Source organism: Homalodisca vitripennis, chromosome 6 (assembly GCF_021130785.1).
Source record: "Homalodisca vitripennis isolate AUS2020 chromosome 6, UT_GWSS_2.1, whole genome shotgun sequence".
NCBI classification, from domain to species: domain Eukaryota; kingdom Metazoa; phylum Arthropoda; class Insecta; order Hemiptera; family Cicadellidae; genus Homalodisca; species Homalodisca vitripennis.
The window spans coordinates 11,664,359-11,736,447 of record NC_060212.1 but is presented as its reverse complement, the minus strand read 5'-3'; the positions used below and the strand labels follow the sequence as shown (position 1 = coordinate 11,736,447).

The 72,089-nt window shown below is 33.6% G+C and overlaps 1 protein-coding gene across 4 annotated transcripts; it reads right to left on the bottom strand.

Annotated features, from left to right (window-relative positions):
* Positions 1-36,627: 36,627 nt before the first annotated feature.
* On the bottom strand, positions 36,628-68,426 carry LOC124364106 (mRNA cap guanine-N7 methyltransferase-like). 4 transcript variants are annotated; one of them, XM_046819298.1, is made up of 8 exons: positions 68,194-68,426; positions 63,082-63,233; positions 57,517-57,649; positions 55,208-55,464; positions 45,698-46,047; positions 45,167-45,278; positions 43,040-43,169; positions 36,628-41,689 (listed from the first exon to the last, which is right to left on the bottom strand). In XM_046819298.1, exons 2-8 carry the CDS (start codon positions 63,169-63,171, stop codon positions 41,496-41,498), a joined length of 1,266 nt encoding a protein of 421 aa, XP_046675254.1. In that variant the 5' UTR covers positions 63,172-63,233; positions 68,194-68,426; the 3' UTR covers positions 36,628-41,495. The 4 variants fall into 4 exon arrangements, with proteins under 4 accessions (XP_046675254.1, XP_046675257.1, XP_046675256.1 ...); XM_046819301.1 differs by having other exon boundaries at positions 68,220-68,426; XM_046819300.1 differs by having other exon boundaries at positions 68,272-68,426.
* Between the last annotated feature and the right edge of the window lie 3,663 nt (positions 68,427-72,089).

Here is a 72,089-nt window from a genome sequence, read left to right as displayed (position 1 = left end):
TACAGTATGTTTATCTATATAATGATACCATAAGCCATGTGAAAGTTTCATTTCATTGTTAGGCCCTTGCAGAGAGCCTTCACAAATTTATATGCACTTGCCAATCAATGCTGTACAGTTTTTATCACAAAACTTTTGAAGGCGGTAAACCAAACGATTTAACCATTTCTCATAGGAATTTATATGTAATAAGTAATATGTTTTAATGTTTTGTCAAAACAATCCAAATTACACAAAAATTATCGCATAGTGAAGAAAATTTATCACATTTAATCGTACACTAATTATTTTGTGTGCAGTACGGGAGTGTATACAGGTGGAGGGGCTTGTAAGAAAATAAATAAATCTTAATCTTTAGGTTTGATAATAATAATTTATTATCAAATTCTGTTAGGTTCCAAAGCTTTGTGATGGAAAAAATCTCTGATGGACTTTATGTATACACAAGCTTAAAAACATTCGTTCGTCTACTGGACGACCACAAATTTGACTTCACGAAGTAAGGATGATTGCAATTATTGTTGATCACAAAATGACGATGTCACGATTTCTGACCACGAACCGCTAAAGCAACCCCACATTCAAGCCGAGACATTAATTACTAAAATAAAAACTGCTTCATCGGAATGGTTAAGCACTTGTAAATGGCTTCAAGCACCAAGAGAAAAAAAAGTTAAAACTAGATAACTTTTAAATATTATTAAATATTAATAAAAACACTACTTTTCCAAATTGTTTATTATTTCGGGCGAGGCCTTTCAAAACCAAAGGTTTCATCTTCAGGCAACTCCACAAATAAATATTTACATATTGTTTGTTAAAATTAATATTAAATTAACATATGGTGTAAAATGTAAATACAAAAAATTTTGGAAATATTTCAGCCAGTATGAAAAAATTATATTTGACTAGAGTTTAATTTTTGAATAAATTCAGAAGAAAGAAGATTGGAATTTTCAATAGGGCCCCTCTTCATTGTTCATGAGTTTTTCTTTACTTCTGTTTATGTATAGTGTTTCCCAAGCATTCAAGTTCATTGGTTTTGTTATTTCTTTTATTAATTTTAGATTTGTAATTGATGTTCTGTGTCCTGATTCAATGCAGTGCTTGGCTACAGCAGATTTGTCAACTAAAAATTAATATTAATAAATCTAAAATTAATAAAAGAAATAACAAAACCAATGAACTTGAATGCTTGGGAAACACTATACATAAACAGAAGTAAAGAAAAACTCATGAACAATGAAGAGGGCCCTATTGAAAATTCCAATCTTCTTTCTTCTGAATTTATTCAAAAATTAAACTCTAGTCAAATATAATTTTTTCATACTGGCTGAAATATTTCCAAAATTTTTGTATTTACATTTTACACCATATGTTAATTTAATATTAATTTTAACAAACAATATGTAAATATTTATTTGTGGAGTTGCCTGAAGATGAAACCTTTGGTTTTGAAAGGCCTCGCCCGAAATAATAAACAATTTGGAAAAGTAGTGTTTTTATTAATATTTAATAATATTTAAAGAATTTCCAATTGCTCCAAGAGTCTACAATAGATAACTTTTGCCATTTACTGTAAAATTTTGTTAATATTATATTTAAAAAAAGATTTTTTATTTTAAAATTATGTCTTATGTAAAAAATTAATACTTACGGATTGAGCTGAAGGGATTTCGGTTCTGTGGTTAAGACAGGTCGATTTGTCTACCGGATATCACCACACTTATACCGGCAGTGGGTGTTTAACTCAGCCACGGAAAAAAGAAGCGTTCTTGGCAGAAGTTTTATCATACTATCAAATTATAACTATTACATATGTTATCAGACTTAACAAAAGTATTTCATAATATACCTCTTTTATTATTAAAATCTATAAGAACAACCAGTTTGTAAGATTATAATGTTTAACTTTTACTCAATTTAAGCCGAGGATGGATTTATTACAATAAGTTAAAAAGGAGTCTCTAACAGTTCTTAAAAAAACGTTATATTTAGTATAGACCTACTACGTTTAATTTTTTATTTTCTGTATCGCATAGTGTACGTAATAGGAACTATAACAGAGAGTGTAGCATGTTTCTAAAAAAAAAAAAACCACAGTTAAAAAACTCCTTTTAATTCTTTAAAAGGTTATCCAGCAATCCACGACCAAAATTTACAGCCCAGAGACACAGCGACATTGTCACGCGATAATTCACCCCGCTGTTACTGGTGCTGGGTGACGGAACGTGGCATTGCGTTTTAATAAACCCTTTAATTGAAAACCAGAGATGTAATGAATTGCAATCTCAGTTCCTATTTTACAGTGGCCACGGGGGCAGGATTTTGTGCATACAAATGTTTACTACGAACAAAAATAGTATCTGGAAACAATTTCTACTGTATACATTAATTTTAAATGACAAAAGCTTATGCAACATATCATATTCCGTTTGTGGATTTTATCTAGAGCTCAAGATACGATCACTATGCAAAAAATAAGTGAAATCTGGCTTCATTTGCTTCATACATGATATATGTAATAATGTTAAGTAAATTAAATTAAAAATTTATGTTAATGTAGTATAATTTATTCTGACTTTCAATCTACATCTTTTTTCCAATAGGTTATATTGATTGCACGTTCTCAATTTCCACGCCGCAAACCATCATTGATACACAGCCAAGGGCTATTTTTAAAGGATTACTTGCTGTATGGAACATGTTAATGATAAACCACTTCCATGATAATGATGACGAGCATATTTTTTATTCGTACATATTACTGATGATAAGAAAACAGTAATATTTTTTCCAGCCGCTAAACTTTAGGCTTCGCTAACGACCAGTATTGTATGTACGTTGATAAACAAACTGAGTAAACAATATTTCATTTATTAATAAATAATTCTTATTGATAAAAAAACTTTAACATAAAACAATCGGAACTATCCACAATTATTATTATTAAAAACGATATTTAATGGAAACATTTATATCTTCTAAACACAAATATTTTCTGTTTAGCAATAATAATACAATGATGAAAATGAGTTTAGACGCAGTCTTTGAGACTAAAGACGAAGTTAAACCCCCACAACAAGCCACAGACCCTTATAATCACTGTCTCCACTCGGATTGACCATTACCATAAACACTCCTACACCCCGGAAAAAGATCAATTTCCCTGTTTTGTTCTTGATTCTGGAATTTATTTGAATTTTATTCTTTTCATGCGTTGAGGCTTTGGCAATTTTTCTAAAGAAAGAAAAAACCTCAGACTAGGTTGAATAGTTTATTACGTTATACCTGTAAACGTTCTTAAACGTGTGGATATGCTACCTTTTAAAAATACCAAAGCACTGACTTTTACCTTTGCATTCTGCATTACATACATTTTTTATACATTTTCATAATCAACTATCATCATATTATATACATAAAATCCTCTAAATATTATAAATGCGAACATTTTTGAAAAAAATGTTTACATGTTTGGATATTTGGATTTTTGCTACTGAAATACAAAAATTTGGTAGTCAACTTTTGATAAAATTATGCATAGAATTTGCTTAGTTACCTCACATTATAAAGATTTATTTTTATTCCAAAAATAACACTTATGAAATACCTATTCCAGAATAGTATTTGGATGAAAAAATACGATCTGTCGTAGTGTGCTAGAAATAGTTGTGACGATTGTATTATTTTATTTTTACTATAGATGGTATTAGTGACTGGCTACAACCATTTAGTTTATTTTGGACATTCGAAATTGGTTGTCCTTTAACATTATGTGGCAGAATATTTACAGTAGCTAAAATAACTACGGAGTGACCGAGAAATAATGTCTCAACGAGACTATAAGAGCCCATCTTACCTTTCTGTCCTTAGGTGATTATATCGCTTATCATTATCATATTGTATATCACGAGAAACATCTAACTTAAGACAATACTTGTATGCAAATAGGCCAATTAGTTGTGATATCAATAAATTTATTATTTATTATAATTAATTATGATCAAACATCATCAGTGTTCAATTATATGATCCAAACGTCAAATAAAAGTGTAATATAATCTTTAAAATCCACAAACTAGCTTGTAAGCCATTTATAAGAAGCAAAATGAAATACATTTTCTTATTAAAAACCTAAAGGACGATGTCTGGCATCTGTAATGAATCATTAATTCTGGAAAGGGATTTCAAACGTGTTAAGGCGGGGATTAAAAAGTCAGTTATCGTTTGAAGTGGTGGATTAATTATTTATAACGTAACATCTGGCGGATAACGAGCGCCTTCGTTACCGAGAAACAGAGAGGGGGAGTAATATCACTCTCTCTCCTTCCCTTCTATCTCCAATCTGCCAAGTCCGATTAAATTCAATGTGTTTTAGGACCAACTCAGGTTGATAAAAGAAGATGAAGACGTAGTTCTTATTAACGAGTATTTTGTAGTTTTTGCATAAAAAAATAAATCTAGATAGTGTACTTTGCTCGGTGGGGTAATTAAGGCTGCCACGACTCTTAAGGTAAAACATATTTTTCGAAATCAATAGTTTTAATAATTTTAGCAATCTTTACGATGCATTTCAAATTGAATATGTCTGAGCAAAACACTCTTTTAAGAATAATTTGTCACTAATTATTTTGTAATCTATGTGTTTTAGATTGAATTTAGATTTTTTTTAGTTTAAATCTTCATTATAAAGCAAACGTTTTTATGAAATAAATCAAAACTTATTTATTAGTACTCCAAAATTTCCATTTCGCCAGTACGTTTTATTGTTTATATTTTTAATTGCATAATTTATAGTTATCCATTATTACAATTAAGTAAAACTCCTATAACTTTTAAAAGCTAATAATTAAAATTTCTTTAAATCAATGTGTTATTAAAACTGTGTTACATTTTTTTTAATACGCTAAACTTTTTTAAAAAATTTTTAGCATAAAACCTTGCAATTTAATTGATTTATTGCAATGCTTATTAAAATTATTAAATTCGTAACAGCAGAAATATTTCCACATCTGACTTTAATCTATCTATCGCCCATCGTAAATAATACGAAAAGTCTTACCTTAGGCTTGCTGTATCTTTAATTATACAAAATTTTGAGTACCCAAAATCACGTATCGCTTAGCAAGATTTGAAAAAACTTCAAAAGTAAAATCTTCACATAGATTTTTAGCACACTTATTTTTTTAGATACCCTGCGGTAAATAGATAGACATACATCATACAGAAAACAAATGTTACATCCTCCAAGTAGAAAAAACATAAATTTTGTCAGCTTTACAGAGTGCTTCAATCCATGGTTCACCTTTTAATATCAGAGAACTCAATATTTTAAATGACTAAAAACACAATTTTTAACAAACTTTTAGTCAGCAGATGATATTTATCGAGATTTCTTGCCATATTGTACTAACAAATTTCGTTCCTTGACTTTAGTTTTATAGTACTGTTTAAATAATAAAAGCTACAATGCAAGCATGCGCTAAAACCAGATCTCATCAACACCTTTTAACATTGAATTCCTCTTTTTACTTTTTTTCTTTTTACTCTCTGAATAACCTACATGTGTTAATACGTTATACTATTCTACTCAGCTTGTTTAACAATTCAAATATCTGCTGTATTCTCGTTGCCATAATGGTTCTCATAAGGCCAATGAAAAAATATCTGCTAAAAAATTCCATATAGCTTTATGCACTAACATCAGATTAACATCAGATTTTTTGGTTTGCTAAGAAACAAATCTGCACGCAGAGTTTCAAGTATGTTTGTCACTTCGTTTTCGAGATATCGTGTGAACAGCCAGATAGAAATGAAGTTTTCACAGCCCCACGAGTCATAGGTTTCGCTAACGGTCAGCCAACACCTAAGACCCCTATAACTCCTATCCATTATCAACACAGCGTATAATAAGCACTTTTCAAAGGTGAGTAAGTACTTCTTATTTTTAAGGAATCTAGCCTCTTAAATATAAAATTTGAAATCGAAAGCATCAAATCTTCCAAATCTCTGGTCGTAGAGTCGTTGGATTACAGCAGCACCTCCAGCGTGCCGACCTTCATGCCTAAGACTTGAGATTATAATGTTTTGTCATTCCCGTCACACGAGGTTCAGCAGAGTATACATTCTATGTATACTGTCTATAAAATATACCATGTACCATTCATCATCATGAACTTATGGGTGTCTTGGCAGTTTGTAAATAGCATCCTATATCATTTATGCTCTCATTTCAGCAAAATTACTCTAAATATTATTAAGAATACTTATATATATATTCGATAAAGAAAAGCAAAATATGTCACGATTTGAGTAAAACAATATGTATCTTTAACTTATACTTAAAGACGTTAAACAAACTTTTAGCGTAACCAATAGATATTAATTTTATTACATAACAACATATTTTGCCTTAGTTTCACTATTTATAAAAAATAGACCAATTATTTTTTTTTTACTAGACATCTTTAACTTTCAGCTTTTGCCCATTTCCATTTTAAGATCAGTCATTTCCCCTCATTCATTACAACAGTTTTTAAATGGTGGTTCAAAACTGCAATATCTAATTAAATAATGAAGTCAAAATTGGACAAAAAATATATGCTATGTTTGATAAAAAGAAATAAAAAAATAATTATATTTATTTTCTTAATCCAGATCTAAAATGTGCAGAATTCCTTTTTGGTGAAAGCCAAATATATTTATATCTTAAAATTATATAGTATTGCATGGCTACTTTTTAAGCATTCCTGAAAATGTGTTGTGAATTGAAATAAGTTGTGTTGTAAACAGCAGGATACAAACATTCCTAAACTTTGAGAACAGAGCTTGAATCTGTTATTTTCACAAATGAAAAAGTAACAGAAGCTGTTTAATTCCGAATTTTATAACTCAATATATAAAAGGACGAAAGAAACAGAGCGTGAATTGTGGTCTATAGACTATGCATGCATATAAATTAGCAACGGTTATGACAGTTTGAGGTATACAGGTTTTTGTACAGATCGATTTAATATAGAACTAACCTGTAGGCTCGCATTCTCCAGGATAGCTCCTTTATTGTATATCACACAACAACCTTCTTTTCCCGAGAAATGTCAGATAATTACCTGGACCATTTCAACAAACGGGATTTTCCTCCCTCCTTCTTTTCTCAATGCCTCCTTCCTGCACAAGAGGATTTAACTTAGAAGTTCACTGTTCTGGAAACAAAAGCGCCAGGGAGAGAGAGAGAGTTTTATGTTGAACGAGTTTCCATCTTACTTTCATTGCACTGAACCTAAGATAATGGATGTGTTTGCACTACAAACTACATCCGTTGAAGTTAAATAAAATCAATTTTTTAGAAACCGTACTTAATTCGCTCAGTTAAAAGCAAATTCTGAGAGCGCATTCATTTGCTTATACAAGCATGTCAGTAAACGCAAAGGAGATATTTCTGAGGTAGCTCGATTCAATGCAGTCTTTAACGTGCAATACATCTGGAACGTTTCAGTAGGTTGATGCTGAGTCAAGAGCGAATAGTAATTTTTTAATAATTTTCTTGTATTCAACTAAGCCATAAATCTCGTATGTTGCTTTAAAACAATTCGTATTAGCTAACACCTAATTAATTAATAAAAGTTTTTGACGCACGAAATCCGGTGTCTGTGTTTCTGTTCGCACGATTATTGTCAAACGAATTGTATTAGAGTGTTGAAATATTGTATGAAACTCCACCTTTAATACCTCTATATCTCTGATGGAAATTGAAAGCATCGGTTGATTAGGTGTCTTGAATTTCGGTCTGCCAATAAGTAACTCTGGCTATATTCCTCTAATGAATACCTATGATGCAAACTAGACAAATATAGAATAAACCATTAATAAAACATAGAATATTGTGAATACCAATCATTTGACATCATCTGTCACACATATGATCAAGTTACTTGGTAGAATTGGTTATTTTCACACAAAGTTTAAATACTTTAGCTTAATCCTCAATATAATTTTCAAAACGAGCTAAAAGGTAAAATGTATGATAAGCATAAGTATTTAGTAACTCACTCTCGTGTATTTCACACACAAATAATTTTTATATTTTAAACTAGCTTAGCGAAGATCGATGGTCATTAGATATATGAAATTACTAAGGTCAGAATAACAACTGTGCGACAATATGATATTTAATGATTTCCGTTATATTATTTTTAAAAGTGATATTGAATTAATTGCGTGAGTGAATGGATCGAAATTATTATGAATGTATAAGTAGAAAGCAGATTGTAAGAAATTAATAAAAGTGTAATACACCTTTCTGAATACCAAATTTATCTATACAAGGTACAGAATTTCTAAAAGGTAGTAGATAAAAGCCTACTATATTTTCAATTACTAGTTATAATTTTCATTATCAAATAACTCATGGTTACGCTCAAATCTGGTTTAATTTATCACATTACTTAGTTTAGGAACTAAACGAAATGGCTGTATTGGTTCTTAGTTTTTATTGTCCTGATTAAAAAACCAATCTATATAACATCCTGGTATATTTTTAAAAGACTTTATTTTTTAAATTGCTTTAGAGAAATTGTGATAACACAGTCTACCTCATAGTATTGCCAAGTAGCAAGGAACACGAGGTTTTTATAACATTTCTTTAAAACCTACTGGTATCAAAAGTCAACTTTAAATACAGTTAAATTTATTATTTAAAAAAATCTATTGATGACTTTTACATTTCTTCAGCACATCTTTTTATTAAATTCTGTTTTTACGTAATTTATTTTTTAAGTAAATATTTTAGGTGAAGCCCAATGTAATGGAGTAAATGCTATATTTATAATCAACCGAGACTAGTTTCCTCCCAGGATTAAATTACACTATAGCTTTGTTAACTAGAACAGATATAATCAAATTAATTTCATTCCTTTTTTTAAATCTAGTTCGGACGAGTCTAGTAGTGAACTGGAATAGAAAATGAATATTAACTATGCTGACATTCAATTTAGAATCCGATCAGCTTTATATAGTGCTACTAAATGATGCAGTAAGTTAATCAATTTTACGTTGGATTAATTAATAAATATAGTAGTAGATTGATTCTAACAAGTTTTTTACCATAAATTTTAGTCTGTTTTTGATGCTATTCAAAGCCCGTCATTAGAAGTAGTTATTTCTGTCTGTCAGCCCCACGACTGCCTTTCCATTTCCCCCTCCCCCCCCCTTCAAAACATACATCCATAGCTCGAACAAAAGATGTTACTGCAGCAAGAGCGACAGTGACCCCTCACTAGCATGTCTGGATAGCCACTGAACTAAACTGAGAAACGTCCAAACATAAAAATGAAAAAGATAGTCCCGCCCCTAGCGGCTACAGAGCGAAAAAAAAGCGTGACTTTGACATTCCGTAACGCGAAATAAAATTGATTTCCCCGTGCAAAAACATACATCCATAGCCCGACAAAAAAGTATTCACTTCAAAAAACGTTAAATATATTAAACTTTTTGACTACTTAGAGGCCTCCATGTATGAAAATTCTCTTCAGCCACACGTCAACCCTTTAAGACGGAACAACAGTGATACTGGCATTGACCACAGTTTGTCATTAGGTAAACTGGTTACTGTGTCTGAGCTCAAGCTATTCACTCAGTCAAAGAATATTATAATTATGATATACAGGGATTTTACTAGAAAAAACATTTTACAAATTCAAACTAAAATTTGACACCATAAACATATTACACTAGAAGTGAGTTTAAATGCCCGTAATTAGCCACTTTTTGACCGAAAGGCTGCTCAGTCCTAAGTAGGTAAATATATTTCTTTCATCAGGGCAACGAGGCAAAACTCGTTGTAGTATATGTTACTGTGTTACTGGTAATATACTTGTATTAAACCGGAATAGATCACAGGATCAGGAATTAAGTGTTTTTTTTTTTAACATAAGTAGGTTGTGGTGACCTATGTATAAATTCTTTTGTAACCGAGACAGCAAGGAAAATCGCCAAAGGCAACGGAAATATAATTCATTTGAGCCAGAAATAAATTTTTCCTATATGCGCGAAACGTGATATATGAGTTAGTCCTCAACCTCTGGCCGTCCCAATATCAAAGGGAATGTGATTATATTACATCATAAGTGCTTTGACTAAGGAGACAACAGACATATAGTTAGAAAATAAAAGGACGCATAATGTTCAGCACACTTAATAGATGTGAAATATTGAAATATATCCGTGTTTGTTGCTATTTCCATGTAAATGGAACACTTGAAAATGTTGAAGGGAAGACTTTTTGAGATGAGTTTGTACTTTCTTAAGAGCCTAATAAATACAGAGCGAGCGCCAAGTTTTAATGCGCTGGATCGACGACAAAAGTGAAGGCCATTAATTATTAATGAAGCCTTTGTCGTCTGTGAAGAAATCCAACGCGAGATTCCATTTTCACAACAGGAAAACCTGTTTGTTTTCATGAACCTTTGCTGAATTCCTCATATTACATAAACTCATTTAAAAATATATTTTTTATAAGAGTTTGTAAATCTTATTGTGCATAAATGTTATATATTATTGTTAAATCAAAGTCTAAAACATCTTAACTATGTCATGTACACTTCATTCACAATTAAAGCACTCACATCCAAACTCGTTGTTCTAAACTAGCTTATGCATAATTAGAACACTGTTTTTAGGATCATTAGGAAGACCTAAATTCGATTTTAATAGACTTTGACGTAATACAGATTATGTAGTGAGTTGTGTTGTTGCCAATAATCCAGGAGCTTAGAGAACATTGTGTATGAGCACACTACTTGCTTTTTCTAAAAAGTAATAAATACATTTACCTAAAAATTGCTCAATTATTAGCCATTCTTTGGTGGGGAGGGATCGGAATTGAAGGTTACTGAAAAAGTTAAAATTATTAAGTGATAATTTTCTTTCTCAAATCGTAATTTTTCGCTTCAACTAACAATATAGAAACTCATAGCATGCCATTGCTTATATGCCAGGTTTGATCAATCTTACATCCTAATTATACCACAGTAAGAGTTGTCTTAATGTATGAATTATGTCATCGTAAACCAAAACAGTTTATGAAGATAGGGATTGGTCAAATACTAAAATTTGTGTATTTCAACTGTATGCTGTGTCAACACCAGGTCGCAGATGGAAACGCTGGCCAGTCAACCAGACAGGTAGAGGATCATGTGATATTGTTTTCATGTCACTGGAAAATATATATTTTAATATCTGTGTTACAAAAGAGTTGGATCACCGGGATACTATGTGTTTCCTGCGTTATATCCTTGGTGGAAACCATAGGTATTTAGTGATCAACAAAAGACATGTTGATTACTTCCACAATATCATTTAATAGCAAAAGTGCTTTCACCGCTTAAGACATCATTATTAATGTAGACAGAAAATATGTATTAAATACATAAAAATACATACGATAAAGTTATTAAAATTATATTTAAATCTAAGTGTAAAGACCAAAAACTAATTATTTATAAAAGAAATATGTGGAAAATAAGGTTTACAATACGTAATTCTTTTAGTGATTTCTTTTTATACCAAAGGTAGTAAAATTTCACTGAAATTTACACAAGGTTGAGAAATACATTCATCTTTCAAAGCCGTCATACATGCACTTTCAATTTAGTATTTTTAACCGGAAAGTTTAGAAAAATACACTTTGATTCAAAAAGTATATGGTTTTTCCTTTATGTGTTCTGTTTACATTAAATGATGCCTTAATGAATGATTTGATCACCATTATGAATGTGACTAAAATGTAATAAAGCTTCGAAATTAGTATATTATCTATGATTAGCTATAAAATCTTGTGTTCGACATCACTACTTCGCCGAAATGAGTATAAACGTGGGAGCACTGTGTAGCTTACTTGATTGTCGGCTGTATTGTTTATTACAGTGTATCCTTAAACATCCTTAGTACGCTTAGTATTTAGTAAAGTAATTCTCCTTACCAGAGTACGTTTTAGGAAACATACTTCAAAATATATGAAAATTAATTTGCTGTTCATAAAATGCCTCTCTTTGAAATAAAACTTGGACCTCTTATAATGTCTTTATATATCAACTAAAAGATAACGATGATCCTTAATTTCGGAATTGCAAGCAGAGATCTCCTTGTGAACGGAGACCTCCTATCTAATACGGAAGAATTCAAGAGATAGTTGGACAAAGAATGGACACAGTTGCCTTTCGTAAATTCAGCAAATATTTGGATATCTATTAATCGATGTAAAAACGTAGGTTATAAATGCAAGAAATATTGTATACAGGGTGTACATAAAGTCCTGCACAGGTATAATATTTTCTGAACTGTAACAGATAAATCAACAAGATTTGGTACATCAACATTTCACCTAAAAATGTACTTTTTGAAGGAAATATCAGTTTTTTTTTGTGATATCATGGGGACGTCCCGCAAGGAGTAAGAAGAAAATCTTAAATAGAAGCATAGGTCAATATGCACATCATTTTAAAGGGCTTACGTAGCAGAGTTAAATGCCGCAAACCGCACTCAAAAACATTGATTCAGTACAAAATGGCGGCCGTTCAAAGGTTTTATTTAAAAAAGATGTTTACTTACCAAATTTTTTCAGAGTAAATGTTCGAATTGTTCACCTCCGGTTATTTGACAGTTGGAAAGACGCTCATAAAAACATAATTCAGCAGGGAAACTTGAGGAATCCTCTGACATTCTTGAAGTATTCTTTGTCTCATTTAAATTTTGAGGCTTTGTTTTGTAGACGTTGTCCTTAAGGTAACCCCAAACAAAATGGTCTAATGGAGACAGATCTGGTGAACGCACCGGCCATTCTACAGATCCCGCCTTCTGATCCACCGTTGCCAAAAAACAGTGTTTAAATAGGCTCTTACGATGCCGCAGTGTGGGAGTGCTCCGTCCTGTTGAAACCAGATATTCTGGAAATGTTCTCCAAACCATGTTTCGAAATACCTGGTGTAATTTCATTGTCCAGCAAACGTTGTTATGATATTGCATTTAAATTTCCTTCAATAAAGAAAGGACCTACCAACTGGATACCTATCAAACCAAGCCAGACATTCACCTTTAGTGGGTACTGCGAATGTGCCTCCCGCATCCAGTGAGGATTTTAATTACTCCAGTAACGGAAATTGTGCCTGTTTACGCTTCCATTCAGCATAAATGAACACTCGTCTGAAAGCACAATCAATTTCGTTGTGATCTATTTTGGCTATCATATTTTTACAAAAAATTCTATACGTCGATCGAAATCATCTTCGTTGAGTTTCGTGCACCAAATGAACTTTATAAGGCTTCAAATTAGACCCTTTCAGAATTTTTTTAACAGACGTAACAGAGATGTCATAAGTTTGTGCTGCTGAGCGTAGGGACTCTTGCGGTTCTCAATAAATGACTGCAATACATCTAAAGAGTTGTCTTCGGTTGTCGCAGTAGCGGGACTTCCTGACCTATGACGATCGGAAACACTACCTGTTTCCATAAAGCGTTGAACAGTTCTCCCTACAGTTGTTCTAGAAATTGGCTGCGTCTCTTGAAAGTAGTCATTAAAATAAATGGCATGCTTCCTCGTGTGATCGTTTGTTGTTTCCCCAACCAACCATCTAAGAAGTGTTATACGTTCACGTTCGTCAAGCGACATAGTGTAGTTGAAGAACTACAAGCAGTACGACAAACTCTTTTGTACTAAAGCGCACTGATAGAAAGGTTGGACAGCACTACTAAAACAAGAAAACTAGAATAGCCTACTATGAATAGACTGGCTAATAGGAAAGTCCAAACTGCCACCCAAAGATAAAAAGCTTTCTAATTGTTACTGTTATCAGGTTTTCCCCGTTATCAATATATTAGGACCAAATTTGTAACCCTTGAGGATAACTAACGTCATAATTCACTTCTGTACAACTGACAAGCATAATGTAGTATTTAGCTGCAGTATTCGTTTGGTTGCAGTTTTGCTTTACTGGGGTTATGGCTACTAATAAAATGAAACCAAGTAAAACCTTTGAACAGCCGCCATTTTGTTCTAGATCAATCTTTTTGAGCTTGGTTTGCGGCATTAAACTCTGCTAGATAAGCCCTTTAAAATGATGTGCATATTGACCTATGCTTCTATTTAAAGATTTTCTTCTGACTCTTTGCGGGACGTCCCCATGATATCACAGAAACTGATATTTCCTTCAAAAAGTAGATTTTTAGGTAAAATGTTGATGTACCAAATCTTGTTGATTTATCTGTTATAGTTCAGGAAATATTATACCTGTGCAGGACTTTATGTACACCCTGTATAGTTTTAATATAAATATTTATTTATTGGCTATAACGCTGATACCAGTTGCCTGCTGTTAGTATAAGAACAAAGATAAAGTCGACGATTATTTCAGAAATATTCCAGCTCTCTTATAAGATCAGTTTGTTTCCGAGTAATCCTGTAAGCTTCTCAAAGTCACTAGTAGTTGAGTAAAGAGACTTAGTGTAATGTCGAAACTACGGATAAGATTTCCCCAATGATGAATAATTCATCGACTGCTGTTGGTGTTCAAATTATACTTCCAGATCAACCTCCAAAAGTTTCCACATACTATTAGAATATACAGGGTGTCTATAAGTTACTCGATCAAACACCACCATTTTATTTGTGAGGGAAAAAGTAAGGAATGTCATGTGTAGTGTAGTCATACTTTTCTTATTTTCCTGATAGTGTTTTGTATAAAAAACTAGATTCTTAAACTGAAAAAGGTTCAAACTAATTATTTGTTGGATGTTAATTAGCATTGATAACTCACTTAGTGTATTTTATGCCTATTTGTTTTCAAGTTATTATTATTTGAAAACATTATATGGCCGTTATATTGAATAAGATTTATCAAGTCTTTCTTTCAAAATAAGTCAAAACTACTTCAACAGCTTTGAACTTTTTATAATTTATTTAAATTAAAAATATAGTTTTTTAGAATACAAACAGAACGGAAACTAATCAAGATAAAACAAAATTTAAGAGATGTATTGGTCATTTTAAGTCTTAAATAAATTAGTGAAGTTGTACGAGTAATATACGGACACCCTGTATATAAATTAAGTATATAATTTATGGATTATGTATATACATATACAGTATATTTATATCTTATCTCCCGTTGTTTAGTTATGTCTATAACATAAAAATTATAAGTCTTCAAAGTGTTTAAAACTAGTTTACAATTACGAAAAAAGCACATAATAGATTAAAAAGAGAATTTCGCACCTCACATTAATTACGGTAGTAAAATAATCCCCCACTGCATTACAAATCTGAAAACATGATGTCAGACGACAAATGCCTTTTTTAGGCCCTTCCTGAGCGCCTTCACAGTTTTAAATGTGCGTACCAAATACTACTGTATACCTTTTTATCAGTAACTTTCTGAAGGCTCTAAACCCAATTGATTAAAACTTTTCTCATAGCAAGTGTAATTATTATGAGAAAAATGTTTAGGCTACTTTGTAAGATCCTCTAAATTACACATATATTGTTGTGAGTTTAGCAGACTTTTAAATACATATATATCGTCGCTCTCCATGAATGAATAAGTTTTTACCGTAGATCATTAATTTAGTTTACAATACGAGACTTAAAATAGATGCATAACACATGCAGGGTGTTCACCACCCCGCCATGGTTTTTTAGCTAAACTAGTTTTAGAGATAAATGTTTCAATAAAAAAATATGATATTGTGGCTAACACCTAGACGAGACATTTTCTTCTATTTAAACCTATATATTAAATTTAATTTCTTTAGCTCAACTAGTTTTAGGGATAATATTTGTTTTATACATAGCTGGCGGTTAGCAGCTAAACTAGATATTTATCGTCCTATGTCAATATAACATTTTATCTTGTAAATTATGAATACTCAACAAAAGAAGTTGACTCCCCTTTGTGAACACAATGTATATCTTATTCATAAAATATATTAAAAAACACCTAGTTTGTTAGATTTTAAATGAGATAAAATAATAGAATTAAAATCACATATACTTCAAAAAGAATTTTGGAAAATGATATACGTGACATCATGTTTATTTATTTCATTGATTAAAATAGGGTGAATAAAACAAGATTACGTCACAGCTTGTATGGGATGGCTTTGATAACCTCTTGAGGAGCGTCATCTCTTTAGTCACCAAGAAGTCTCTAGACAATACTTCACTATAGGATAAACAATTTAATACCAATAACAACGTACCTTCGATAAACAGTTCAAAATGTAGCCATTCACTAATATATTTTAGACTTCTACTAAGTCATCTTCTGGTGTTACTGTTGGTGTGAATAAATATCGAAAGCAAGAACCATCCGGAGTTGCCATAGTTTAAAATTAAAGAACACAGCACAAAACACAACGAATAAATCAATAGCAATTTGAAACACATTTTTATAGGCCTATCACTCACGAATATTAAACATGATACAACATCACGGCCTGCGCAGGAATACAGGACAACTGACACTAGGTGATTCCAGTTCCCGGTGCATCGACGTTATCAGCTGAGCCGTCGGTTGGCGAGACGCTCTTACAACGGACTAATGTGTTGAACACAAAATGGAAGCTGAATTGCAGCTTCTCATTAAACATGAGTTCCCCTAATGAATTTCTTTTAGAATCTTTATAAGGTTCATATTCTTTAAGCGTGTTTACTTACCTGACTTTGCGACATCGATGTCAAACTTCCAATTTTTCATTAATTCCGTTTATTGCGTAGTTCTTCTCATCAATCGAATTTTGAGCAGATGATAAAGTCTACTTTTTTAATTTATGTTTCGCTCAATTATCTTTAAATCTTTGGCTACACGACCTTTGGATCTGTCCGATGTAAAAACTAAGGCAATCTGAACAAGTTAGTTTATAACACTTCCAAGTTCTGAGACATACGTCTCAAAATGTTCCTAGCTTGGTTGCCTTGAAGACTAGGTCTAAACTATGGGATTTAAGATATTTTTCAGTGCAATGCTGTATTGTCGAGCTATACTCTACACGTATATACTTCTTGTCCTGCTTTTCAAGATCTACCCTGTTTGCTGTTCTGCTTTATCAAACTGACTACAGTTTGAACTGTTTGACGGTTATGTCGTTATTGCTATTAGTAAATCCGCAGTTCAAGGCTATAGAATATGAAAAATAACAAACTATATTTTTAAATGTATTAAAGGTACTTCAACCTTAAAACAGTACGTACTATAAGTACGTATTTGCATGTATTTGTTATTATTAAAGCTCAGGAACAAGAAGAATCTAGGAAGCTAAATATACTGAGCTCTGATCCAGTCTACTCCACGTGGATTATGACTACTGCATGCTCACAGTTTACTCCTTCTCGTGGAGTATGACTACTGCAAGACCACAGTTTACTCCTTCTCGTGGAGTATGAATACTGCTTGATCACAGTTTACTCCTTTTCGTGGACTATGACTACTGCATGATTACAGTCTACTACAAAACCTGAATCTAGCCCCATCTCAAGTTGGATCATTCCATGACAACAAAAAATATAGCGTGATATGTACTATTCACATCATGGTCTAACGAGTATTATAAAACTTTATCGAACTTATTATAAATTTTCAAATTGTGTGGAGTTAGATAATTTTATTCTTCTACATGAAGCAAATTCCAGTAATATTCCCATTGAATAAAATTAATATGAACTTATCTGTTTGATCTAGTTTAATAAACATATGTCTTAATACTAAAACTAAAAGAAATGTTTGAAGGAAGACAGACTTCACAGGGTTGCTTCCCAAACAAACAAAAGTGGCAGAGAGACAGTATAAAATGCGTACTACCAAAAGTACAGAGAAGGATAACTTCAACGTGGTGTAAGTATGTATATGTAGCATATTTTCTGACGTCGCTTGACACTTCAGAAAGAATCCAACCATACAAAAAAAGTAATAACTATATAATACTGTTCCATATATGTTATAGGTTACAGTGCTGGAAATTCATTCATGTTTTTTATTAATATAACAAGGTTTCAGAAATTCTAAAAATGTTGGACGTTACTATGGTATATTCTGAGGTAATATTTCACTTAGACAAATACTGAATTTCCATAATATATACTACAGCAGACAGAGTAATGTATGTGTGGCCAGTTTCGGACCAACGTGGGAGCCTTCCGACTAATTCAAATTAGAGGAAAACAGTGTTTTATTTCTTAATAACAAAACACGCCTCGTTAGAGATTCTCAATTTGTTGCTAATTGGTTATCCAGAATTGTGTCTGCATGAAGGGTTAGTTCTACTTTATCAAACCCTACTGACATGAATGTTCAGGGCACCCATTTTCGCCTGCTCAATCTACCTGCCCGTAGAGGCTTTGTTAGCATGCTGCAGGAGTATGTTGTTGTAGGCGGACATTTGGCCTCTAAACTAGCTTTGTCGGTTTGAAATATATCAAAGAGTCTGTCCTTCGAAAAAAAAATAAAATTGCTTATGATATTGAACACTTAGGTTCATATAAAAGTGTTCATATTAGTTTCATATAAAGTGCAATACTATTGTTTGAATATTAAAGATATTATTTAAGTTCCCATTTCAATTTTCAGTTTGAACAACACTGCTTGCTGATTATAAACATTCAATTATCTATATGTAATAAAATATATGGAAAATCCTTGTAGTTAAAACAAATAAAAATATTGCACTTTTAAGGACATCACATAAGACTTCACTTATTATATTTCCCGTCACTTTTAAAATAATTTATTCCTCAGTAATAATCAATCAATGACTTATGTCATAGTATCTTTCATTGCTTTTTCGTTAACGTTTACATTTCGTCACATTCATAACAGATATAATGCAATTAAGTTAACATATAGAGCTTATATCACGTATATTCGAATGTGAATGTGGAGTTTAGCTCCAGTTATCTTCCTTTGAGTGCAAACGTCTGGAATGTAAGAGAGTGTGAACTAGAGCTAAACTGAACGTTCATATTTTAATCATCTCTTCCCGCCATAGCTAACTTATATCAATTGTGCACCTGATGGAGGAAAAGAATATGTCTTTTTTACCAGGAATTACACTATAAATTTTTAATCGAGCTCTCTGACATAGAAACGTTGTAATGAGTTAATTTTGAACTCCCGTCACCAAATATTTTAATTTCTTCAGGCGAACATGACGACAGAATTCCAAGTGTCGTATAAATATTTAATTATGTTTTCAAAATGAGACACCTACCAAAATTCTACGATTTAAACCAAGAAACCCAAGGAATTCTTCATTTGTTAATGGGGAATTTAAAATCATGATGGCCGGCAGCATATCCAGCTCTTCATAGGTTCCGGCTCACACAGGCGCTTGGTATATGATTACAAACAGAAAAGTGATAGAAAGTTAGTCATGTTTTTGTTAGTATATTTTTGGATTGGTTTGAGCGTTTTTCAAAATCTATTACTCAAGGTAATTGGAAACATTTCATTTCCGACTGTACTCACGACATTCCGAGAAACGAGTAAACCTATATAGGACATTGAGATTGGGTATGACTCTCCATTCTACATGAGGTAACATCGAGTTGGATGATAGCAAATTTCACTGCAAGAGTTGCTCTGAATTTGGTAAATAATTTTACATTTATCTTATAGATTGTGAATTGGCAACGATAGACTCCTACTACATTTTAAATTGTGACTTGTAGCCAACGATATGAGCTACAGGACTTGAAATTTTGCATGCAACCTCAGCGAATCCTGTTACGCAAATCATAGTGTTGGGTACTCCTGTCTTGTTTTTCGGTAAACAATTCGATTTTTTCGAGACAGATTAAACAACAACAACTGCAGGAGTGAAGGCAGTATAACATGTGTTTTGACATCTGGAACAAAGTTGTAGAATACAAACAAAATCACTTACAAAGCGAAAACAATACACATTTCGTATATGTACGTTACTTCCTCGTTTAAAATGTCCGTTGAAACAAGCTCTCTGGTATTTACTTTAAAATTACACACGAGCAACGATGTTTTAAGCTTCTGCAAAACATACGTTTGTTTGTTTGTAAAACGCAGTTCATTTAATCCCTTTTACCGTCGATCCACACTTCGCTTTGAAGCTTTGAACAGCAAGGGGTTTTACAAAATCAACATTTAATACACACGTTTGTGTGTAGCATTTGCCAAAAATAGATAGCAAATCCATATAATTTCCACAGGCCATTAAGAAAGACCAGTTTATTAAATAAATATGTCGTCTTGTTTATCTTTTAGGTAAATTCGAAACAAAATAGTCAATCGGACTTATCCTTCCGTAAATCAATACCTATAAATAGACAAAAAACCGAACCACCTAATGTGAAAGTTGAAACACTCAAAGCTACGTTAGGTGCAATTTTTTATATTATTTAAATTCTTCGTATTTGCTCCATTATACTTAAATAAATGGGGTGTGGGGGGGGGGGGGGGTGGGGGGGGGGGGGGGTGGGGGGGGGGGGGGGTGGGGGGGGGGGGGGGTGGGGGGGGGGGGGGGTGGGGGGGGGGGGGGGTGGCCATAAGGTTAAATTTTCGTTCAGTTTTCTTAGAGTACAACAGAAAAAATGATATGCTTTCATCGAGCCTGTTAAACTTTCCATTTTGAATATGTAGCTTTTGAACTTCTCCTTATAGCAAACCGGACCCCAGCTTGACTGACAGTAAGTATTCCCTGGTAGTGGTGCCCCCCATAAGGTTTATCCTAGATACTCATATGCACAAGTTCCTTTTAGTCCAAGGTAGAACTCTGTTGATTTTAGAGTCAAAAGGTAAAACAATGGTTTCATCCTTTCATTATTATTGGGTGCTAACCATATTACATATAGTGTTACATTGGTATTACATAGATGTTACATTGGTATTACATAGTGTTTACATCGGTATTACATAGTGTTTATTCTCAAAATTTCTGTTTAATTTTATTTATGTTTTTTCCAGTTTCATAAGGTTCTTGTAACCTCTTTTTGGTTTTATTTTCACTTACATATAATATACACCCAGATACAACTTAATCAGAGCTCTGAGAATAAAGCAACCAATTTTTAATGATCTTTCCAATTTTTTCACCATCAAAGGTGAGAAGGTCTCACTAGTTACAAGGAAATGATTTTAAAATTAAAAAATATGTTAATCAGCATGGCATGATACTTGCAAGGCATTAAATGAATACTGGAATGAAAAATTACAAGCTCATAACTATTTTGAGTTATGAAGGAGAAAATGGCCAACACCAAGTTGAAACTTGAAAAGATTACAAACTTCTTTTGATCTGTTAATGGGTGTATAGTTCTACTTTTCAGATTGACATATACAAGTACAAAGAAAAAAGCTGCATGTCAATAGTAGCACTAGTGAATTAGATTGTTATAAAAGTCCGTGACCAGAAGGTAAAAACAAACCAAAAGTAAATAAGAGCAAAAAATCATTGCTCTTATCAATGTTTCCCTTTAAAAATAGTTAAAGTTACTACATTTGACATAAAACTTGCAGATCAACTAATGATTGTCTAAATTTTGACATGGAAACCATTTGTATTTCTTCAGCATACTACCTGGATCACATGGCTTTCCTCCAGTCACTCTATAATAGTTTTTATGTGCACAATAAAGGTTAATATTGTTGAGCTTAGTTTGACTGTGAATAACATGAATTTGCTCAAACATGTCAGATAGAGATTGGAATGTATTATTTGTTTTTCTGACATATACACAATAAACATGTATTTGTACAGATGGAAGCTACTGATCCCTTAACCACCGCCCCTTTAATAGATTTTTGGTATATGGAAACTTTTGTTTTTTGGCTATAAATATACACCTTTTTACATATTTTCTTGTTTGTGGCAACAAGGCAAACTCAACATTGGCGTCGGAGAATATAATTAACTTGGACCATCAGTGGTCATACATGTGCAACGCCTATTAAATTGCGTGCAAAGCAGCGGAGTAAGTGCTAGTAGCTGCAGATATAAGAGACAATGTAGTATATACATTTTATGTTTTAAATTTAAAGACTTTTTATGAAACCGAAATTTGCTGTCCTTTGACAAACCAAAAGAACCAAACACAAACCATTTTTTTCGTTTTGTTGTTTCTTTTGTTTCTGAAAGTATGCTTATCAAATCTGTGTATATATGTGTGTAGTGTGTGTAAAATCTACACAGTAGAGTTTATCGACCAATATCAGTTGTACCCACATTATCAAAAATCATAGAAATATTAGTTCATGATCATTATTAGCATATTTAGAAAACAATTATTACCTTGATGTATCGCAATTTGGTTTTAGAAAGGGTAAATGCACCATAGATGCAATAGATTGCACTAATTAGAGAAGTTGTGAGTGCCTTTGAGGACAAGGCCTTTGCTCAGGCCACCTTGTGTGACCTGAGCAGGGCTTTTGACTGTGTGGACCACAACAAACTAGTCCTTAAACTAAATTATTATGGTGTGACAGGAAACTCCCTCTAAGTTTTTTCAGTCATACCTATCAAACCGAAGGCAAAAAGTATGTGTTGATGGAAACTGGTCAGATGAGGCAAAAGTGTCTACTGGAGTGCCCCAAGGATCGGTTTTGGGCCCTCTGTTGTTCTTATTACAAATAAATTATTTACCAAAAAATATCAAGGCCAAATCTTTATTATATGCAGATGACACAAATTTTATTAACATAAACTCTAATTTCGATGAATTACAAGATCTTGTTCGAGAGACTGTACAAGAGGCCTATGTGGTTTAGATCCAATGGATTAGTGCTCAATGAAGCTAAGACTCAGAATATTATATTCAGCTTAAAACAAACACCATCAGATGATGCAATGAATGCTTTTTTTACTATTGTAAAATTTTTAGGTATCTATATCGATAGTACTTTGACTTGGAATTCCCTTATTGAGTACATATCCATATGGTTTGTCTAGGGTAATTTTTTCTACTCAGGCGATTATTGTTGTGTGTGCCTGAAAACTATGTAAAATAAGCTTATTATGCATTTTTTCAATCAGTTTTAAGATATGGTTTAATAATCTGGGGAAACAACAGTAAGATTGAAGACATTCTAATTCTGCAAAAGAAAGCTGTGCGAGTGATAGCGAGGGCCCATTCTCTGGACCACTGCAAGCCTCTGTTCATTGAACTTAAATTACAAACTGTGATAAATCTCTATATCTTTGATTTAGCTACCTATTTACTCAAAAATGTTCAAACTCTCACTCTAAGAAGTGATATACACAACTACTAGTTAGATCATGTTAGATTAGCCAAATCTCAAAATAGTCACATTATAATTTCTCAAAAAATCTTCAATAAAGTAAAAAAAATGGCAGATAAGTATCCCACAAAAATATTTCAAAAGAAACTGTACCATTGGCTTTTGAAAAATGCTTTCTATATCCTATCCAAGTTTTTTAATTACAAGGATATTAAATTTTAGTTTAATAATGTATACGGGATCCATTGCACAGCTCGCTAAATCTGTTATACTACAATATTGAAAACATGTATTTGTAAACAACAATGAGATTTCAGTAAATTGTTCAATTTTAATCTAGAAACTGTCTTATTTTTATTCAGTACTGTAAATTTCATCTGTAGAATCTTTATATTGTAACCTGTTATCCTAAGATTTCAGTTTGTTGTGCTAGTATTGTAGTAATTCACGCGCAATCAGTTAAAATATCTTTTAATTTAATATCTGTTAAACTTATAAAATTTTTTGTTGTTAAATTATTTTAAAATCTCTCTTTGTTAAAATATTGTCTTACATTATGATATTAATATTCAAAGAATAATTTTAAATTGTAATGATATCTTAAAAATTGAATAGTTTGGTTTTATTGCTTGTTTCTGACCATGTCATCTAGACAATATTACTGACTTAGTCAATGCATGTCATAAAAAATGCATGTAAAAAGGCAAATAAAGATTGATTGATTGATTGTGTACTTCCTGAAGACTTGAAAAAGATAGACCGGAAACACTTCAGACAAACCCTTAAGAACTGGCTACTGGATCGACCATTTTACTCGCTAAAACGAATTCTACAGAAGGAGGACCTAAGACCAACAAATCAAATCAAAATCAAATCAAAACATCCTTTAATAACATGTTCATTGAGAACAGAAATGGTGTCAATTATACATAGTCATAATTCAAATCACATAGAGATACAAATTATACATTTGTAAATGAGTCAGTGAAATGTTTTAACAGATAAAGCGTTCTTTGGAATCGTTTTAGTCATGTTGAAGGAACTCGTTGATGGAGTAAAAATGGACGTTTCGGCCAACCAGCTGTGAAGTCTTGATTTCAGCTTGCTTCCACTTCCTGTTCTTATGTCCCTTGGTAGACGGTTGAAGAATTTAGCACCTTTATATGTGGTTTTTTTTCTCATATTGAGTGAGGCGATGTTGTGCTGGGAGGTTGTAGAGGTTGGCAACAACAAGACAACTAGAGTTTGCTGAGGACACATCTATATGTATATAGTTGTTTGGTGTATATGTATATAGGTGACAGTTTATTTATAATTTTATATTATTACAGTCAGTGAATTGACATTATACAGTGTATTAAAATGTTTGCTTCAAATATAAAGACCAAACTGGGATATACAGTTTGAAATTTAATAAACCACTTTAAGATTTAAATTAATATATATGCCATTTACTATTATAGGAGGTGAAAGCACATGTTATTTTTAGTGGAAGTGTACCTGTGATTTTGATAGGTTTGAGTGAACTCACGGCTTCAAAAGTTATTGGAGCACTCAACACATGAAACTGGGTCTGTTATTTATAAAGATTTGTTAGAGACTTACAGAAAATTTATCAACTGAAATGTTAATATTGACAGGAAGTTGTACACTGCATTTGACTCCTGTAGTACAGTAACAGACAGTCATTCTCAATCAAGCAGAAGTTAACCTGAAAAACCAATTGCCACATCAAACCTGTAGTAACAGGTCAAGGTCAAGTCAGCTGTTGGCCACCTGACTTTATCTCTACTCTCTGTGTCTTCTGCTCTGACAGTGTCTGCTTTGTTTACATTGTTTTGTTTACATTTGAACTTTTCAGGCACATATTGACTTTCATTGGAAATTAATATACTGATTAAAACTAGACACACATTGCATGTTCTAAAGGCTGATTATTTGTAATTTGTGTGTACTTAATTAATTGGTTACCTGTTTATTATTTATGAATTAAGTCATTGTAAAATTGGTAATCAGTTGTGGAAATTGTTACAAATAATACTATGGCCAAATATCCTTGTGGAATATGCGAGAACAATGTAAGGTCAGCTGGAATTTTATGTACAGGATCTTGCCATAAATGGGTCCATTTTAAATGTGCTGAGCTAACTCTACCTGATATAAAGATTATGGAAAAGGAAGACTTGTTGGGACAGTGGACATGTTCAAGATGTAATTTGAACTCTACTGAAGGCAGAAATATACTATCTTCTGAAAATAGCCAAGAAAACTTTGAACAGTTAAATGGTTCCTCACTAGCCGAAGAGATAAATAAGTTCAATTTTACAGGAGAATGAAGAATTAAAACAAGAACTCCATCAAGAAAAAAATAAAACTTCTATTTATGTACTAGAACTTGAAGACAAGTTAAAAGATTATGAAGAGAACATTGAATCAATGAAAAATCTGTTTCATGAGAGAGAAAAGCAACTATTAAATGAAATAAAATCTTTGGAGCAGAAACTAAAAAGCGAAAAAGAAGCAAATGAAAACTTTATTATATATGCTGAAGAGGAGGCCAGGGGCAATTTAAAGGAGGGCTGTTTTCAGTCTGGGAATTGTAGACGTTGTGTGATCTATAAGGAAGAAACAACAAAAATGCTTGACACAATACGCACCCTAGAGAGTATAATTAAAAACCCTACAAGAAAAAAGTTCAAGTCAACAAAAACAGCAGAATCCTTCAAGTCCGAAAAAATTTGCCTGCTTTAATTGCTTTCCCCCTCTTACCTATAATAACAATCAAAAAACCACCTTCTGTTGATACTGAATGGCAGGAAGTTTACACAATCTCTGGTCAGGAGGCAACAGCGAGCATTTAAAGCCAATTCAGGCATTGTCAAGTCCAGATTTCACTTCAAAAAATTCCTTTGAAGTGCTCCAAAGTGATTTCGAAGGTGACAAGTCTGATGTAAGTGATTGTATCATCATACCTAACACTGTCAATACTTCAAACGTAGGTTCACAGACTCACACCTGGAGGAAAAACCCATAGAAAAGACTCGTCTGCTCAAAAAGGGGAAAGATGCCACATTAATACAAGAAGAAGTAGCCAAACAAAACAAAAACTGCTATTATGTGCTGACAGCCATGGCCGTGATTTAACATTTCACCTAAAATAAACACTCTATAAATCGTTGGATGCTGTTGGTTTTGTTAGGGCCTGGTGGTTTGGACCACTGAGCAGATTTTTGAATTTTGATAACATTGATGGTGAAGAACTGGGTCCTAATGATGTGCTTGCCATTGCATGTGGATCTAATGACGTTTTCCGCAATGAAGCTCAAAGGGCAATCGATGCAATTAGTGAAACATTGGACAAATACAGCGGTTTTTAGAATAGTTTTAGTAGATTTGCCCACTAGGCATGACTTAAAAAATTGGTCATGTGTTAATAAAGAGATTAGAAAATTCAATAAAAACCTAGAAACTACTGTATTAGTCAAGAGTTTCCTAATGTTTCTCTGGTTAGGGCTAGTGGAGCAGATAGATATTTACATACTCGCCACGGCATGCACTTAAATGCAAGAGGCAAGTACTGGCTTGCTAAACTAATTTGTGAGGCACTGGAGGAGACCAAGGAGATAGAAGTGTCTAAGATCTATGGTACAGTCGGCATCCGGGGAACTGTTTCACAGTTGCCTTCATCACAGGAAGCATGTTCTAACAACACTGGTGAGAGAGCACCACAGGATATGACTAACTCCAACGCTGATGGTGATACGTGTGCTACAGCCTTCACTTCGACTTCTGAGCTTCTCATATCAGAATCAGAATCAGAATCAGAAACCATTTATTAGTCATATTCCTTGAGAACAGATTAAAAGTCAAAAAAAATAGTGTTTGTGTGTTATAATGGTGTAAGTGTTGTGTTTGTGATACTTAGTTTCTGGCATGATTTTAGTCAGTCCACGGTTGAGGGTCCCTCCTCCAGTTTTTGAATTCTTCCACTGTGTAGTAGGGACGGTCGAGGAGCCAGCGTGAGATCATTTTCAGCGTCTTTCCTTTCTTCACTTCTTCAGGTAGGATGTTCCAGAAATTAGAGCCTACATATGTGGGTTGCTTTTCAAACATTGCTAGTCGATGTATTGGCAAGGTAAAGTTATTTGCTGTTCTTGTGTTGTGATTGTGAGTTTCATTACCTCTTGTTGGGTTTTGCCGCACAGCAAAGAGTATTGTTTCCAGTATATATAAGTCTATTACAGTGAGGATTTTCTGTTCCTTGAAGGCCTCTCGGCAGGAGTCTCTGGGTCCCAGACCAGTGAGGATGCGAACAGCTCTTTTCTGGAGCACTAGGACTCTCTGGAGGTTTGCCTTGGAGGTTCCTCCCCAAACCACAAGCCCATACCTGAGGTGCGATTCGAAGACGGCATAATAAGCAGTCTTCGCCATGTCTTGATTACAGACGTGAGTGAGTCTCCTCAGTACATATAGGGCAGAGCTAAGTTTGCTGCATAGGTTTTTTATATGGTCAGTCCATGTTAATTTGTCGTCAATTGTGACCCCAAGGTACTTAACTTTTCCAATTTGTTCTAGGTCTGGTAGCACGCATACCTCTTCTTTTGCTCTTCCAATGATTAGCTGCTGGCTCTTTTTTTCATTTAATATTAGGTCATTTCTCTCACAGTATTGTTGTGCCATATTGACAGCAATGTATGACCCAACCTCAATGTGTGCAGGTGTTCTGTTTTTCAGTAAAAGCACTGTATCATCCGCAAACATTAGTGTTGAGCAGAGATTATTTAGGTAGTCTGGCAGGTCATTGACAAAGATGATGTAGAGAACAGGTCCCAGGACTGATCCTTGTGGGACTCCTCTCTGTATGGGCAATGGTTTTGACTTGATTTTCTTTTTTTACACCATCTGCAGTTCTAGTTTATTTCAACTGTTTGGTTCCTTCCTTGTAGGTAGCTTTTGAACCATTTGGCAGTTAGGCCTCTGACTCCCAGTTTATTCAGTTTACTTAGTAACATCTCATGGTTGATACAGTCAAAAGCCTTACTGTAGTCTAGGAAAATTGCTGATGTTGAGTTTCCTTCTTCTGTAGCTTGGATAATGAATTCAACGAGGCTGGCAATCGCGGAGGTTGTGGAGTGCCCCGCTGTAAAACCATGTTGTCCCTTCATGTGAATGTTGTTTATGGTGAAGTGATGTAGAAGTCTGGTCAATACAATTTTCTCTAAGATCTTAGAGAAAGTAGATAGTAAGGATATTGGTCTGTAGTTCCCCTGATCGGTAGGATCTCCATTTTTGAGTTTCGGGTACACTCTGGCTAGCTTGAGTTTTGCGGGGAAAATACCTTGCTCTAGCGATTTGTTCATTATGTTAACTAGTGGCTGTACCAATTCTTCCTCACATTTTTTCACTATTGCTGGAGATATCTCGTCTGGACCAGCGGAGTGTTTTGTTTTCATTGTCTTTATTATCTTGCTCACTTCCTGGTTGTCAGTTGGCCAGAAGAAGAGGCTACCAAGTATTGAGTCATCTAGTGTGTGTGGTACTTCTTCTAACGTCAGGTCTTTCAATATTTGCCAAGGTATCGTTGGCTATATTCACAAAGAATGAGTTCAAATGGTCAGTGATCGTAGCTGGGTTTTCTATTGTTCTCCCATTAACATGTAGTTTGTACAGTTCATTTTCCACAGCTGTTATTTGACCTTTCTTTATTGATTAATTTCCACATAGCTTTAGATTTGTTGTCTGAGTCTTTAATAAAATCTGCTGCTCTTTGTTTTCTTACATTTTTTAGGTGGAGATCGTATTCTTTTTTCCTTGTATTAGCGTCGATCTTATTTTTGCTCGCTCCCCGTAAGAGTATAGGTTTCTTTGGCTTTGAGGAAGCTGTCTCTCTTCAGCTTTAGTTCATAGTCATGTATCTGAGGCTTTCGTTTTTGTGAGATTTGTTTTCTGATATTGGGGCATGCTATATTTAAGTTATATGTGAGGGTTTCTATGAAACAGTCGTAAGAGGATTCAACAGACTCTTGTCCGTTTACATCTTCCCAGGTTTCCTTTTGTAGGAGGTGTTTCAGCAGCAGTATATTCCTGTTACTGAATTGTCTTCCCTCTATTACTGTTGTGGGTAGTTGAGACTTATCTTTATCATAGATGCTGCATAGCTGGCCTGTGTGATCTGAGACATAAGCTTGTATTACTGTAGCTCTTATTTTGGAGTCCGGTTGATTTGTGCAGATCATGTCTATTGAAGTGGAGCTGTGGTCTGTAATCCTGGTTGGTGGTAGGTTTAGCCTGATAATGTTGTAACTGGTAAGTGTATCATTTAAGATTGATTGTTTCGGGCCAGTGCCTAGACAGTCAACATTAATGTCTCCCATTACTATTACTGGGCTCTTCCATGTTGGGATTTCCTCCAATACATTTGACAGGGTATCTACTGCTGTGGTAAAGTCTCCTTCAGGTCTGTACACCCCAATGATGTGGTAGTCTGTCTTGTCTATGGTGATTTTTATTCCTGCCACTTCACATATAAGCTCAGTGCTCCAGTCTGCTATGTTTAAGTTGGATGTGCTACCTGCTAGATCTTCCCTAACATAGATGGCTGTCCCTCCTTTGAGGTGATTCTCTCTACTGAAGCTCTCCATAAGGACATAGCCGTCTAGTCTTGTTTCCTTCAATTTATTTTTGTTTAGGCCATGTTCAGTAAGTACCAGCACATCGGGATTCATAATTTGTTGTAGAGTGTCGTTTAGTATATCTACCTTGTTCGATATTCTATCTACATTTTGATGGAATACTCTCAGTACTTCTATATCCCTTTTACTATTTCTCCGTTGTATTTTCTGTGGTGGTGTGAGTTGTGAAATTTTCTTGTTTTGTATCTGTATTCTTTCCACTGGCGAAGGGCTAAAAAAGGTTTCTTAGTTAGTTTTGTAGTAGTTCTATTTGGAGTTTGATGAACAGGTTTTGTTACCGGCGTTATGGTTTGTTTTGAGGCAGTAAGTATTTCATTCCGCAGTTTCCTGGCCTTGTCAATATTTTTGTTGAAGAAATCTTGGTATGTTTCACCATCCTTTAGTTTTGTGGATGTATGGGGTGGTTTTTTTTTCCCCTGAGGGGGAAACTTGAGAGGATTGAAATGGAGAGCTACAGTTTAGGTTCGTTTCAGCCACGGTAGACATGCGCTTTTCAGCTGCGGTAGTAGGCGATGTCTTGGATCCTGCAGTCGTAATTTTCTCATCAGCCGCAGTAGCCATGTTTGTGTCAGTCAGGGTATTCCAAGTAGTCTTTACTGAGGTTTTTTTCAGAACTATTTGTTGTAATGTTCATAGTCTTTTCTGCTGCGGTAATCACAGGTGTCCTCAGCCGTGGTAGGTATGTGTGTCTCGGAGTCAGTCTCCTCAGCCGAGGTTGTTGTGGGAGTCATGAATAGAATCGACTCAGGTGTCCCAGTCACCTCTTTCTGATATACTTGTGCGTATTTGGCAGCTTGGAGAGAGACACTATAAACATTAGTTTTTCTGTCTGTACATTTTATTTTCTTAAGAGATTGACTATTTTGCATTGCAGTGGACAATTTATTTTCCTGGCTCAAATCAGTCTTCAGAAACCTGAGCATTGCCTCCATCTGGTTAAGTTTAGTTTTAATTTCTTCAAGGTCAATCAAAAGTTGTGCTGAGCTTACAGAATATTTTGTGTTGTCACTCACTGGGGTATTGGTTTGTGTGTATGAGTTCTGGTATGTTTTATTTATTGCGCCCTGACTTATAATTTTCTTTTGTAGAGTAAGAATTGTATTTTTCTGTTCGTCTATTGTTTTTGATTGATTGTTGATGAGTTGGCATAGTTCAAGGTCCTGCTCCTCAGAGATAGCTTGTGTTTCTTGACGGAGTTTCTTCTCTTCTTCAAGTCGATCCTGTAATTCAGCAGTCTGTTGTAGTAGCAATTCAACTTTGTCAATGTACTTTCTTTTCATTGGTTTTCCATTTCCCCTAACTTTGATTCCATTATCAATAATCTGGTTTCTAGTTTAAACTTTGCTTCTTTTAGGACATTATTTTCTTCTAACAGGGCTGATCCAATTTTCGCAGCCATCTGTAATTTATGGTCATCGTTACTCGAATCTTCTAAGAGATTACTTTCAATGAGGCTATTTTCAAGTTCCACAATGGAGTTGTTGAAAGTGCCCAAATTTCCTGTTAAATTTTTATTAGTTTTTTGCTTAAAAGTACAGGGATGAGAGTCTTCTGTTTCATTCTCCAGTGGGCTGCTGTTTATAGGTTTTTTTGAGGCAATTTCAGCCAGTTTTAGGGCCTCGTTAAATTTTTTCATTTTTAAAATTGTCAGGTTTGATTTTGCCATGAATTTTTTTATACTCCGAATACTGACATATTTCGTTCAGTTTGACAAAGGCAGTAGTATTATCACCAAAAAAAAGTGACTTGGTACTTTATATTTTTTTTCGATTTTTTTTATTTCTTTGATTACAGCTGGCCAATAGGGATAACCTTTTATTTTAGCAAATACTAAGCTGCCTACTGAGTACAAAGTGTGTGCTGACATATTGTTGGTGTCCATAGTCATTAGTTTTGTATATATATATATATATATGGCTTATGTGGGCTATGTCTTGGCTTATATCTATCTATTATCAATTAGTTATGTATAGTATTTATTGATCTCTACACACGACTAACCAGCCAAGCAGTTTATGACAGGTGTTCTGGTTATATAGCTGTGTGCAGTTGTTTAGCTTTGTCTACAGTTGACAGACATTTGAATACAGATGTCTGGTTATGAGAAGATATGCAGTTGTTAAATTACAACTTGTCTGGATGTTATAAATGTAATTCGTTAAGGTTTAAGGTTGCCCTCAGGCAGTACTTGTCTGCCAGTGCACACAGACTGACAGTCACTGTAATGTGTCAGCAGTCACATAAGTGTGATAGTGGTGTAGTGTCTCAGATGAATATTACCAAACAAATCACTCAAAGTGGGAGTTCATGGTAAGAGCGGATAGGTCCTCCAGGCAATGATTTATGAGACCAGTGTGTGAGTAATAAGTCAGATAGTCTTATCAGTTAGGTAACAGGACAAGGTCAGTCAAGGCCATCCTGATTGTCAGATTGTTGGATGTGATCTAGACTGGTTTGCACAGGTGTTCCAATACGTCACTATCTGATCTCCAACTGACTAACGTAGTATTTCCTTTTTGTTCCAGTCCTATTTTATTTTACTATGGCAGTTTAATTTTTCTTTAAAAGTTATTTATTTAAAAGTGTGCTCCATTAAGTTATAAAAATTATATTGATGTTTTGATATTATTGCAATCAGTTGAATGTGTCTATTCTTCTTCACTCAAGCAGACAAAAAACTGTCACAAAACCATGTGGGTTTTTCATTGTATGGAAACTTGTTTCATTTAAGTGAGTTTAGATGGAAAATGTAAGTATAGCTAAACAAAATTACTTACTAGAAATATACTTTCTTACTTAGTTGTAGAATATTTACTGTCTAATAGATGGGGTAATGGAAGAGCGGGCCTCTTTGGAAAAACTGTCCACTATCAGATCTGGCTGCACCACCATAGAGACGAGCCTCTATTCAAATAGTGTTAAATTTTGTAGAGGTGATTTAGATCTTGGTTTCCAGAGGTCTGGTAAGGATATGTGGGTGAATGTGCTACATCTTAATGTTCAATCCATAAGAAATAAAGTAAACGAATTAGCAGTGGGTCTTGGATGAAGCCACTTGTGATGTTGTTCTAATTAATGAACATTGGCTCCTTGAGGATGAAGTAAAGTTATATGTGCCCAGTGGTTTCCAATTAGCTTCAGCGTATTGTAGAAGCGAGCCCTATGGAGGGGCCTCTATTTTAATTAAAGATTATATTAAATTTGAAATAATTGACGTCTCACATCTAACCTGCCCCAGACTTCTGGAAGCTGCTTGTATATATGTAAATACTTTTAATGTAATATTTATCTCCTTGTATAGAACACCAGATAGTAATAGTAACATATTTTTTACTTATCTTGAATATTTACTACATTTTATTTGTAATAGGAAACCCAAGAGTAAGATTGTTCTGGGAGGCAGATTTTAATATAGATTTTTCAAAAGTTAATGATTTTAATACAGTTATGCTCATTAACTTACTTAAATCTTTTAATTTATATCATGTCAATGACACTCCAACTAGGTATAATAATATTATTGATAATATTGTTACAAATCTAGATAAAAACTGTTTTAGGTGCTGTCTGTGGAATTACCAGATTTCGGACCATGAGATGATTCTGTTTAATTTCTGTGTCCCATCTGTAACCCCTATGGTGAAACAGATCTCCTTTCGAAGAGTAAAGGAAAATAATGTAAACTCATTTGCTGAACAATTATCTCAGTTTGATTGGTATAGTCTGTTTGAAATTACAGACACTAATGCTGCTTTTGAATACTTTATAAATAATCTTATGTGTTTATACAATTACTTTTGTCCAATGATTCAAAAGTCTGTTAATTTACAAAATAAAAAGAAAACTGGTAACTCCAAATGGTTTGATGAGTCTCTCCATAACATGAGAAATATTGTTAATACCTTGGGGGATATGTTGAAAATACCAGCTTATAGGGACAATGTAGCTTTAAGGAACTGCTATAACTTGCAAAAGAAAATGTACAGAGAAAGAATTAAAGAAGCCAAAATAAGGTGTAATGATACATTTATCAATGAAGCCAATAATAAGTGCTTAGCTGCCTGGAAGGTTATAAAATTGGAAGCAGGAAATCATTTTAGTACTGATGATAATCTGCCACAGATAGCTCCAGATAAATTTAACGACCACTACATTAATATTGGTAAGGAAATACTTAGTAAGTATCAGACCAACAATAATAATAGTTTAAGACACAGTGTTTACCTTGCTAATGCTAAAAGTTCACAGGTCAGTTTTATTTTTAAAGAAATAGACGAGAAAACAAATATGTGCCATAGTTAAATCTTTAAAGCCATCTAAGTGTGAGGATATATATGGCTTATCCAATAAAATAGTGAAATTCATTGCTCCTCTTATAATCAAGCCCTTGACTTATGTAATTGATCTTAGTTTGTCTTCCTCACGTTTTCCAAATTGTTTAAAAACTTTCAAAAAGTATCCCCTTGTTTAAAAAGGGCGATAGATCCTGTGTAGATAATTATAGAACAATAACGATTGTTTCGGTTTTTTCTAAAATATTAGAGACTTGTGTTAAAAATCAGCTCATGGATTTCCTAGATGTAAATCAAATCTTATCAAATAGCCAATTTGGGTTTAGGCCGGGCTACTCAACAGTTAAGGCATTAGACAATGTTGTGTCTCAGATATTGACAAGTTTTGAGGATCATGAGTACTTGGGATTGACCCTGTTGGACCTCAGCAAGGCTTTCGACAGTATCTCTCATGATATTTTATTAAATAAATTGCAGTATTATGGAATATGTAATGATACCTTACAGTTCTTCAGAACTTATTTGTGTGGTAGACTACATATGGTCAGTGTTGGTGGTCAAGATTCGTCTGTAAAAGAAGTCCTTGCTGGGGTCCCTCAGGGCTCTGTCCTTGGCCCCCTCTTATTTATTTTGTATGTCAATGACTTACCAATCAATTTGAACTGTAATACCGTATTGTACGCGGATGATACATCTATAATAGTAAAGGGCAACTGTGTACATGATGTTCTTAGTAACACTAATAGAGTAATTAATACAGCTTCTATGTGGTTTGAGTCTAATCTCTTAAAAATGAATGATAATAAAACTGAAAACATACTATTCTCTCTAAGAAGTATTGAAATGCAAGACTCTATATTGAAAACCGGTGAAGCTCTTAGGGATAACTTTAGATTCTAAGCTTATCTGGCATGAGCATACAAATAATGTAATTTCAAAGTTGTCAAGAGTTTGTTTTTTACTACGTAAACTAAAGAGCTGTGTTAGTAATAAGTTACTTAAAATTGCTTACTTTAGTTTTTTTCATTCTCATTTGTTGTATGCTAACATTTTATGGGGTAATAGTGTAGGTGCAGAAAGAGTTTTCCTGTGGCAGAAAAGAGCTATAAGAATTATGTTTTGTCTAGGTTATAGGGATAGCTGTAAATCATATTTTATTAACAATAATATATAATGACTCTTCCATGCATTTTTATTTTTCAAAATTTAATTCATGTACGAGAAAACGTAGAAGATTTTACAAGTTTTAACAATATACATAATTATCACACACGACATGCTAATGACTTAGTTTTGCCTACAATGAGATTAACCAAATACAGCAAGAGTCATAAATATTTTGCAAATCAAGCTCTTTAACAAGCTTCCCGAAATGTTGAGGGTGTTAGATTTACAAACTTTTAAATCAAAAATTTCCAAATGGCTCATCACTCAGGCCTTCTACTCTGTAAACGAGTTTCTGAATTCAGAGGTAGCTATTAATGCTTAGCGTTTATCCCATCATATGAAATGTCCATACTTTTGTAGGCCAGTATATTTTTACTGTGTTGTTTTTTGTTTTTTAACTGTACATTATTGTAATATGTATTGTTTTTATGACTGACTTTGTCAATTCTGTAAAGAAAAATTGGCAATAAAAATGATTCTGATTCTAGACCTAAACCTTTATTTGTTGACACAATTACTAAACTTAAAGTTTATGTAAATAAAGATGATTTGACTTTGTATATATATATTCTTGACCAGGTATGGGGCAAAATCAGATATGGAACAAAAAATACTAAGATTGGAGTAAATTACAATTACCTTAAATATACAATTTTAAAATTATTTTCTTGATTGTGAAACAAGGCAAACTTAACATTAGCGTCGGAAATATAATTCACTCGAACCAGAAGCGCTCGTACACATCAAAACTTACAAAATTGCATGTGAAGCCGTGGGTAACTGCCAGTAATATAATAATGCATATTAATTATGTTAACACAATTCTTTACTTTTTAGAATAAAATTGTTTGATATTGATATTAACTAAGGGTGATATTGAGTTGTCAAAGTACAAGATTGACAAAGGAAATAATGTTGTCTGTGTTCTCTTACAATGATCCCAAGATCATCAAAATCAACGAAAAGGAAAAATAACTGGCAAGGTTCAAATTGTTCCTCAGTATGAGGAAACCATTATAGAAATCTCACATATAACTGAACAAAAGTATGTCACAAATATGCACAAGTGTGGATAGTGAGATATGGTGTCCTCAGGAGTCTATTCTGGGCCCCCTACTGTTCCTTCAGTGTAAGTTCTGCCAGATAATGTACACTGGATTCTTTAAGCGTTATTAGAGATCACACATTTCTAATGTAAGGAAACCAAGAAAAAAATCAACTTGATCTGCATTGAAACTTGAGTTTATTTAATTAACAGTATAAATGTGTAAGCCGATTTCAGAATGTCATACAGTTTTGAAGCTTAAAACTCAGTCACAATATAATAAATTAGTCAAAATTAATGATAAAGTTATACATAAAACATTTTCATTAATTAAATTTTAATTCAATTATAACAAAAATGATCACCAATATTAATATTTAATGATTTAACATGATTTATGTACAATATAAAACCATACAATTATTCTGTCATTAAACTAAAATCAACGAATTCGCTTGTAGCAAACTAAAAAAAAAAAAACAATAAACTAAGGCATATTACATAAACTATTTTAGAAACGAATATACTGATTTATACGTCAACATTATTACTAAAATTTAATTTACAGCTAAATCACAACCTTGTCAGCATCGCAAAATGCATAAAGATCAGTTGAATCATATGTGAGTTTTATTTACTGTTAAGCAGAAAAATGCAAAGAAATCTAATTATAAATAAACATCAAGCTGTGAGTGGCAGTGGACATGTATTACTCTTATACTGGTAGTACAGTAAGTGTTTGGAGGCATACTGAAACTATTTCACAGTAGAAATAATATGACATCATAAATGTGTGGGCAACAAACAATAATAGTAAATGTTTGGTGGTTTCCTATTCCTAATGTCCAACTTCTCTGAACTAGATTTTAAAGGAATTCCATTCCTTGTTCCATGAACTGTAATCACACCACAGTGTTTCATACACACTGAGAGGTTAGGGAAAACATTACTAAGTCCAAGGTAGGTTATTTCTTTCTTGCAAATTATCAAAGATTGAAATAGGATATAAGATTAATAAAAAATGTTTCTGGAGGATTTAACCCGAATCACCATCGAATCAATTTATTTAACATAGCGATTTTTATAAATTTAGTGATCCCAATATAAGAAAGCAACATTAGCTCCATTTTCAACATAAATTCAAAACCTATTTCTTCAGCTTTTCGAACAATGTATAAATTAAAACAACTTCATTTCCTCTAAGATCTTGCCGTGAAATATGAGATGCAAAATCAAAAGATGTTTAGGCTACATACTTGACATTTTTGTCAATCTTCATGTAATCATAACTTGTAATAATCTTCTTCTTGATTCATATGAGAACCGTTTATGAACGAGAAACAATATTTGAGAAAACAACACTATACTAACGTTGTACAACTTTTTAACATGCATAAAAAACTGTGGTGCGGGTGGTATTTAGCAAAAATTAACTACAAAATACTATTTTAAATTTTACAACATAACTAGTTTAAAAATCTATTTCAATGTCACCGCTTTATGTTTTATACCATATGACCAACAACTTTTAAGTTTTGCATGGGCTACGGCAATTTATATTTCTTTAAAAAGTGTGACAAAATTCTATCAAAAATAAGTAGATAATATGTCAAATTGAAATAGAGATCTAATACTGGATTTTGTCTGACAATTGGAAAAGAAACTGTATACAGATTATAGCAGGGAGAACACCATATACAATTATCACTGATCCTCATTGACTTATTTTACAAACTGCTTAGTGAACTTTTTAAAATATGTAAATTTGTATTATTATCTGGCTAAACCTTTAACTGGTAATGGTAAAGCAATTGCAGAGAATGGGTTTGAAATCAGGCTTATTACATTTCACGTTCTAGAACAGTAATACCAAAACTGGGCCTATCTATCTAAGATGAAAACCCGCCTTCTTGAACGAATGGTGAGCTAAGATATGTTTGCTGTTATTTAAAAACCCAACCAATTATGTAGTTGAATTAAAATTTGGAATGTACATTTTTGATCTAAAACTTATTCAAAGGCAGTTTTTAATGTGGATTACGATTACTGAGATACTGAGTGGTTTGCAGTGAGACAAAGGTTTTATAAAACAGGTTGGTTAGGTGTTACATCAGCTAATCCTACTTAATTAACTACAACTGGCAATCGTGAGCCTCTAAACTGGCAAGGCTTTGCAAGGTATATTTTGAAAATTCTAAAAAAATATAGTTCTCGCACTTATCCCATCATGTTCCAAACGGTTTTATTTACAACAAAATACTCTTTCATACTATATCTTTATAATTCAGAGTTATAATTTTTGGTAATCATTTAGGCACACTTATTGTGTGTAGAACAGAAAAAGTTTGTTGTCAAACTAAAGTTCCAAGTTTGGCCCTTCGGAAAAATAGTAGAAAAGTTTGCATGTAAAATGTATTGTATAAAAAAGACGACAAAAAATTATACTCACAAGAATAAAAACTAAATGTATGTAGCTTTTTATAGTAAAAGTAAAATTTTAAAATTAGAAAAGATTTGCCAAAAATTGAAAATTTTCTTGCAAAATTTAAAACATAAATTATTATCATCATAATTCATACATTAAAATTTGAAGGTCCACAGAAATTATGATGGTTTTGTTGAATAAATTTGTATTTTAAATTTTATATTCACTGCCGAAAAAGTAACATTAATCTTTTAAGAAATAAAACTACAATTAAAACAGTATAATTCTCTAAATAAATTTCAAATTTGTTTTAGAGAAAACAAAACAAGATCAAACTTCCGATAAAATATTCAAGTTCATTAATGAAGCAAGAAAATGACGTACTATGTGAAATTTTTTGTACACGATTGATTTTTATTTTAATTTGTTCATCTTATATGAATATACTCAGCACAAACCTTTCTGAGTGCAATGATGTGTACATTACTTCATAACCTGTATTCCGATGCAAATGAATACAATATTAAAAAAAAAAAAACATTGTTCATAAGTTATTACAAGTCTTTAGCCAGTTCCTATTACATTATTACAGGTTAACAGTTACCAATTTGTTGGCTAATCTCCTGAAGAGGGTAATTTATAGAGAAAAAAATAAAAATGTAAATAATACATAATTGTAGTTCTCTCTTACATAATTTAACACCCAACAATGTAGTTGTAATGTATTTTCTTAGTGAAAATGTTTCCACATATTTAAGATAGCCTGTATGGATTCCATTTTGAAAGTAATGAAATACTGCTTGTTTCCTGCAACAGCTGGAGGCATAGCCAACCTGTTTCTAATGAACTAATGTGAATTTTATGAGGTATTTACATTAAATAATTAACTACAAAACCCCTTAGTAACTACGCTTACAGTCTACATAATATTATCTAATATTAATCATTATGCTGTCGTGTATATGTAAATAATTTATTTCACCACAATCCAAAGAAGGCCACAAAAACAAAAAAGAATGTAAAATTACATAGAGCCTTAGTAACAGTAAAAAAAAAAAACTAACAGAATGAACAAATGGAAAAACATAATGTTGGTCAATATTAAACAAGATAAATTGATTGTATAATACCCAAACTACAAGTTTACAATAAATACCTTAAAATGATAACTTAACTGAAGACAACCATAATTACCAAGTACAAACTTAAAAGGTGTTTTAAGTAATTAACCTTTTTTAAGATCAGATGAAATGATTAAAACCCAAAACATTTTATACTTTAATTTTCCGTAATACCAATAAAACTTTACAGCTGTGTATTTGGCGAGGACTTTGGACAAAATACTGTTATAATTTTATATTTATTTAAATATATGAACTACATTTTTTTTAATTTATGCTACCAAAAATGTCCAAAATAAAACATCATTTTTTGATAAACAATTACTAAAACTCCAGTGCAACTAGAAAACATTTTATCATGGAAGACATCTATGACGAAAAATTTTGGCACTTACAATTCTTGAAAGTATTCCGTAGAATAGGTGGCAACAAAATAACTACTTTACTGAGGCAAAATTCAAATGAAAGCGTTAATATTATTCTGCAAAATTATTAATTTTACTAACCCTCTCTACTCGGACATCCCTGGTCTCCATTTCTGCTTGATGCCCTGCTGTTCAACCTCTGTATGAAAATAATATAGTAGGCAGTTCTTACTCTAACTTGTCAATTTTGTTACCAAGCTTTGCCAATTGCCACAACTGTTGTAATCTTAATATTTGAAAACAAGGCAAAACGTTTTTGGATTTCATGATAATGCATATAATTTTCCTTTGAAACTGTTTTCAGTCTTTTGGGAGATTTTACAATCTTAAATGGTTTAATAGGTTTTTTAGAAAAAAATAATTTGAAATAAATTATAGTCCAGAAAATAGAAAAAATAACAAAATTATTTATTTAAAATATTTTTGTTTGTGTTAAAGAAACATAAGTAAAATATGTAAAAACAACTTAGTTATAGCTGGCAATAACTGTGCTACATCACAAATAAATTAAAACCTTATTTAAATGCATAAAACTTAAAAAAATGAATGTATGTTTTGATTGTTAAAACAGATTTTTTGCATATTTTAGTTAACACCCCTCAAAAGAATTCATACTTTTAGTTTTTTTTTCCCAAGTAATTTGTGTTTAATATAATGCTGAACCAAGCAAAACAAATGTAAGAATAAATGCAAGAACAAGGAAACAACCAGTGATTCCAGAAAGTTGAAGTAGGAAGGGTTTGCTTATACTGTTTTCTTTGCCCACCATTGAATATTGATTAGGTATATTTATTTGAAGGAAAACTAATTTGTTGTAGTCATATACCATGATGTTTATAAAACAACAAGCAATGGTGGTAAATGTTGACAAGAACGTGTTAATCTTGCAATCAGGATGAGTCACAAATTAACATTGACTAAGACAATGTTAACGTCAGTCAACAAAAAAAATGAAGTATGTGGAATGAATGGTGTCAACAAAGACACGGGTCAAGCTGCAGATCAGACTTCAACACAGAAGTCTATTTGGTTTTTTTCTAGTTTAAAGACTGGAACACGAACCAACGACCCTGTTATCACGTAGTGCTATCTCCTTCCAGTTTTTTAGGGCTGGGATCTTCTGTGCTGTGCACCACTTCCGCAGATCTCTTGTGTGGTGTTTCTTTCTTGTCGGAAGGCTGATCTGCATTCTGTTGTTCGTACACCGGCCTGCCCTCTCTGTCCATGGTGATCGGTTTCATCTTACGGAACGCGAACACCATGTACAGTGCTAAACATTTCATTCGGTTAACACCAAACATTACTGAGCAACACTAAACAGTTAGCATCAACTAGAACTACTACAGTGTCAAGCAAGTACATGCCTCAAACTCACACGAGTCTCTGTATCTCATGCAAGATGCTTTGTTACCGTGGACTGTGGAGCCGCCACCAAGGAAAGCTCCACTTCCCTAAAGTGCACTACAACTATCTCTCTGGAAATGTACTAGAGTTCCCTACTTTTAAGAGCACCCACAAGAAATGTTAACCTACATTATAAATTATTATACATTATAGGCTATGAATACCACATGGCATAAGATTGCAAACTACATTAACTTAGCATTAAAACAATTCTTAAATTGATCATGTTTTATTATTGTGCTTTTTTTAAAATATTGTTGTCCATTCTTCTTCTTTTTGAAAGGGGCAGCCTATTACCACAGAGTTGAGCCTCAAGGGCTTTTTGCAAACCCTGTACGTATTCCATGAGGCATACCAGTCTACAATTTCAGCAGTCCTACAAACCGCCGGGAAAGTCACTATCTTTGTCCAGAATACTTCTAATGGCGTAACAGTCCCTTGCTATTGCAGGACAGAGTGGATCCTCCTGGAAATGTCGACTCTGTGGCTGGTTTATAACTTCCAGTTGAACCACATGCAAAAACCGACGTCACATAAATTTGGGCAACCCTATGTCCAGGAGCGGCACATCACTAACCGCAAATGTCGAGATATTGGAGTGCAAGGGTATATCGATATGTCCAGTCTACTGCGAGAGATGACTGCTGGAGTTGGTGAAGTGTTACAGGCTGTTGCTAGCCTAGACATGAGGGTGTGCCCCCCCTTCCCCCTGCCCACTTTGACTGGAGAGGCTCGTACAGAGCTAACCTTCCCCTCTTCCAAAGAAACATCACTGAGATCAATTCCCAAAAACCTTCCTAATATATCTCGACAGGAGGCGGTCCCTACCCCCAACCTCAGCCATACACAATATCCTGTTACTCTGGAAGCAGCGTGAAACTTCTCAGCTTTTTGACAAGAAAAAATTTACCATCTGCTGGTGTCTTAAAATAAAAATTTAGAATGGCCCTCATACTAGTGTCCCTAGAATTATAAGTTACCTTCATAAAGATTCATATTTTAGATGGACTAAATCTTGAACTTCTGTTTCTTAGCACCTTATATTACCACCTTTTTGTTATTTTTGCACCTGAAAGTTCGAGTCACTCTGACTATTCGTTGAAGATGCTCTGTGGCTCCACCTCTGCAGTCTACATCAGTGTGTCTTCCACATCACAAACTTAACAGATCTCTACTTAATTACTTTAATTTTATTAATAAACTGTGAAACACTTACAAGCAGCTTCCCACTCAGGTTTTGACAGGGTGCCAATCCTGTCACATTTATTTTTCTCCATGAAGTCTTTGGCATGTGTGTATTCGTCTTCCTCTCCATTCAATGAATTTCCTTCAAATGGTGGATAACTCTGTAAAATACAAGTAACTTGTTTAATGTATGACTAAAAAACTATTATGAGCAATTTTGAATGTACATTCATAAGTAGAAAAACAGGCTCTACCAATGCGCTATATGAGCATAGTTGTGCAGTCTACTAACAATAATTGCAGATAACTTTTCTTTTGTTAAAATATTTGTTATACAGTAAAAAAAAAAAAAAAACACGTCTTTTGTAAAACCTCAATAAAGGCTCTAAAATATTTGATTGAACTTGTTCAAACCCCACAAAGAGACTTAGAAAATAATCTAAAGCCCTGAATACAAGAGTAGCATAGGAGGGTTTATTTCTGGCTACAGCATAAACCAATGTGCCACTTGAGGAACCCTATCGTGATGAAGAGCGGCACATCACTAACCGCCAATGCCGAGATATTGGGGTCAAAGGATTGATCGGTAGGTGTAGTTATCGAAAGAAACAAGGTTACGATGGTCAACCATCATAAAATAGCACAAAGACTTTAGTTTATTTACTTTTCATAAAGAATTAGATGTTCTGTGTGCCTTTTATGTATATGACCAGTCTTGTACATTTTAAATCAACCGATCATCACAAAAAGGGTGATAGAAAAGTAACATAAGTCTTCCTTTATGCCTTTGTGACTGAAGAAGATTTCATTTCAATTGAAACCGGTCTCACAACATTACAAGTATTGTTAATGTGAGTAATCATTTGTCTATTAATAAAATATCCAGATGCTTTTGCTATCCGTAACTCAAAGTACACAGTCTTTTGATTGTACATTTTGGGAGGTGTTTTATTTTATCGTGTTCACGACAATGGCTTATTTCCGGAATTTTTTATTTGTCACATTTTTCAATAATAATAACAAAAGTGGTAATCTTTTTACTGCTTAATTTATGAACAAATACTCCAATAAATGAAAAATTTTTATTTTTGTGAGGCCTTTTGTGCTCAATGAACACATCTTCAGACCCACATAACTGAAGCAATAAAAATATTACCTAACTGAAGATAAAAAGATTATTATGTGGGTCCGATGATGTGTTCATTGAGCACGAAAGGCCTAACAAAAATAAAAATATGTCATTTATTGGAGAGTTTTTTAATAAATTAAGCATTTAGTTTCCAATAAGAAGAAGCTGGTAAAATGTAATCTTTTTATTTGCTTTAAACATGTAAGTATAACAAGAACTGTATGTAGGCTTCATAATTTTGCACAATATTTATTTCAACATGTTTTTTCAAATACCCCAAGTGGTAGCTAACAAATCAATTTGCCTTAAAAATTAAGCAACTGTATTACAACGAAGGTACACAATAGACTAAGGTATTTATTTAAGCGCTGGATCACATTTAACAAACCACCAAGACCGGTGACAATAAAAACCCAATAATGAAATGTATAGCAAAATGTACTTAGTCAGGTACATGACAACAGTTGTGAAAGTTTGTAATTATTATGCATCCAAAAGCTTTTTAGTTTTGTACAAAGCATCTACTTTTTGAATTATTAAATAATGAAGTACATAGTTAAAGATTATTTTCAGAATAAAATAAAAATATTGAAAAACTAAAAATTGTTTCAATGCATATTAATAATAGATTCAAAATGAGACAGCTTCCATAATTCTGACTGAAAAACGTCATAAAAGTGTAAGGCTGTGATTACAAACAAGACGGCTGCCAGTAGAGCAGCTCTAAAGGCTCACTACTACAGCAGTGGGGCACATAATTGCTGGAGTTATACTTGAACCATATCACCATGAGGTGTTTCATCCCTACATTCACACTCTACTCAACCACACAATTAGATCTGTTGAGGATTAACCAGTGCCACACTTTGATGAAACTGTTTTCTCGTTAATCTGCATCTCACTTGTTCAAGGTCTTTCAGTTCTACCAATCTACGCTAATAAATTTGCCATCAACAGTGAAGAAATCTGTCTTACATCAACTCACAGTTTTATTGTAGATTTTACTATACACAAAGAAAATATATTCACCTCAAAAGCTTGCATTTTTCCAAGTAAGCCTCTTCCTTTTTCTTTGTTTTTCTCGTAATATTCCTCAAATTTGGATTTTGACACAAGCTCTAATCCGTATTTCCTTGCTAACCTGCACAGAACAAAGAGAGAAAGTGTTTCAATAACAAAGCACACTGTAATCCTTAATTGTGCTAACAAAATGATTAAAACAAATACATTTACAACTCTTGCCTAATTATTAATAACCAGCTTTCAAGTAATTTTTGTTTTTTTAATTTAACATAAAACCGCAATGTAATAATTTTTATAATTTTACTTTATTTTAGTAATCATTATTACCAAATTAACCTTTTTTATGTTAATATTGATATATTTTTTATATATTCATTTTGTTTTATGATTTTTTTCCCCCAATACTGCACAGTTGTTCATTACTTTATCACTGTACTGAATTTTTAGACGTCAAATAAAATTATATTGGACAATTACAATAATAGAAGAACGGTAAGAACCTGAACAGTCAGAAAGAAAGTGGTTGTTGACTGTTACCTCTCCAGGGTCGGCAGATGCACCAGGAACTCAGGACAGTTGACAACATCCACCAGAGTGAAGCCGTACTTGGCCCCGAACAGTGGGAAAGGTTGGTCTTCCTTCTCCAACTCGATCTTGTACACGGGGTTGCCGAACGATGGGGAGCCAGCAGCCCTGTACCGGGCGACGATATCGTTGGCGTCCGGCATCGTACCGATGAAGTAGCCTCCGGGCCTGAGACACTCGGCTGCGTTACGCAACATGCACTCGGCCTGTGGCAGGCTCTCGAAGCAGTAGTGGAAGGAGAACTGACAGCTGACCAGATCCAACTGCAGCGTTACGTCCTTGTAACGTTCTCGCAAACGCACCTGTAGTACTGCACAATTAGTGTTTTGTGGTAAAACAAGTGATGGTAACTAAAAGGAAAAGACTATTTAGAGATGAGTAACATTAGTAGTAGTGCGAATCTAGTACAATTCAGTGAATTTTCACTCCATGAGGTACGTCTGCAAAGAGTAAACCACTAGACTTAATTTTAAGACGTTATTTTTACATGACAGCTTATTTATTAAACTATTTCTTTCAATATTATTGTTGGTACTTGTCATAGTGTGTGACTAAAATAGAATGTTGAAAAAAAAACATTTTTGTCAACGAAGATAGACATACATAACTCCATTTTCACATTTACCAATATCATATTTCACATGCAGTAACAGTGTGGTATTTTCTTGATAATTTTCCAAAAGAATGAAGGATTATCTGGAATATTAGGGCTTGTTCTTGACGAATTTTCAGCAAATCTGATGTCTAAGCTTCTGTAGTGTTATTACTACCATTTGGCAGTATGTGTGGCATTAAAGAAAGATGATCATCAGTATTTTGCCCTTTCTTCAAGACACTATTATTGTTCTAGCCGGTGGTGATGCCAAACCTTCCCATGATAATGTTGTGAAGCAATATGTTTGTAGTGTGGGACTCCTACTTATGTAGAATACTCTCTTAGGATTCTAGCCTGGAAACCGCTTATCGCTTTACACTTCGGGCTAGGCCTATTTTGGCTTGCGCCCAGAGTACAATTTTCAATAATGAAACAATGTTAATTGTTTAAACACTCAGCGGGGGAAATGAGGTTTCCTTGTTTTCTCCTGAGAAAGAGAAAAGAAATTGATAATATATCATCAAAATATTGACAGACTTAGTAATAAAATTGATTTACTAAATCACTTTCTGTCCTTTCAAAACTAAACATTACAGTACTTAAAGAACATGGTCTCTCAGAAAATACAATTGACAATGTTCGATTAGTGAATTACACTTTGATTGCCCAATACAGTAGGGAAGAGCATAAAAAAAGGAGGTGATGCGATATTCAAGCGTAGTGATCTTCAAAATGAAATTGAATGCATTAATGTCAAAAGCAAAGAACTCATCTGTGGAATGGCTGCTATTGGCATTCACATAAAAAAAAATCATGTTTACATCTCAGGTGTGTATTGCCCTCCGAGAAGTCCATCTCTGGAACTATTAGCTGGATCACTTGACAAATTTCCTACAAATAACAGTACAATCTGCGTTGTTGGTGACTTTAATATTGACAGCCTCAACAGATCCTTGGACAGAGAAAATAGCAAGTTTAGTGATGTTCTTTCTCAATTTAACTTAACTCGATGCCACCTACCTGCAACTAGGACTACACCAGCAACTGCCACCTCAATAGACATTTTATGATAATTTTGACATAACAATCTATGAAAACGGTCTCTCAGATCACTCCAGACAACTTTACACCATGAATTTCTGCTCAACTACAAAAAAAAAAAAAAAACAATATTAACCAAAAGAAACCTAAGCCATGAGAAACTATCAGCTTTAAATGATCTTCTTGGAATTCAGTCTTGGGAACGTGTCTACCAATCTCAAAACTCAGAAGATGCATACTCCATAGGGACTTTGATAACAGCTCTTAATGAAAACCTTCAACAAAAAAGTATATTACCAGGAAACAAACTAAAACTGCCTCCAACCTTGAAGTAAATAAGCTACAAACAGCTTTTATTCAAGCCCGTGACCGTTTTTTAACTACAGGACAAAATGAAGGCAAAGCTATAGCTGCACACAAAAAGAAAACCTATGACCTAAAATTAAAAAGTTTGCGTAAGGAAGCTAATCACAACTTTATTGCTGAATCAAACAATAAAAGTAAAGCTATCTGGGAAGTCATTAATAGTGAACGATCAACTAGAAGGGAAGATTCAGCTTCTGTCTGGAGGTTAAAAATTGCTGACGATTATGTAGAAGATCTTTTTACTACAGTAGAACCCCTCATATCCGGCCACCACGGGACCGAGCCCCTAGCCGGATAACGATTCGGCCGGATAAACCAACCTACAGTACACAACACTTGACGAAACAAAACAATTGTACTGTACTGTACTAACCGCACTGGAAATAATCAACGAACTGTTTACAGGTTAAACCTACTAGCTCAACTGAGGACAACACAGGAAAATGTAAACAAATAGATACACCAAAATAACGCACGAGTCGTGGGAGACTAGTGCGTGCAACTGCGCTTCCGCAAGCAGTAGTAAATAAATTTCGATATTGGCTTCCGGGAAGTGGCCGGATAAACCGAGGTGCGGTAAAACCGAGGCCGGATATGAGGGGTTCTACTGTATAGCTGAACAGTTTAATTCTTATTTGACAACAATCGCAGAAGAAACCCTTAAACTTAATAAGGAGACAAGTACTAATACCTTTAGGAACACACAATAACTTCCTAGGAAATGAACTTCTTTCATTTGATTTGGCATCCAATGATGAAGTGTTAAAAATCATCAACTCACTAAAAACCTCTTCCTCCTCCTCCTCAGGCTATGACGAGATTTCATCAACAATTTTGAAGTTCTGTAAGGACGTGACTTGTCAGCCTTTAACTGTTGTAATCAATAAATCCTTAGCACAGGGAGTTTTCCCCTCAAAGTTAAAATTATCTATGGTCTATCCACTACACAAAAAAGGAAATAAGCATGACATATCAAACCTCAGACCGATTTTTTTTAGTTCCAACTGTGTCTAAGGTACTAGAGAAAATAGTACTTTCAAGAATTGTTGAACACCTTAAACACAATGACCTGATACTGAAAGGATAACATGGGTTTATCCCAAGAAAATCAACTATCACTGCTTTGACTGAACTCATTGAAAAAATAATAGATAATATTGACCTTGGGAACACTGTCACAACTATTTTTCTTGACTCAAGTAAAGCTTTTGACTCCTTGTCTCATAAACTAATTCTCACTAAAATCAGTGCCCTTGCAATAAAAGGAACAACTCTTAGCTGGTTCGAAAGTTACCTAACTGGGCGAGAGCAAGTAGTGGAATTAAAGCAGTGTGAGAATAGTGTTAATGAAGTTTTACAGTCAAGACCACAAAATATTACAAGAGGAGTCCCACAAGGGTCAGTATTGGGCCCTGTATTGTTCATATTGTTTACAAGCGACCTGTATGAAAAACATGAAGCCTATAGTCACCCCGTCATGTATGCAGATGATACTGCATCGCATACGTAAAAATACTACACCAAAACATCCGTGGACTAGACAAAAAATTAGACAGACTTAACCACCTTCTTAATGACATTGACCCCAATATACTAGTGCTTACTGAACATGGCCTGAAAAAAATAGAAATAGAGAATACAAAAATTGAAGGGTACTTTCTCATAGCAGAATACTGCAGAGAAAATCATAAGCTTGGTGGTGTTGCCATATATGCCAAAGAAACCCTCAAAAACTGCACAACAGCAACTGACATATCCCACCTCTGCCAAGAATTTAACTGTGAAGCAGCCATGGCAGTAATTGAATCCATGGGTAAATACATACACATTCTTGGGGTATATCGATCTCCCAAAGAGAATGTACGAGCCGGTGTAAATGCCTTATCCAACATCTTAGAATATACTCAAGCACACAGTAAATCAATCATGCTTGCTGGAGACATAAACATCGACAGGATGAAAACAACCCTAGACAACACTATCCTAGAAGATGAACTACACACCCATAACATCCGAAGACTGCCACTTCCTGCAACACGTATCACACATAGCACTGCCACCTCAATTGACTTCATATGCACAAACATAATCGAGGACATTGGCACAGCCATACTTGAAACTGGACTTTCTGACCATACTGCTCAAATTATAAAAATATATGACTGGAGAGTAAACATCCCTCCACAGATCATTCTCAAGAGAAACTTTTGTTATTCTAATACAGACCAGATAAAATCTCTCCTAATGAATAAAAACTGGAATGCTGTCTATATGGCCCCAGATGCAGAGCAAGCATACATCTTTCATAGAACTCTCCAAGCAACGCTAGACATTGCCTGTCCTACTAAAAAATGTAGTCAAAAACACAAAAGGAAACATGTGTATTATGACAACGAGGCCAAAGACCTTAAAAATTACTTTCTAAAAGCCCTGCACAAATTTGAGACCACAGGAAATACCCAAGACAAAGAAGATATGGTGGTAAAAAAGAAAAATTATGATAAAAAACTTAGAGAAATAAGAAAAAATGCTAATGCTGACTTCATCAACTCAGCTGACAACAAAAGTAAAGCTCTTTGGAATGTCATAAACAATGAAAGAAGAGGAAAACATCAACTACAGCCAAACATATGTCTCTCAGTGAATGGGAAACATGTGGACAACCCCACACAAACTGCAGACCACTTTAACACCTTCTTCACAGAAGTAGCAGAATTGACGCTGAAACAGAATAACTGCTCCCCAGGGGACGCAGATGATAATGAAAATTACGAAACTCCACTTAACTATGTTGATAAATCTCTATATCTAACCCCAACATGCATCAATGAAGTACGGAACATCATAAATGCCCTAAAATCAAAATCTTCAAGTGGAGTGGATGAATATTCTTCTAAAATTGTGAAACACTGCTCTGAAGAGCTAATGCCTCCTTTAGTCAGCATAATTAATAAGTCCTTCAGCCTTGGTGAGTTCCCTACAGCCCTTAAGCTCTCTAAAGTATACCCCAAACATAAAAAAGGTTCAACACTGGAAGTCCAAAATTACCGTCCCATCTCTCTAATCTCAACATTCTCAAAAATCATAGAAAAAATAGCTCTACACAGACTCATGGCTCACCTAAAACAAGAAAATCTGATAACCGAAAAGCAACATGGATTTTTGAAAGGAAAATCAACCAGCTCTGCCATCATCAGCCTTGTTGAACATGTTATTGACCAAATAGACAAAGAACAATACGTATCTGCACTCTTTCTTGACTACAGCAAGGCGTTTGATTGCCTGGGCCACGACATCATCTCAAAGAAATTAACATCATTAGGAATCAGAGACACAGCTAACAAATGGTTTGTAAGTTACCTCACAGGCCGATCTCAAATAGTCGAGCTGCAAACTACCATTTATGGTGTAACTACTTCACATCAATCCAATCCACTACCTGTTACCCGCGGAGTACCGCAAGGATCTGTTTTGGGCCCAGTTCTCTTTGTCTTATTTGTGAATGACTTCCCAGCTTATATACGTGATCACAATACCACTTGTGTGATGTATGCAGACGATACAACATTGTTGATTAAGAATGACTCTGCTGAAGAAGTGTACGAAAGTGCCACAAGCTCTCTCAGTAAAGCCCTCAATTACTGCAGAAGGAATGATCTAGCCATGAATCCATCGAAGACAGTTCACATCAACTTCAGCAAGAGGAAGGACCATATCCCTAACCCACTTGATGTATCAAGAAAAGACCATATCAAATTCCTTGGCGTAACTATTGACCACAAACTTACGTGGACTGAGCATGTAAACCAGGTTTGCAAAAAAATCAGCACTGGTATATATGTAGTACGCCGAATAAAATGTATCGGCAACTTGGAGGCAGCAAAAACAGCTTACTATGCTTTGGTGGAAACTCATGTGAGGTATGGACTTGCTGTTTGGGGTGGATCCTCTGCAGGAAACCTGAACAGAGTACTACTCCTGCAGAAAAAAGCTATCCGAACCCTAGCGGAACTCGAACACCAACAAAGCTGCCGACAAGCATTTAAAACCTTGGGAATTATGACAATTACTGCACTCTACATACAAGAAGTAATTTTGCACGTTGACCAACTGCATGTACAAACAGGAAAAACCCTTCATACACATAACACACGCCATGCAGGAAATTACACACTACCTCTACATCGGACATCACTTTTCGAGGAAAAACCATCCTACATTGGTAGGAAGCTGAGGAACCTCCTGCCACAAGCTGTGAAAAACCTCAAGGGAGCTGCCTTGAAAAGATGTCTTCACAACTTCCTGGTGGACCACCCAATATACACCATCGAAGAATTCACAGAAGTAAACAAGGAAGATTGGAGGCTCTGACATTTTGTATTGATTATTTATTAATATCAATTATGTAATTTGTTAACATTGTGACTCTATTACTGTTCTTGAAGAATATGTTAATAAAGAAATATGACTATGACTATGACTATACTGCACTAGTTACCTGCAATAAATCAGTACAATCACTGGAGACCAACACCTTCATTTCAGTTAGCTTAGCACAGAAGTATTGTTTAAAACCTGGTGTTTAATCCATCTAAAACCAAGCTCCTTGCAGTGGGCTTAAAGATCACATATCAGGACCACCTAATTTAGAGAGAGTGGATGAACTAAAACACCTTGGTGTGTTTTTTGACCAATGTCTGTCGTGGAACTGCCAAATAGATAATCTTTGCTCAAAACTAAGCTGTGCCATCTTTGCTCTTAGAAGAATTAAAGCAACTGGCACACCATCCGCCTTAAGGATTGCCTATTTTGCCCTTTTTGAATCTCACCTGCGATACAGAATCACCTTATGGGGTGGCTCCTCAGTTGGTAATCTCTAGAAGGTATTAATTCTTCAAAAGCGAGCAATAAAGGTTATGGCCGACCTCTCTCTCCTCGACAGCTGTAGAGAAGGCTTCAAAGACCTAGACATCCTTACAGTCACCTCAATCTACATAATGGAGGTAATTATTTATGCTTCAAAACAAAATCTGTTAAGAATGAAGAGGTACATGCTTATCAAACTAGAAGAGCTCAGGCATATCATCTTCCAGCCCACAGAACTACACTCTACACCAAAAAGCCATCATTTTCTGGAGCCAAGTTTTTCAACAAACTCCCCGAGGACCTTAAAAGTTGCAACCCGAAGACGATGAAAAGACAACTACATGACTGGCTGGTGAAGAAGTCAATCTACACCATAGAAGAATTATATAGCATCCTTGACCTTTAATTTTTGCCCTCTTTTTTATATTTTCTTCTCTTGTAATGTAACTGATTTGGACTTTTTACTATTCCATGATGTGACAAATATTCTGTTCTCAATGTTAACCCTGGAACTGGCCATCATTTTTCCCAAAATGGCAGGCACTTTTTGGTGATTTTGTAAGGGTTTTGTATTTTAATCACTGCTCATCTATTTTTTAAGATACAAACATTTAAAAAACATCAATGTCTTTAGAAATAAATGCAGTTTCCCAAAAAAATATTAAAGGTTGAATCATTTAATATATTTTTATTTTTTTACAGATTAACGTAAAAATATTAGTAAAGAATAAATTTTTCTCAAAATGTATAGCACCCGCTCAGGTAATATGAAAGTTTTTAGAATAATTCTAAAATATACAAAAGTTTGCTTATATACCTCAATTACAAATTAAAAAAAAAATATTTAGGTAAAAGAAGTTTATTGGTACTTTTGGATAATATATCTATAAAAACTACAAAATCTGAAAAAAGTTTGTATAGCACTATTATGTATACCATTGTGACATTTTGGAATCTAGTGGATGAACAAATATTTTTTTCTAAGAGATAAATATATGTAGAAGAGAAAAATATGATATTTATAGAAGTTTACATTGTATAAGATATTTTTGTATGGCAACAAACTTTTTTTTATTTTTACAAAAGTCAAAATTGTGAAATAAATGCTTAACCTTTTTAGTTAACAATTTTCTTTTCATCCAAATATTATTTATAAAGATAGTGCGTTTATTGAAGTTTACAAAAATGTACAACAATGTATTTTTATCTCTATTATTTTTTTGTTAAAAAAATAGAACAAGCGATAGTCATAGAAATAAAACGCTAATACCTTCAGAAAAAGTAAAAAAAAAACTTTTTTACTTTTATAATAAATACCTTTGCATAAATTTAAATCAAAATGTAATTTTAATTAAATTTAAATTGTCTACAAAATAATAAAACACTGAACCTACGTGAACATAGGCTTATTTTCAGTTTCACAAAAATCCAACCTATTCGCTAAAACTTAACCTAACATCTACATTTTTCTCTTCACTAATTAAAAAAAAAAAAACAATAAACAAACTTTTATTTATACATACTAAATAACGAAAAGTTTAAAATATCCAAATAAATAGCAAGCAATACACTAATACCGGCAATGGCGTAATAACAACAAAGAAATCAACACGGCAACCATGCGATGCGTTGTTCTTCTCTACTGGCTGAGTCGGTGATTGCGCAACAGAACAAAAATAAAATACTAGTTCATAGTCTTCGTTGTCTATTATACTGTTGCTTAGAGCAATTCTTCTTCTTTGTTTTGATATAATTTTCACTATTTCCAGACAACGATAAAGTAACAAAAATAACAAAATTTAATGAAGCTATTTTCGACGCATTAGGCATTTTGGGATTTTACAAAACACGAGCTTTTCAAACGCTTATTTTATAAACATTTATTTTCCTACTGGCTATTGAAAAGATGTTTCTGAAAGCCAAGAATACACTGTTTTCAATGACGACACTTACGATCGTGTAGAACGTAAACTCACGATAGGGAATTTTTACAAACATACGGTAATTTTAGCGTGTTCGGAAATTACGCAAACAAATGGCAATCGGAAATGTAAACATCCAAGTTTAGAATTTTATAATGACAGATTTAACTTAATTATAGAGCGTTTTATGATATAATATGAAACCTTGAATCTTTATCTTTAGATTTACGTATGTTTTACTTCAAACTAAGTAAAAATAGACTTGCTGTGAGAGATCATATTACGACATAGTTAATGCGTCGAAAATAGCTTAGTGCCATTTTGAAACTGTAGTTAATGCGTCGATAATCGCTTAAAGCCAGTTGCAGGGTTAATGAATAAAGAGTTCTCTTTCTTCTTAGTTACTAAAATTTGAAATTGTAAGAAATTTTGAGAAATATATATACAACTTATTCAAATTGTTATAGGTCACAAGCAAGTCAACTGACCAGCTATGATTTAGTGGTCAGACCTACTTTTATACCAGACCCCAACCACATTTCATGTATACCACTTTTCAGGCTCTAACTTTCCCTTAGCACTCTTGTTTACCATTATGTGCATATTCTACTCTACTTCCTGCTACACTTGGAAACATGAACATGAAAGACTGGTTCGACGATGAAGGCTGACCTTGGTGCAGTCGGCCACAATGAACTCGGCAGTGAAGCCCTGGTGGTAATGACGTTCTCTGCGCTGGCGTTGACGCATGTCCTCGTACCGACTCTTGCACTGGTCTACGCTGGTACCGGCAATGTCGGCACATATTAAGTGACCGATGTCCGCGCTACGCCACTTCAGCAGGTCCCCACCCTTGCCACAACACATGTCCAGCACGTGTATCGGCCTCCCGACACTCCTACCTTCCTTGATCAAGGCCATGTACTCGTCTAAGGACAATCAAAAAAATGGAAAACTACTTACTTTTCACCATTTGGTAAAGGCTAAAGAAACTACAAAGAATTTAATAAAATAAGCATTTTTAACTTCAGAATCTTAAACAACTACTGATTTCAATCATGTAATAACATAATTCAATAGATTACAGGAATGTATTTTACATTAAGTAGCACTGCTTACAGTTCAGCTGTTAAAGCTTCAGCTTTACCCATCACATACTTCATTACTGTGTTCGTTTGAAGTAAACAACTTTAAATCATAATATAATAAATCAAAGCTGAGTTGAACAAAATTCATGGCACATCTGATCCTGTGTTTACAACTGTAAACAAATGGGTGAATGAATTTAAAAATGGTCATAAAAACGCAAAAGATGAGTACAAATCCAGACGCACTATGGAAAAATAGGTTGAGTGGGTTCAATTTACCAAGAAAAATTGGGTGTGAAAAAAATCTCGCCAAGATCGGTGCTGCGTTTACACAAAGTAGAGGATAATCACAATCGTGTGGTCGACTCTGAGGCAGTTTTGGCGCTTTTCAGTTGTAATCCTGACGAGTTTCTGTGTCAATAAAGTGCGAATATAAAAGTATGGATACACTCTGTTTAATTTTTGATCGGTAAAGATGTAGGGATGGAACTCAGGACACCTTTCTAGGAAATAGAAGTGAACTTTTCAGTCACTGCTACAACTTTGCCTCAAAATTGTTAAATGTAGAGACCCATTCAGTGACACCTCATTTGAAAGGTATTGATAAAAGAAGAACGGTGGAAACAAGAGCTTTCTATCTCAACCCAGTACAAAATGGCAGCTCATTGAGATCAGTTAAAAATTAATTGAGTCAAAACATGAGTAAATAACATCGAGTCCACATTCAGAAGGTAAATAACTTCAATAGACAACCACTTTTTCTGTTTTACAGTTATTCAGGCCTCCCTTATCTTATCTGTTTGAGGAATTCCAGTATCATGTTCAGTTTCTGGTTGGAATTAATAAAGTTGAGGTGTGTTTTTGTGATACTTTCAGTTGATATGGAGTGTTTAAGTGAACAAGAGCTTATTATGATCCTGATGATGCGAGGTTACAAGACTGGGGTGAGATATTATGGTGAAGTAAGGAATTTATTTAATGACACATCCCAATCAAAACTCTGCATCTAAATCAGGGGTTCAAAAAACAAATCAACGTTTCCAGGAAACATGCAGCGTTAAAGACCGCCCCCTAAACCTGGACGACCAAAATCAGCTGCAAATAAAACATTGTCACTTGACGTTTTACAGTCTGTTGTAGAAGATCCTCATACCTTAATAAATATATATATATATATATATATACATCATATGATGTAACTATTTCATGTGAGTACATAGTATAAATCGTATATTATGTACTTATTATAGCACATAGTAAGTAATATTAAGCAATCCATTACGTTTTCAGACATGATGGGTTTTGTATGTTTACGGTATCGTTAAACATACACTCTAATAAATAAAAAACACAGTGAAGGCCTAAAAACATTAACAAGTACTACAAAAATAAATTAATAGTTCGCTTAGGCTAATCGTCAAAGTTAAAAAGTTGAGCCTATGCACAAAGTCGCACTCGGCTGTTGTTATAATATCTCTATATTTTTAACATTGACAACCCACCTCAGTGAAATTTTGATTCATTTGATAATGCTGTAATCGTATGAAACATGTCTTTAAGCCGTAAGAACAAACTTTGGAAGGACAGGATAAATCACCATTTAACCAACTTGTAACTATTAGAGCTGTCTGATAAACGTTTCTACATGCAGACACACTGAGGATAAGTTATATCCTCAATGGAAAACATGAAAGGCTACTAAGACAAGTTACGCTGTAAAAGTTAAGCAGGCAACAGTTAGGTGATTCTAGTCTTGTAGAGTCAACAAAACTTTCATTGCTGGATTTCAGATTAGGCAAAAACAACCTGATCTCCAAAACATTCCTTTTAAATTAAGTCGGAATGTTTAAATATATATTTTTAAACGATTAATAAATAATGAGAACTACTTACTTATCAGCATACTTTTAATCCAATTATTGAAATTTCTTAGGTGAACAATTCTACTTTTGCTTCTTTCTGTCAGACCCTTCTCTTCAAGAGAATTATAGTGAGCAGCAACCACTGCACTATGACTTTCGTTCAGCTAGAAACAAAACCAATCTCCAAGCATGAGTTTGAAATTAATTAATTTAGTTCAATATCTACTTGATCTTAATATAAATACATGATTTTCTTTAAGGATAGGCCAATTATAATTCTTGAATACAGAATCATTCCGATTATAAGTTAAATCAACAGTTCCCGATTCTCAATTCCTCTGTAAAATAATGAGTAGTTTGAATTGAACAGAAAACCTATCTTTATCATCAATTGCATTGAAAGACCATACAAACCATTAAATACTGGGTGGTTGTAAAGAAACTCTCTATTTTTATTTGACTACCAGTTTTGCTAGTTTCAGCCAAATACATTAAATCTAATTTTGTTTTTTCCTTACAGATTAAGAATTAAATAAAATTCAAGAAAATGGCTGCAGGACGATTGTCACTTAAAGAGCGAGCACAAATTGCTTGCCGTTACAAAGTCTGGCAAAAGTAGTGGCAATATCAACAGACCTCGTGCTGTTTTGGATCCAAAAACAATATAAAACTGTCATTAAAAATTAATGAATACCGGATCAGTGAAAGACGGTAGAAAAACCACCCGTCTTTCAACATCCAGATCAGAAGAAAATATTCTAATTGTTGAAGAGTGACTTTATGACTGGAACATGTTTTGTGTGAGTGAACTTTAAAATGTTTTTATCTTATTCTTAGCATGACCATAGTTTTGGAAATTATTTATCAATTTATTGAGTCTATCTGAAACAGTTATTTTCAACGTTATTTCATACAATTTCTCTTTAATTTTCATTTGTACTAAACTAGTCTACATATCCTACCAAGCATACTCACGTGTTCATATTACATATTATAAACTGTTACAAAACTAAAATTTTGTTTGAAACTAACCCTAATTGGTTAAAAAGTGTGAGACTCAAGTAAATATAGATATCTCCTAAGTTTTCTAAATACATAATATGACATGTACAAGTACAATTGTCAGTAGAAACAGGGTTGTACAGTTTCAATCAACATCACTTCACAAACTAGAAAGCTGCTGCCACTAGTCAACACAGCCTGTTTACTCAGTTTTCATAAACTGTCTTCATACTGTCACTCCACATCCATGGCAATCACAGCTATGCACAAATCACAACTGCAAGAGGTCACAACAGTATACAAGAAGACATCATCTCCTCCCAATCTTATCATAACATAAGCTTTTCTATAGAAAGTTGCCTTGGCCTTACCTTAACGACCCTAACTGACTCACCAAACAAATCTTACAGAATTTAATTACCTCTCCTGCATTCCAAAAAATGTCAACCTCATAACCAAAAAGACCTACAACCCATTTAGGAACCTCGATTCCAATAAAAAAAGTAAATATATTTTAAAAATTTAATAATAGAATCTTAAATAAAGAATTTGCAATTTTGCATGATAATGTTCAACATCTCCCATCTTGTTTAGATCTCCTGGAAATTTCACTTAACGATTTAAAACCAGATATTATTGCATTAAGTGAGAATAAAACGACAGCAGAATAGATAGATTTACTCCAAATTTCAAACTCTATAACAGCATCATTTTTTACCAAACAGGATGAGGGAGAGGTGTTATTTGAACATTAAGTTTAAATGTGTGAAAATGCCTTCTTTTCAGGAATTTAGTAATAGAAAAAGAATCTGAATGTTGTCTGACAGAAATAATTAACAGCTGTTCTTCATTACTATATACACATGTCAATATTACACCAAGAGTATCAATGTAAATATTCAGTCAGTGTTACACTGTCCACACTGTTAGTACCGATGGCATCACAGTGGTGTAAGAGTACTTTTTTTATAATAGTTATTACACTTTGTAATTATAATGCTGAATGAATGCAATAGGCTAAAAATCAAAGTTAAGATTTCGGGCGCTGTACCCCATAATAGTGCTGGCTTGAACATGTTCAGCTGGCTATAACTGAAGAGGTCAATCCATTTCAAATCACCCAATAAAAATAAAATTTGTTGCTCAACATTTTTAATTTGCCTAATTTTTTTATTATGAGTTCCCTATGGGTAGACAATCACAAAACACTATTTGAAAAATTTTTACAAGCCATAGTTTTTTCCTGGCGGCCATTTTTTAAATGGCGGTTTTGCAGATTTTAGTAAAATACGCGGTTCACGAAAAGTTTAATTGCCAAGCTATTTTTAAAGATATCAGAATAATCCAAAAACCAGTGTGTTCAGCATAAAATGAACTTCAATTTGACATTATAATAATGTTTCTTTTGTGCAAGAAAGTCAGTCAAACTTGTTCTGCAAAATCTCGGAAGAAAATCATCAATTGTTACTTTTTAAGACCATAAAAGTTTAAGAAGGAAAAGAGACTCACTACTAATATTTTATTTCTTTGTTAAAAACTAATATAACTACATACTGAAAAAGTTTTAGCCCTGAGAATGCTCTCCTTTTTTTTCTAGAGCTTTTCAAAAATGGCCGAAAGCCTAATAATGTCAATTTTCTAGGGTTAATAACTAAAAAGGGACTGAATGAAAATAAATGAAAATTTAAAGAATGTTCTTTATACAAATAGGAATATTTCATAAAAAAATTATGACTGAGACTTAACTACATTTAGAGATATACAGCATTGAATTTCAGTTAAAAGCGCTACCCTTTTTCTCGCTTGTGCGGTACCAAGTTAGCAAACAAGGGCTTGTTTAAATCATTATGTTAACAATAAACTTATATTTAATGCTCAAAACATTATATTCCTTATTTAAACCTACTTAGGATTTACAATAAAAATTATTTAAAACCAGAAAAATAATGGTATAAATAAACAATACTCATAACCACAAAATAGCACTTCGCACTTTAGGAAAAATAATTTGCTTAGATCTATTATACTGTCAAAATGTATATGCATTTTAATTTATGTTCTAAAATATAATATTGTCAAATACATTTTATAAAATACATGATGTAAAAATATGTGTTAGTACCTGAGGAATATTTTAAAATAGTAACTCATAATCTTACACAGTGAGAACAATAGGTAAGAATCATAATTCTTCAACTTAACTTACCGATACAATTTTTGTACTACACTTGCATACAGTATCTACATAATATTGTTCTTCTGTGCATTTAGATTTAAAACATTGGTTTCAATTACTTGTTGGCTGCAATTTTCATCAGTGAATTAAATAAAGATGATATTCCATTACATAGTTTTTCATTTATGTTATGTGTCCTACCAGACATGGTTGTTAGTTCCAGTGGAGTCACCTTTCGCACTATTTTCTTAGCAGGCACCCAGGCAGTGTCATTTTTGGAAAGCTGGAAGGCAGTTTTTGGTCCAGAAGGGAGAAAGAAATGTCATCATAGATACAAGCAACATAGTCATTACTCGTAAAAGATGATACATTTGTGAAAAGTATCGATGTTTGATGATCATCAAAGTTTGAGCCTGCAGAAGTAACAAAACATCTTATTTGGTTGTCACTTATGGGGATGTATCTGTGATAGCTTCTTGTTCCTTTCACTGGTAAACAGCATTCAAATCTTCGGTAAGTTTTGTTTCCATTTGCTTGATTTCGGCTGAAGAAACAAAAATATACTGAACTCCAGTAATATTTTCTCAACAATATTTGAACATATCTTGTGGAGTCAGGATATGTTCAGTGTAAGGTCTTTTGAGTGAAGCTCGTGTAACTTCTCGTTTCGTGGTTCCCCCAATACCATCGCAAGAATTCTTCCCGTGTGATGAGGCAAAGAAATTCCATTCTGCTTTTAAACTGAAATCATTTTTGTGTAGGCAGACATTAATGAAGTTTTTCTTATTTTTGTACTGGCTGCTTGCTCCATCGCTAAAGTAAATTACCATTTCAAAATTAGGGTTTATCCTCTTTATTTCACTAATTAGGTGATGTTGAAATGTGTACACAGTCGTGGTATTATGATCAAGATGGTCACTAATTTTTCTGGTTTTAAATCATTGTTATTGTAAATCCTAATTAGGTTTAAATAAGGAATATAATGTTTTGAGCATTAAATATAAGTTTATTGTTAACATAATGATTTAAAGAAGCCCTTGTTTGCTAACTTGGTACCCGCACAAGCGAGAAAAAGGGTAGCGCTTTTAACTGAAATTCAATGCTGTATATCTCTAAATGTAGTTAAGTCTCAGTCATAACTTTTTTATGAGATATTCCTATTTGTATAAAGAACATTCTGTAAAATTTTCATTTATTTTCATTCAGTCCCTTTTTAGTTATTAACCCTAGAAAATTGACATTATTAGGCTTTCGGCCATTTTTGAAAAGCTCTAGAAAAAAAAGGAGAGCATTCTCAGGGCTAAAACTTTTTCAGTATGTAGTTATATTAGTTTTTAACAAAGAAATAAAATATTAGTAGTGAGTCTCTTTTCCTTCTTAAACTTTTATGGTCTTAAAAAGTAACAATTGATGATTTTCTTCCGAGATTTTGCAGAACAAGTTTGACTGACTTTCTTGCACAAAAGAAACATTATTATAATGTCAAATTGAAGTTCATTTTATGCTGAACACACTGGTTTTTGGATTATTCTGATATCTTTAAAAATAGCTTGGCAATTAAACTTTTCGCGAACCGTATTTTACTTAAATCTGCAAAACCGCCATTTAAAAAATGGCCACCAGGAAATAACTATGGCTTGTAAAAATTTTTCAAATAGTTTTTTGTGATTGTCTACCCATAGGTAACTCATAATAAAAAAATTAGGCAGATTAAAAATGTTGAGCTACATGACCTGGGTGATTTGAAATGGATTGACCCGTAGATAAAAAAATACATTTGTATTATAAATATAAAAAAGTTAATGAGCACTCACATGATCTGATCTCGAATTTAGAGACAATCTTGAGACATGTTTTTCTTTTATACACCAGAAGTGCGGAGAGGATATGGCGTCAGAAAGGTTGGACGATCTGGCACGTTATCTGAGGTCAGGAAGGTACCGATTGGAAATACCCCTGGCCAACAGTACGGGCTTCGCACCTCTGGCTAAAGGAGAAAAACATCCCTCAAGATAGTACCCAAAATCAAGCTCACATAAAGAGGGTGATAACAAATAGTAAATGGGGAAAGAGTGACCTCTTTCTTACCAAGATCACTTTCTTTTGGGCGACAGAAAATAAGAACTACTAGTCATAATATCTTGTCAATTTTACAGTTAGGCAAGTAAAGTCAGTTCATTCTAACAGTACAGATTTTTTAGGTCTCCAGTAAGAAAATCTGTTTCAAAAATAGTGGCCTCCGGATAATACCAAAGTAGGTACTAATTTTATTACCAAATGCAGCAAGCGCATGTAATTTTTATAGTAGTTAAATGATTTTTTCCCAATCACTGACTGGATTCCATACATTTCTAGGCTTGAATAATATATTGAAACTCTATAAATACACTGTGTATTATTATTTAATCTGAAACTTACTTGATCAGATGACTTGACATCTCCATTGGGTGGTTCAGAGGTAGTATTTTTCTCCTGTACAGTGCCTTCTTCTGTTTTCAAAGCCTCCATTTTGTTCACAATTTATAAATAAAAAGCAGAAGAGCTGCTATCAGATGTATGCTTATTCAAATCTGAAAAATAATTCCTATTTGAAATAATATTTTACTCTCTTTAGAGCTCAGAACGCTAACAGTCCAGAACAAGCAAAGACCCCACCAAAAGTTTTAGAAAATAAGTTACAATTTAATACGCATTTTTGCCGCAGCCAAATTAACAACTAGTTAATTTTAAAATATCCAAAATATGAATAAAAATAAGTTGGTCAAATCAAAATTGTGATTAAAAGCATAAATGTTGTTAGGAATCTGAATCAGCAAAGATTTTAGGAGCAATTATTAAACAAATTTTCAGTGGTGTTAGAAATAATAGCAATACAGTGTCTGGAATGCATAATTTTGTGTTTTACATAGAAAACGAGAAAGGATTCTTATCTGTCAGGTAAATAAGCAACAAGCAAAATGTCTGCACATAATCTAATTGTTAGTTTTGATAGATTAGTTTACTTTGCTCTATCCACAAAATTATAGATAGTGATTTGGAAATCAGTCAATATTAATATAGTAAATGTCAAAATGTAACTCATTGTATTTATGAAATAGCTGTATTAATAATTACAAGAACATGAATATAATTTTATTAATAACTCAATAAAAAAATATTTTAATAGCAGATCGAATGGGACTTTCTGTATAGCACATATATAAATAAAAAAAAGGAATTTTTTGGTTTATTGTTTGTTTGAGTTTGTTGTTTTTAAATTTGAAAATATTTACTCATAAATGGTTTAAGTTACATAATTGTAGATGGGACACAACTGACAATGATCTAATGCCATCTTTACAATATTCCTGATAATTTCATTAAGACCATGAGATTAAGCGTGGAAACTAATTATTAAAAGTAAGACCAAAATTCGCCATTTAAATACAGATTGTACATGTTACCAGATGAGTATACGTCGAGGGACGCATGTGCTTGTAACCGAATTTACTGCTACAGCCTGCCTGGAGATGATGCCGATGACTGATTCATGATTAGACCCGGTGGAATTATTATAGTTAACTTCTGGTACTTTTAACCCGTCATTAGGCTTTTCTACCTGATTTCACACCAGTAGGCTTGTGTATAGCTGGCATCTAACTGTATAAATTATTATTAAATTGCTTACCATTAAAACATTTTTTATTGTTTCTATTTCAATTTTAATGGTTTGAATGGGTTTTATAAATATTTATGATTTTAACATTTTTTTTTATACATGTAAAAAATAAAATACTCGTATCTGTTTCTGTAATTAAAACGTTAAATTGCTTGCATGGCATTTCACATAATACGTAGACGTACTGAAAAAAGTATTAATTATTAAATATTCATATCAAAATATATTTTATTACAAATAATGTTAAGATATCACAAATATGTGTAACAAGTTACATGTCAATATGGCTGACTCTGTACAGATTACTCATTTACAGTGGCAATGCATGTGTTGCATTTGTGTAAAGTTGATGCAGTGCTTTACATATGGATCTTCTGCAGTTGTCACATTTATAGGGTGTAAATCTGTGTTTCCGCACCGGACAGTAAAAACACTTTGGATTTCACCCAACTCTTTTGCATCATCTATCCAAAATAGTCTAGTAAATGCCTTAATAAAATTCCTCTAGAAATAAGACTGCTTAACAATGCTAGTTTTAAGATAAAAGTTGAGGAATTTTTGTTAAAAAATGCCTTTTACTCTATCCAGGAGTTCATGAATGGACAGTGGACAATCTTAGACTTTTAAGATATAACTGTGAATATAAGTATGATAAAATTTGTGACTTGCCTATGTATTTTTGTATGAAATATTTATGTGGCCAATAAATGATTCTGATTCCAAATTAAAATTAGACCTTCAAACAGGTCCTAGCCATACTAAAAAAACAATCTTGAACTAATAATTAATCAGAACACACTAATAAAATATTAAAACGTATGATAAAAACAAACCAATACGACACAAAAACACAATCATAGGCTTGCGCGTAGACGATACACAACAGTATGACTGATACAGTCAAGCTTGTGCTTAGATAGCAACTAATATTACTGACACAGCCATCTTTTGTTACCCCCACCCTTCAGTCTACAGATAAACAAGGAGCCTGATGGCGGGTTAAGCTTCTACCCCAAAATTTATGGTGCTAATGACAGTTTACATCAAATGCAGGAATATTGCAAAAGCAGCCTAGGCCTATTGTTAATTAATTTTAACACTCTCCCAGAACCATCTTTTTCACCCTTTCCGCTCGGATGGGCAGCAATGCTGACCAAATATGACTTTACGTAGGCTCGTATTATTTTAGTGCATACTGTCCACTCAGATCGGATGGGCAGCGGTGCTGTCCACTATGGTGCCTGCGTGCACACAGCAGCCATGTCATTGTTGCGTCCCCACCAGCTCGGATTTATCTTCAGCGCGTCATTGACACTGTGCCCTTTAAAAAGTTAAATGGATTTAAAGGTCCAAAGGTAAATAATAATGTAGGCGAAAAGTATTACAATGGAAATGTTATATTTCTATAAACTATCATGAGTTACAATGAGTATTAATAATGTGACAATAAATAATTATAACATGATAAAAAATAAAATTGAACTGTTTATTATTGTTCTGAATACAAATTTAACTGCAGGCTAGTTGTCATCTTGTTGTTGAAATATCTGAGATGAATGGTACTTTTCAAAACAAACATCGATGTGAAGACCGGGCTCATTTTCACAAGTTTTGCAATAAAACTTCACTCTTTTCCTGGTGCCGCCTTGTGCTCTGCTGCTACACACGACGCAATCCTTCACTTTTCTACCTTCAAGAGGATATGGTAGATGAAGTTTCCCATTTAGTCGGGAAATGTCTTGCAATTGGGATGGTCTTCCTTTTTTTATTTGTGTTCCTTACATCGCCAACAAGCTCTAATACCAGTAATTAATAATAATACCAGTAAAACCATGTATTAATACTGATATATTTACACTTTTATTTACAGTTATATTTACACTGATATCTACAATACTTCATTTACACTAATATTTAATAAAATTGCACAATACTAAGAATAATAAAAAATCCTTTCTAATAATGCGTGTAGGTTAACTCACTAGTGACAATGTGGTTAAAAGCGCGCTAAAACGAAAGCCTAAAATGCAATATTGACCAGATGATCAATTTCCAAGCTTTGTAATGAAACAGCTGATTGATCTTAATGCGCTGTATTATAAAAACATACGTCAAAATAAAAAAAAAAGTTTATAACTTGTGGTCAACGCTGCTGTCCATCCGAGCGCTAGTAGGATTATTCAACGGACAGCACATCTGACCATCCGATCTCTGAGGACGGCAACTCTAAAAATAAATGCGCGCGCTAGAGGAAATGGCGGTGGCCAACACTGTTGCCCATCCGATCTCTGTGGGAACTATAACATTACCGCTCCGAGCGGAAAGGGTTAATGTACATTATCTGAACCACCAGCCTCTGAGACTGGTTGATCATAATTTAGATTTTATAAGTACCTAAAAGTGAGTTATGTAATTCCAGTCTGGAAAATTATGAATTAATATTCCAATCCACACTATAACATTATTTATTACATGCATCTATTAACAATATACATAGAAAACAGTATATGGACACAAATATAATTGTCAGTAGTCTCAGTCTGTAGTCTGCAGCATTCCCTACTGGACACATTCAATAGCACAGTCCTTACACACCTTCCGACTGCATTCAAGACACACTGGTTTTGAGCACCTTGTGCACTTGTAGGCAGTTTTCCTCTTTTTTACTGATGGACAGGATGCACAAGTCTTTCTCTTCTCCATTTTGTCATCAGGAACTTGTGGTCTTACTGCTGCCTCGATGTTCCCCAGAATCTTCGGAATGGTGTCTTTTACGTCACGTCTCAAATTAGGGATCCGCAGTCTTCTTTCAACATGAGGCTTGATAAAATTCTCTCCCAATGCCTTAGTAAACTTGAATCTTGTTATCACTGGACTACCAGAATAGTTGAGGAAATCAGGGTCAACTAAAATTACGGTTCGGTGGTTCGGGCAGAGTGTTAACAGTAGGTAGTGTTCCAAAACCTAATATTGAACTATATATTGCATCAGTTTAAAATATATAGTGGGGGTAGGGTACGATAAGCGGGCCCGGTTTTTTACATCGAAATTGGCAAACGATATTACTTCATCATAACCAACGATATAATCAATTGATACTGATTAATTATTTTTAATTATTAACTTAAATAGTCTATGTCAACAGCTATAAACACTTTAAAATAATACACGTAGGGTACCTAATATTTCAATTTTACATAAGTAATTTTAATTATTAAAAATGGCAGTCAATTTTAGAAAACTACACGACACTGCTTTGAAAGGTGATAAGACATAAATAAAATATATTGTTTTTGTGGCTTCAACATGTTGGACTCATACCGAAAACCCCATTATGTGAAATTTGTGGGAAAGAAACAACCGTAACTGTGAGAGGAGCAAATATGGTCGTCTTCAGTTTTCCTAATTTTTGTTATAATAATTTGTTTAATCACTGTAAATAGGTCTTAAATTCATATTTTAATTTAAAACATACGATTGTTATTGAAGACTATAGATACTTTTATATCGATTTATAGTCTAGGATTTGAGATGCGAATATTAGGTATCAAAGACTACATTCTTTGATATAAAAAACCGGGTCAACTTATTGTACCCTACCCTATAGTGGTAGTCTAGACTACATAGGGTATAGATAGAGCACACTTATGAAAAGTGATTACAAACTGCTGAAAACAGGTATGCAACTACAGAAGCCATTACTGTTAGTTAAAAAGAAGTAATGTTTAGACCAATCTATTATAATAGTTAATATATTTTTGCTTAGATTATAAGGTTTCATACTATTAATAAATTCGTAAACATATGCTAGCTAACGGTAAAGATGGGGCCGAGTTATAAATAACTAGTACTAATAAATAACAGTAACTTAAGTTTTCTTGACTGAAAAAATAGTTACAGAAATCATCTACACTGATGAGAGCTAATGTAAATAATAGTAATCTGTTTACACAAACACTGTCCGGTACTCATCCACTTGCTTGTCTCCTCAACAAATCTCAACGAACACTTGACTAAACAGCATTACTGATATCAATTGCCTCTCCTCTCCCTCAACTTTATTCATAACCCCAAAATAATCTGAAATAAAACGATTGTTCGTTCAATGAACTCAAGCGTACAGATTATAATCAACGATGCTAAGAGTAAGCAAGTTGCACCTTGATAGAACGCATTTACATATAGTACATATATAATCGCATTTACATATATAATCGTATTGTACTTATTAGTAGCCTTGCGTAAAGTTTACAGATAATACAATTTATGACTAGCTAGAACTACTCTACAGAGACAAAATGACTAGCTTCGGTTTTAAATGTTTTATGTTTTTGCTTAGTCTCTTATGTTATTGGCTGAGCCTCTACTTCATGAAGGATCGTATTTCCATAGCCAATTGTTTTCTATACAATTTTATTGATATTATTAGTAGTGCCTATCCTATTATGTAATGTACGATTAGGTGTAATTGTAGGCCTAGTGCTAAACAATGGTACACAGATGAGCTCTATTCTTTGAAGTTGGTATGTCTAGATTGTTACTATGCTTATAAGGATGTAGAATGTATTGAACTGAAAATTAAGTATTCTGCACTAAAGCGTTAGTATAAGCATAAACTGCTAGCAAAACGTAGCTGTTATTCTAACATAACTGAATGTTCTATCAATAATACTTAGCAACAACAACAGTAGTCTTTTAAACATCTTGGTCTGTTGTAAAAAGCATCTCTAGGGAAAACTCCCAGCCTAAGGTTACTCATGTAAATCCTAACCTAAACAATCAAGGATTTAATAACTATTTTATAGATAAAGTCAAGGAAGCAATTAACAACATAATAGCTAGTAATACAAGTTTTTCTTCTTTTGTAAATTCTGCATATAGACCAAACTGTTCTTTTAAGTTTTCAACTGTTTATGTAGAAAATGTTTTCTCTGTGTTCCATAAATTTAGTAATAGTAAGTCACTTGATGTTGATGGCCTCAACTTATATATTCTTAAGGAAGGTACCTATTATATTTGTGAACCATTAGCTTATGTAATAAATTCCTGCATTAACTGTAATGTTTTTCCTGTATGCTTTAAGTATGTAAAAGTTGTAGATGTTAATTAAAAAGGTGCAAGTTCAGAATATGGTAACTATTGGAATATAAGCATTATTAGTGTGGAATCCAAGATTTTTGAGATAATACTTAATCGTCAGATTGTAGCATATCTTGAGTCTAACAACAGTGTTCAGTAGCTGTCAATATGGCCTTAGAGCTAACCATAGCACAATAGAAGCTATATTGTTTTTTTTATTCAAAGATGTACTGGACTTAGAAAGTGGCCTTAGTGTGGGTGGCCGACTTTATGATCTTGCAATAGCCTTTGACACAGTTACTCACAGTATCTTACTTCAAAAGCTCGATTACTATGGCTTCTTTGGTCCTGGTATATCTCTCATCAAGTCCTACGAACGGTATCAAGCACATGTATTAATTGTATCTTGTCTGATTATAGGCTGATTAAGCATGGTGTCCCACAGGGCTCTGTGCTGTGGCCTATTCCTTTTCTCGTTTATATAAACCACCTCCTTACAAATATTCGGGGTGGACTCACAGAGACATACCTTGTTGCTGATGACTAGGCTGTTTCCGTTTTTGGAAGCAAAGATGTTGACCTTAGCTTGAGGCTGGATGGCTTATCAGATACCATTGGGGACTGGTGTTGTACCAACAGCCCCTGTTTAAAGAGTACAAACATTGTTGAAGTTATGTTAACTTCTAGCCGCACTCTGAATTCTTTCCCTGGTCCTGTTAAGTTTATGGGCATCCACCTTGAACCTGAGCTAGGGTGGGAGACTCAAATCAAGTGTCTCGTAAATAAAAGTAAGCAGAGGTGTTTTTGTGCTGTGTTTTTTGGCTCAAGTCGTCTCTCAGCAAGCTTTGTTGGTTGTGTATTTTGCCAACGTGAACAGCCATCTGGTCTATGGCATTATGCTATGGGGGAATTATTCGTCAGCCATACAACTGCTTTTGCTGCAGAAAAGAGCTGTGCGACTTATATGTGGTGCTTCTCCTATGTCTTATTGTAAACCTCTTCTTGCTTTTCTAGGAAACCTTGCCTGCATCGTTTGTTCTAAATTGTGTATTGTATGTTAGGAAGACTGTAAATAACTTTGTTGCATGTAAAAATGTACAGTTATGAGACAAGGCAAAAAGTAACCTATATATGCATCATCACAAATACTCCACAACTATGAAAACCTTTGTAGTTATTAGTCTTTAAATGTATAATGTTTTGCCTATTAACTTTACAAGTCTTCTTATTAAGATCCTGGTAAATAATCCATTGTATAAAACAACTGAGTTTTTGAAATAGATTTTGCAACTTTGCATATTTAAGTTGCTCTTGCATGTATTATCAAGAGGGTAATGTATTGTTAGAGCTCTGTATGAAAACGTTTGCTGGTTGCTAGCTTGATGTTAGCTGTATGGTAGTTGTAGGCTAAAATACTTTGTATCTTGCCTGACGAGACTAATGCAGATTGCATTTGCTTTTAATTAATACATTTCTTGATTCTATGTAATCTATACTGTTACTGGTCGTGGCTTTGGAGTTGGACATTCAAAGTCAATGGGTTTAGTCTCGAAGTATAAATTATTAAAAACTAAAATTTTCAAGGCTGCTTTGTTTTATTATAATATATTAATATTTGTAGTATGACTATTAGTGCATTTACAAAACCTCAATATATACTCATTTAAAGATATGAATACATACTTTTAAAAAAGTCCCCACATGTTACAACATATCGTGTTTTGATTTTCCTGATTTTTACCATCTAGAACTGTAGCAGCAAGCGACGCAGTCAATTGTCCATCTCCATATCTGGTTCTGGAAGAGTTTAACCATGGATTCCAAACAATTCTCTTACTTTTTTTTTGATGGCCTGTGGTATTGAAAATATCTGAACCCTCATTCTCAATTGGTCTACACAAAGACTCCAAGCTAGATATTTTCGTTTGTAACAGCCTTATAAACAATGTAAGCATTTATGCCACTCATGTTTAAAATTAAGAAAAACACAGTTAGTATCGTCTATTGATACGTGTTTTCATCTCTAAAATGCCAACACCATCTTTGGTCAACACAGACTGCGATGATTTTACTCTCAACTATATATTATATATATATATATATATATATATATATATATATATATATATATATATATATATATATATATAAGTAGATAGTAATATGGGGTTCCTGGCGCACTTTCGGAGCCAACCGAAAAGCAATGTAAAATACTGTTCAATGTACCATAAAGGAAGCTGAGAAATAACACAGCAAATCTCAATGAAAAATTAACCGAATCTACAGTCGTTCGTCTCCAAAAGCGATCGGTACATTACTATCTACTCTGTGGAATGAAAAATTAACCAAATCTACAGCTGTTTGCTTCTACTTTCTTAAGCTGTGCTTTTGTAAAATGTTGTCAAATCTGCTACGAATAAAGGATTTATCTTAATAAAATTTAATCAATTTAAAACATTTTTACTAAAAACATACTGTACTTTAATAAAAAACTTTTCTACTAAATAAACAACATGAACTCACCAAGCTCTCTTCAGTTTCTAGCATTTCAAAAACTTACAAAGAAAGACAATTTTAACGAGTTCAACGAATTACCAAAACATTTTAAAGAACAGTTGATACTTTCCTTAAATGATACAGAATTCAAAGAACTTGTAAAGTCTTTTGCAGAAAAAACGTCTAATGGAGT

What these genes read in the sequence shown, in the direction of transcription:
- LOC124364106 (XM_046819298.1), bottom strand. Translation starts at nt 63,171, where the DNA reads ATGGAGGCTTTGAAAACAGAAGAAGGCACTGTACAGGAGAAAAATACT. An exon ending in GAAAAATGCAAGCTTTTGAG is followed by an intron (nt 43,170 to 45,166) that starts GTGAATATATTT and finishes TGTATTTTACAG; the next exon opens with AGTTATCCACCATTTGAAGG. An exon ending in ACCTGAGTGGGAAGCTGCTT is followed by an intron (nt 41,690 to 43,039) that starts GTAAGTGTTTCA and finishes TGAAATGTTTAG; the next exon opens with CACTGTACATGGTGTTCGCG.